At 38.3% G+C, this 72,089-nt stretch overlaps 2 protein-coding genes across 3 annotated transcripts in view; both read right to left on the bottom strand.

Annotated features, from left to right (window-relative positions):
- Positions 1-3,058, bottom strand: part of LOC117713703 (aldo-keto reductase family 1 member C13) — an 11,931-nt gene extending 8,873 nt beyond the window's left edge. The window contains exons 1-2 of one of the 2 annotated variants that reach the window (XM_034510150.2): positions 2,898-3,058; positions 1-68 (exon numbers count right to left, since the gene is read on the bottom strand). The exon at positions 1-68 is cut by the window's left edge and continues 100 nt beyond it. In XM_034510150.2, coding sequence (XP_034366041.1) covers positions 1-68; positions 2,898-2,981 — 152 coding nt within the window. In that variant the 5' untranslated portion in view covers positions 2,982-3,058. The remainder of the gene's footprint in view (positions 69-2,897) is intronic. The other variant, XM_076939395.1, reaches the window with a different exon arrangement.
- A 19,253-nt stretch (positions 3,059-22,311) lies between these two features.
- On the bottom strand, positions 22,312-46,489 carry LOC117713740 (aldo-keto reductase family 1 member C1-like). Its single transcript, XM_034510196.2, has 9 exons — positions 46,406-46,489; positions 34,587-34,754; positions 31,193-31,309; positions 30,937-31,014; positions 28,016-28,138; positions 27,078-27,187; positions 25,461-25,626; positions 23,980-24,062; positions 22,312-22,510 (listed from the first exon to the last, which is right to left on the bottom strand). Exons 1-9 carry the CDS (start codon positions 46,487-46,489, stop codon positions 22,468-22,470), a joined length of 972 nt encoding a protein of 323 aa, XP_034366087.1. The 3' UTR covers positions 22,312-22,467.
- Positions 46,490-72,089: the final 25,600 nt, after the last annotated feature.

Genomic DNA, 72,089 nt, shown 5'->3' with positions numbered 1-72,089 from the left:
GTATCAATATGGTGGTATCCAGCATCTAGAGCTAGGCATGCAGCCTCCAGTGACTTACTCTTAGGAACCTAAAGAAGGAACCAAAGGAGGTATTTAGAGATGTTTGTTCTGAGAGCCAGCTCAAAGTGAGCCTAGATGGAAATTTACTATACTAGAAAGAACTTTGTCTTTCAAAGTCATCTTTAGACCACTTGTTAGGCAAGAACCTAGTACCCTGATCCTTGCATTCTCATATCCTATTCTATATAACACAATGAAATCTCCAGAGATATTGTAGTTGTCACAGAAAAGTATCTTCACAGAATCAACGTTTGCCCATATTTTGTCCCACTTTGAGCTAATGAGCCAAAATCCGCATTCTTGGGGTCATTCTTAATTAATAGCAAGACTTTTGCAACCAAGAACCTCCATGTACCCACACAATCCTGACTACTTCCTAGAACTGATGGATGCTCAACATGTGTTCATTGGCCTACTAGAAAGTAGTAGGATGACTAAGCAAACTAAACACAAAGAAGTCTGCTTGGCACAGGACACAATTGCACAGGCACTCCTTGCTCCCAGCCTAGACATTGTTACAAAAGGATCACAGATACCAAGCAAGGCCAGGTTAATAATAGGGACTTGGACAGAAAGTAATGTCCCTATGTTAGTTGTTTACAAATCCAGACCTAAATTCAGGCAGGGAAAAACATCTAATGTAAGAATATATACTTGTTTAAAGTATCTTACCAATACCATGTTAGAGATTATTTATCTCGGGTGTCAGCCTCTTCAAAGATTATTTGTTTTAAACAAACATGGCTAGAATTAAATCTAAAATTATTAGCTTGGCTTCCACATTTGAATATTGATATAATTGGGTTTTTTTGCTAAAGATTTAGGGTTGGGCTGGGGAGAGGTGTCCCTCAGTAACACCCTTGAAAACAACTTTGATATCTTAATTCAGATCCCCAGCACTCAGGTAAAGCAGAGTAGGAATGCATGCAGTCCCAGTGTTTGAGGAGGGAGCGTGAGGGTGAGCCCTGGAGCTCATCCCTGAGCTATACAGACTGGGTGAGAGACCTGGCCTCACAAAATGAGAGAGCAACGGAGGAGGATGACATTGACCTCTAATGTCCTCAGACATTGTTCACAACACACAGACACATATACAATCACACAACACTTACAAAGGGATTTAAAAAGTCAATCACAGTAGCTTTTCAGATTGTTTTAAGAATCACTACAGTTATCTTTTCCCAGTAAAAGACAATGACTAAAATTATGGCTTCTATCACCTTTTCTGAAAACCAGTCCTGACTTATCAATGAAATAAAATAAAATAAAATAAAATAAAATAAAATAAAATAAGGACACTGAGTTATCAATGCAGAGACTCCAGTAGTGGCCCTGACCTGTTCCTGTGTTTTGTGCAATTTTGCAAAAGTAACAAATCCTGAGTATATCTCCAGATTTCTCTGGAGTCTAACAAGAAGGAAATAGATAAACTTGAAGCCAAGTGAAGAGGTCCTTATCACACAATTAAAAGGTATAAGGAAGGCTAGAACACAAAAAGCACAAAAAGTCCCTTTAGGTTGCAAAAAGTCCACCAAGATGTTTTTCATTCTGAGGACAACCATGCTCTGAATCCAACATACACTAAGGAATACCAATAAAACACACTTAACTTTACTAGGTCCTCTCCCCATCCTAATGATGCACTGTAAACTCCAGTAAGTTTCCCACAGTTGAGAGTTATCCGTGGGAGACCTCACTTAGCTCAAGAAGAACATTCGCTGTGAGATGCTGATGGCTACCCCAAAACAAAACCAAAGTATTTGTCAAATATTCATTTCATGCATTAGTCTACAGCAGTGGTTCCCAACCTTCCTAATGCTGCGACCGTAAAATACAGTTCCTCACGTTGTGGTGATCCCCAACCATAAAATGATTTTGTTGCTACTTCATGACTATAATTGTGCTGCTATTATGTATCATAATATAAATATCTGATAACTGGGATACCTTATATGCAATCTCTGTGAAATTACAAAGGGATTGAAACTCGCAGATTGAGAAGCCCTGATCTGCAGGAAGCCACCCTGAGTTACTATGTGCATTTCCAGAGTCTTGCATTTTGCAATGAGAAATGTTGGAGACTGAGGACATAAACAGAGAAGTCCCCTCCCACACTGCAACCAAGAAAGCTGATAGGCAATCTGGTGACATTTTGCTCCTCTATCAAGCTGTGAAACATGGACATAGGAAAAGCCTAGTGCCTGGAACTATTAGGTCATAGGTCTGTCCCTTTAAGTCAGAGCTCACAGACAAGTTCATTCTTAGAGCTGACAGACCCCAAATGGGAACAGTAAACTCACAGGCAGGCCTAGGCCAGAAAAATAAATCCAAGGAAAAAAACCCCACAGCCACATCCTGCCAAGCCCAGATTCCCTAGCTCACAGCAAGAATAACAGAGAAGATAAAGAAACTTTCTCCCTGTCCCTGAAATCCCTGACTGGATTATAGCAAAGGTCCCAGTGCCCTATAGCTCCATTGAATGCTGCATTAACATCCACCACCAGAAAAAAATGTCTCTAGAGTTTGGCTTTCCCTTAATTCCTCACTAAGCCTGCCTCCCTCCTGACTCACCAGGAGCAGGGATCTTCCCCAGAAAAGAGCAAGCATGAACAGAGACCCAGCTCTTCTGCCTGAATCCTGATGCACCCTACCCAGGGAACCAGCTCAGTCTCCTACCCACAGCCACTGATGGCAGCTGAGGCTGTTACCTCTATTAAACAAGAGAAAATCAACAAGTGGGGACACAACCAGACTCGATGCAGGGCAGACATAACTATCTGATCTCTTGTACATGGCTTAGCTCTAGCCTGGAAACACTGAGAATCCTGTATTCTTACCTCATTGGGTTTATAGGTGCCAAAGCCCAGGGCAGGAATGAAGTGGCCATCATTTAGTTTGACACACTGCTGTTTGGAGCTCATTCTCTCTCACTGCCCTGGCTAAGCACGTCCTGAGTCTTCTGTTGCAATGAAGCGGAAGTGGGCAAATGTCATATATCAACTTCCTGTCTAATCGTTAAGAAGGGACACTCCCTTTCTGGAAGTTAGCCATGCCTACTCTCTGGCTAATGTTTAACCATCTTTACTCCTCAACTAATGATTAATCAGTGCTACTGTTTAACTAAGGGTTAACAGTACTGTTGGGTGACTATTGTTTAAATACTACTATTTTCTGTCTAATGGACAACCGACAGAAGGGAGGAGTCAGAAATTTAAAGCAGTATTCCACATATCAGAAAAGAAACCATTCATTTTCATATGAAGAATGAATTTCAAATAAAGTACTATATAATGATAAAGTATTTGTTTTTTTTCAGGTTTTTCTCTTCTTTTCTCATATATTATATATTATTAGAGAAGAGATTATGAGAACAATTATAAAACTGAGGACATTTATTTTCATTTGGCCGTTATGAATCTTCTACTTGATTATACATTACTGAAAATAATAATCTACCGCATACCATACAACATAAAGAACAAAGAAGCCAATTGTGTTCTTAATGTGATAGGGACACAAACCACTCACAATATTTCAACCCAAATTTTGTCCCATCGGCAAGAAATGCAGGGACAAAGATGGAACAGAGACTGAGGGAATAGCCAAGGAATACCCAGTGCAACTTGAGACCTATCACATGGGCAAGCACCAATTCCTGACACTATTAATGATATTCTGTTGTGCTTGCAGTCAGGAAGCTAGCATAACTGACCTCTGAGAGAGTTAACCTAGCATCTGAATGAGACAGATGCAGAGACTCACAGCCAAACATTGGATAGAGCTCAGGTACTCTTGTGGAAGGGTTAGGGGTGGGGGTTGTGATTGAGCATTCTGAAGAGGATAGAGATCCTATATTAAGACTAACAAAGCCAACTAAGCTGGGCCCTTGGGGACTGTCAGAGACTGAACTACCAACCAAAGAGCAGTACCAGAAGAATGTGTCCAATCACTTGAGGATGTAATAATCAGTATTCATGTGAGACGTAGCCCTTTATGTCAGTGCTGGGATACAAACAATGCTCTCATGGCTTCATAGCAGCCACTTTTAAGCACCCTGCCAATTCTCCAGTCCCTGATTTTAGATAACTGTAAATAAGATGTTCAAATGCAGATCAATATTTTATAGTTTATGTCCTCGTTCAACATTCATAAAAGAACTTAATTGAAAATAATCAGATTACTATGAGATTTAGAATGGGAGAATAAACTTAAATTATTGATGAGATAGATATTTTTATTCAATTAAACCTAGAGTATATGGATTTCCAGTAAAGCAGAACATGGGAGACTACAATACTTGATATTTTTTATCATCATGTGGCCATATTATGTGCATTATATACCAGGTCAGGATGAAATTTGTAAAACTTCATTATTTTCAAAGAAACAGTTACTGTGATTAATAACTCTTCTGTATGTGTTCTAATATTCTAGATTTAATGTCTACCAATTTGGAGTCTGAAGAAGGTGTTTTCTAGGAAGTATATAAAAGGACAGAAGAGATTGTTTGGCTCTTAAGAGCATCATCTTCTTTTCCAGTAGATCAAGTATTGCTTCCAGAAACTTCTTGGTGGGTCACAAAGTTCTATTATACAGGGACCTGATGCCCTCTTCTGGCCTCTATGAGCACTACATGCATGTGGTTGACAGATGCAGGCAGGCAAAATACCTATTCACATAAAAATACATAAACCCACCCCCCAAAAGTCGACCCCAAATTTGTCTTGCCTACAAGAAGATCAGGAACAGAGATGGAGCAGAGACTAAGGGAATAGCCAACCAATGACTGGCCTAGCTTGAGACTCATCTCATGGGCAAGCACCAATCTCTTACACTATTTAAGATACTCTGTTGTTCTTGCAGACAAGAGCATAGTATAGCTGTCCTCTGAGAGGCTCCATCCAGCTTGGAGCTCATGGTGTCTTGTGGAAGAATTGGAGGGAGGATTGAGAGGTCATGAGAGGATAGAGACTACATAAGAAGACCAACAGAGTCAACTAACCTAAACCTTTGGGGGCTCCCAGAGACTGAACCACCAATCAGTGAACAAACCTGGGTAGGATCTAGTCTCTAACCCCACCCCCCCAACATATATAGCAGTTGTGCAGCTTGGTCTTCTTGTAGGTTCCCCAACAACTGTAGCATGGACTGTCCCTGGTTGTTGCCTGCTTGTGGATTCCATTCCCCTAATTGGGCCACCTTTTCTGGCCTCAGTGGAAGAGGATGCATTTAGGCCTGCAGTGACTTCATGTGTCAGGGTGGGGCTGCTGCTTTCTCATGGGAGAAGGGGAGCAGGTTGGGGTATGGGTTAAATGAGGGAAGACTTGTAGATGGGTGCAGTTTGCTATTGGTGTGTAAAGTGAATAACTAAACTAAGAAATAAATAAATAAATAAATAAATAAATAAATAAATAATATTTTAAATAACTATTAAAAACTATCAATTATATTTTATTTGTGCCTAGCTTCCATTGTGCATCATATCTGTGAAATCCATCAATGTGACTGAACACACCTGCAGTTCATTCCATTGATTGCTTACTATCAATGCAATGTTATTGATGCAATGTTGAATTTGATTACAAGTATGCCTCACATCATTTAGAGATTCTCCTGCTGATGGAAATTAAGGTGATTTCACATTCTGCAAACATGAAAATTTTTGTTAATGGTACCATGATATACCTTTTGATTATCTTGGGAGAGATAGACAGACAGATAGACTATGGTTCACTGTGGAAGTTGACATGGATAGTCCATATCACTTAGAGAAGCCAATCTTAAATGTTATTAGAAAAAGCCACAAACTCCAGACCACATGGTTCTGCGCTGCCAATTACAATGTGGTGAACATGAAGCACTTCAGTGAGTAAAGAATCAAATAGTAAAAACTGGAGTGGATCTGTCCAGGTGAGACAACTCTTCAGCAGCAATCTCTGTCCTGTGGGAGCATGCGTCATGTCTCGTGCACAGTCATGCTTCTTTATTCCAAGTGCTGCCAGGGTGAGAAAGAAGAGAACTACAGTGAGGATCTGAGGTGAAGCTCCTACAGTGTCTGGCTTTTCCACTTACACTGCTTGATAACACCCAGCTGATCCCAACCCTTTTTGGTTAAGGAATTATGAATCTTAAGTAATTAGAGTAACTAGAACCTTAAGGATTCTGAGTCTTCCCTAGACCTTCTTAGTGAACAAAGGGAACAAGTCTATTGATGGAATGGAATCCTATAGTTTGTGTCATGAACATTATTTTTAAATGTGGATGTTTCAAGTCCTTGCCTAATAGTGCAACTTTTGCAGGCTAACATGGAAAGGCTTTGGAAAGAGTGAGAACAACTGGAGTTCAGAGGAAAACTTCCAGACGACAGTACAGCCTTTGCTGTGCCCTGGCCACAGTGAGGCATGTATCTGTGGCTCCTTACTGAATAACAAGAAAACATATGTTTGTATATCTTCATTGGCATTCTTCACATCAGAGTTAAGGCACTTAAGCACAGTGCTCTTCTGTTGTGAGTAATGACTGTTCCCTCACCCACCTGCCAAAAAAAAAAAAAACCTGTCAGATGTGGGCACCCACAAGTAATCTCAGTACTCTAGAGGCAGAGAGAGGACATGTGGAGCCAGTTGGCGGCCAGTTAGGCCAATGAGAAATGATCAAAGAAAGGTGGATAGAGCTTAAAGAATGACTAACACTTTGACATCTTGCTTCTATAGGCATGCCTCTTTCTATCTCTCTGTCCCTCTGTCCCTCTGTTCCTCTGTCTCTGTCTCTCTCTCTGTCTCTCTGTCTCTCTGTCTCTCTGTCTCTCTGTCTCTCTCTGTCTCTCTCTCTCTCTCACACACACACACACACACACAAACACACACACATAAATCATAGACATATGTCTAGTTTATCACTATATCTGAGGGATACAAATAACAAGCTGTGGTCACAGAAAATATATTCTATGAAGAAATAGAAGAAAATCTCTCAAATTCCGAGAATGCCTAAACATAATCAAGAGATATTTATAACTCTGATGATATGTGACCAAAGAGACTCTATACAATATAATGGTAATTTGGTTGCCAATAACACAAAGCAAAGTGAAATACTAAAATCTCAAGTCAAACAATTCATCAACAGTTTTGGATTGGTTTCCTTTTGGTTGTTTCTTTAGCAGAAAAATTGTTTATGCCAGATATTATAAAAATTGTTGTTGTGAGGCATATTTTAGCATGTCATGAACAGGATGACTTGTGTTAACTTTCACTACACGTGAGCAATAATCCTTGACTCGCTTCTGTGAAGGCCAAAGTTTTGATTCATGATGTGGAATTTTCAGTACTACATGGGAGAAAAATGTCCATGCCATGAAGAATGAGAAAGGAGTTCTCATATGGTAGACCTTTCTCTTCCAACAGTGAGACTTGGATGCATCCCTAATATACTTGTAGAAAATAATGTTGGGCCCTATTCACTTATTTGCTGTTTATGAATGTACTAAAGCATTTTGACCATAAATATTTAGCTAGAAACAAAAAAATGTCTATTGGGATAAGTTTGGGGACTGGCTCTGTGTCTACAAGACAGAAGACTCACTGATAACATTTACTAACAAATTTTAAAATGGAAAGGCTTCAGATAAAAGTGTCTTCTAGAAAAAAAGTTTTAAAATGAGAGAACTTAAATGGGTTGTATTTGAACACATAAATAATTAGAAAGAGTTCAACTCTCTTTATAAACTCTAAGTTTAAAATGGATGAATATGCTTTTTTCTCTTCTGGTCCCAGGTTCAGCAGGAGCTGTGGGTTACTGTGCAGACATGGCCAAGTCCAAGAACCACACCACACAACCAGTCTCACAAATGGAAAAGAAATGGCATCAAGAAACACAGGTCACAAAGATACAAATCTCTTAAGGGGATAGACCTTAAATTCCTGAGGAACATGAGCTTTGCCAAGAAGCACAAGAAAGAACTGAAGAAGATGCAGGCCAACAATGCAAAGGCAGTGAGTGCAATCACAGAGGCCATCAAGCCCAATATGCCAAAGGGCTGTAGCCACAAACTCAGCCTTCTGGCTTTCATCACTCATGCCAAGCTTGGGAAGCAGATTCGAAGCTACATGGGCAAGGGGCATAGGCTCTGCCAACTAAAGCCCAAGGTTTAAACCAAGGCAGAGGCCAAAGCTCCAGCTAAGGCCAAGGCTTCAGCTCCAGCCCAGGCTCTCAAAGGTACCCAGGCCCCTGTGAAGGCCTCATAGAAAAGGCTTCTGCCAATGTGAAGACAGATGGACTGGTGTGACACACCTACCTACACACTATTTTCAGATGACCAGTGTCCTATGCCATTTTTACAAATAAACCTGGGGCAAGATCTGTTAAAAATAAAATAAAATTGATGAATATATGTGGATTAAATTTACACCAATAACCACAACTCACCAAAGAACTACTGTTCTAATAATACAGTTGATAGGTTGGCTAAATCATGTTTTTTTTACATGTGTGTACACTAACACTTGCTACATGGAGGCATTTGAAGTATAGAATATGTCTTCTCTTTTTATCACATCGTCTGCCATTTTCTTCTAATAGTCCACCCAATCTATTCATCATTATATGCATGAGCAGAATCATTGTGGCAGAAGTCAGTATGAGTAGCTCTAGCTTGTTGACTTCCTCAGCCACGCTTGGGGTCTAATTGTAGATGAAATCAAATGTGTTTTTACCCACTGAATTGGGTGATTCATGCCACATTCAATGACCTTCCCAGCATCTTCTCTTTCTTTGAGTATTTCTATACTGGTGGAAGAAAACAGTCCCGGTGCAAAGGGAAATTTAGAAGAGTTAACCACAATTTTTTTTCATTCCTTCAGTCCCAAAGTCACTGGTTGCTGATCGCCCTCAAGACCTCCACAAAGATGTACATTCAACTTTTCACTACAAGTATCTATTACCAAGACTCAAAAGTATTGATATGATAGTTTTGAAGTGAAAGAACACTATAAAGTGAAAGAAAACAAAGATATGTGGCCATAAATACTGAACAGGTGAGACACAAACACAGTTCTGTTCTGAGGACATCAAAAACAATCTGCTCTATCCTCCACAGCCAGCATTTGAGAATGCTAAGTGACCACAGAGAAAAGTCAGTAGGCTCAGTCTTTGGTTTGAAACTAGGCATGTAAGCACTGTGTGCCTATCTTCTATCAAAATCTCAGACTCCAGGAGGAAAGAAGTATGCTGTGTAAAAATCTGATCTTTTGTATTTTTTAATATATTTTAAAATATTTTCATGCAGTATGTTTGGATCATTTCTTTCCTATGTTCCAATTCCTGAGTGATTATCACCATTGCCCACTTACCAAATTAATGTTCTATTTACTAGCTCACTCTCATCAAAATTTTAAAAAAAAAGTCCAGAGGGAGGAAAACAAAGAGACAAACTTCTAAAAAATTAGCAATAGAAAAAATATCAGAACAAAATATATACATGTGTGCGTGTACACACACACACACACACACACACACACACACACACACACAAGATCAACAACAAAACATGGCATCTATAATGGAGTCCATTTTGCTTTGGCCAACACCACCTAAGTATGCAGAATGTTTTGGAGTGTGGTCAATAAATCAAGTAACACTCAATTGGAGAAAATTGATTTCCCTTTATCCAGCAGTTATCAATTGCAGATAGCTTTTTGGTTCTGGGTAGGACTGTGTCTATTTCCTCTCCTCAGTGCTGGAATTTTGTCTTGTTTAAACCTATTCAAGTTTTCTATATGTGGTCACAGTCTCTGTGAGTTCAGATATGTACCAGTGTTGTGTTTGGAAGATAGATTCCTTAAAGTCATGCTCCATCTCAAGCTCTTACAATCTTTCTTCCTGTTCTTCCATGTAGATCCCTAATCCTCGAGGGAATGGGTTGATAACACCTTGATTCTATCTGAGGCTGAATGTTCCATGGTCCCCCATTCTCTGTACATTGTGAGCCAATGACCTTAACGTAAGACCAGATATCCTTCACCAGATATAGGATAAATTTAGAAGTAAGCTTGAACTCTAAGGCACAGGAAATTACTTTCTACATGACACTATTGGCACAGTCATTAAGAATAATTAATATATGGGATCTCTTGAAACTAAAATATTCTATACAGCAAGGATACAATCACCAAGCAGAGTGGGAGCCTACAGAATGAAAAGTATTTTTAACAATCTAATAGAGAGTTACTATCTACCACACATAAAACACAGCAACAACAAAAACACTGAACATCAAGAAAACAAATAACCCAATTTAAAATGGAAAATACAACTCAACAGAGAGTTCTCATCTTCATTGTGGGTAAGACTTCAAACTTGCATAGCCCCTATGGAAATCAGTTTGACAGTTTCTCAAAAGGCTGAAAATTGATATGCCTCATGATACAGCTATACCAGTCCTGGATACATACGTAAAGGATTCTAGATGTTACTACATAGATACTTGCTTATCCATGTTTGTTGTTTCTCTACTCATAGGAGCTGAAAGTTAAAAAGCAGTCTATCTGTCAATCAACTAATAAATGGATAGCAAGAATGTGGTACATTTATACAATAGAATATTATTCAACTGTATAGAAAATAAAATCCTGACATTTCCAGATCAGTGGAAGGCAATAGAAACATTTACCTGAGTGAAGAAACACAGACCCAAAAAAGACATAGATTGTATGTTTCCCGTAGACATGGATGTTAGCTTTTAAGCTTAAAATATGTTTCTCAACCCAAACATCCACAGAAATTAGCTAGCTAGTAATGGACTTGGGAAAGAAAAAGATCTCCAAAGAAAGGGAAAATAGAATATAGCATTTTGAAAAAGTAATAGGCAAACTAGAATAGGAAGATTAAATAGGAGGGGGATGGGACACCAGGGTAAAGGGCAAAATATAGAGAAGCACAACTAACACAGGGCCCAAAGCACATTTGCAAGTAAAGAAGTGTGGAGCAGGGGGTATTGTTGGAGGATTTGTTTTATTATTTTATTGGATTCCTATGCCTCCGCCACCCTTCAAACCCTTATACAATCTGAATCCCTTCCAACCACCCAACAACAGGCAGGAGGGAATGTATACTGTGGGACACACTGTAACACAACACACCTTTCACAACAAGAAATATTTTTCTTTCAGGGAGAAGGTTGCAAGGGCACAGGGGCAGGTATTAAGGGATGGGGCCATGAGTTGGATCAGGGTGCATAATATGAAATTCATAGGGAATAAATAAAAAGTTAAATAATAAAATAATGTAGAGTGTTAAGACTGTTTCAAATCTAAGTTGACAGGTCCATAAAAAGCTCTATGTATGTGTGTGTGTGTGTGTGTGTGTGTGTGTGTGTGTGTGTTGTGTTTGTGATGTGTGCAAGTTTGTGAGGAGACTTTGGATGTAAGATCCCTTGGAACTGGAATTATAAATGATTGTTAGATACTCTGTTCCCAAAGTAGTGCCAATCCCTGAGGCTTGTTTCTGGTACTGGAACAGAACACTCTTCCCCTATCTACATCTCCTATGGAACCTACAGATGATCCCTTCCTGCCCCCACCCAACACTCATCACTGTGTTCCAGCTACCAGCGTATGTGGATGTACCAGGCACAACTACAGGCTACACCTGCCAAAAGATCAGGTGGACTGTCAGCTACTCTGTGCTGTCTGATCCCACAGACCACCCATCTCATGACCTCTTTCTCCTGTTATAGCTGGACTCCAGCCTCAAACACCAGCAGGTGTTCCCTGTGAACATGACAGCTTAGCAGTGTGACAAAAGGGACAACACACAGCCATCCCAGTCTCTAAAAATTCAGTAATGAAATCAAAGAATGTTATGGTTTACAAAAAAAAAAAAAAAAATTAGCCAGGTTGCTGAAATATTTTTGGCTTTTTTGTCAAAGATCAAGTGTCCATAATGTGTGTGTTTGTTCCTGGGCTTTCCATTCTATTACACTGATTAACCTGTCTGTCTCTGTACCAATACCATGCAGTTTTTAATCAGTATTGCTCTGTAGTACAGCTTGAGGTCAGGAACATTGCTTCCCCTCAGAGGTTCTTTTATGGTTAAGAATTGTTTTGATATCCAATGACATTTGTTTCTCCATATGAAATTAAGAATTACTCTTTCCACATGTGTAAAGAATTGTGTTGGAATTTTGATGGGGATTGCATTGAGTCTGTAGCTTACTTTTGGTAGGATGTTCATTTTTACTATGTTAATCCTACCAATCCATGAGCATGGTGTATCTCTCTATTTTCTGAGGTCTTTGATTTCTTCCTTGAGAGACTTAAAGTTCTTGTCATGTATACCTTTCAATTGTTTGGTTAGAGTTACACAAAGATATTTTATATTATTTGTGAGTATTGTGAAAGGTGTTGTTTCCTTATTTTCTTTTTCAGCCTGTTTATCATTTGTATAAAGAAAGGCTACTGGTTAGTTTGAGTTAATTTTATAGTCAATCACTTGCTGAAGTTGTTTATCAGCTGTAGAAATTCTTTGGTAGAATTTTTGGGGTTGCTTATGAGTACTACCATATCATCTGCAAGTAGTGTTATGTTCTCTCTCTCTCTCTCTCTCTCTCTCTCTCTCTCTCTCTCTCTCTCTCTCTCTCTTTCTCTCTCTCTCTCCAGTTTGTATCCCCTTGATCTCTTTGTTGACCAATTGCTCTAGCTAGGACCTTGAGTACTATATTGACTAAATATGAAGAGAGTGGGCAGCATTGTCTTGTCCCTGATTTTAGTGGAATAGTTTCAAGAAGCTCTCAGTTTAATTTGATATTGGCTGTTGGTTTGGTGTATACTGCTTTTTATTATGTTTAGGTATGGACATGAATTCCTGATATCTCCAACACTTTTAACTTGAAGGGCTCCTGTATTTTGTCAAATGCTTTTTAAACATCAAAGGGGATGATCATGTGATTTTTTTCCTTTGACTTTATTTATATAGTGGATTTCATTGGTGGATTTTCGTATATTGAATCAAACTTGTCCTGGGATGAAGCCTACTTGATTATGGTGAATGATGGTTTTGATGTGTTCTTGAATTCAGTTGGCTAGAATTTTATTAAGCATTTTTGCATTGATATTCATCAGTGAAATTGGTTGGAACTTCTCTTTCTTTTTTGGGTCTTTGTGTGGTTTAGGTATTAGAGTAATTGTGGCTTCATAGAATGAATTGGGTAGTGTTCCTTCTGTTTTTATTTTTATGGAATTGTTTGAAGAGTATTGATATTAGCTCTTCTTTGAGGTCTGGTAGAATATGTGCTGAAGCCATCTGGCCCTGGGCTTTTTTGGGTTGAAAGGTTTTTAATGAATTCTTCTAGTTTCTTAGGGGATACGAGACTGTTTAGCAGTTTACCTGCTCTTGATTTAACTTTGGTAAGTTGGTATCTGCCTAGAAAACTATCCACTTCATTTAGATTTTCCAGTTTTCTTGAGTATGGACTTTTCCAGTAGGATCTGATGATATTTTCTGAATTTTCTCATTTTCTGTTGTTATGTCTCCTTTTTTATTCCTGATTTTGTTAATTTAGATACTACATCTGTGCTTTTTAGGTAATTTGGCTAGAAGTTTATCTATCTTGTTGATTTTCTCAAAGAACCAGCTTTCAGTTTTATTGGCTCTTTGTATTTTTCTCTTTGTTTCTGTTTGGTTGATTTAGGCCCTAATTTTGACTATTTCCTGCCATTTAATCCTCTTGGGTGTGTTTGCTTCATTTTGTTCTAGGGTTTTCAGCTGTGCTGTTAAGTTGTTAGTGTAGGATCTCTCTAATTTCTTTAGTAGGGCACTTGGTGCTATGAATTTCCCTCTTAGCACAGTTCTGTTTTCATTGTGTCCCATAAGTTTGGGTATATGGTGTCATCATTCTCACTGAATTCCAGGAAGTCTTTAATTTCTTTATTTCTTCCCTGATCAAGTTATTAGTGAATAAAGAGTTGTTCAGGTCTATGGTTACGTGGAGTTTCTGTTGTTTTTGTTGTCATTGAAGTCTAGCCTTAGTCTGTGGTGATCTGATAAAATGCATGGGGTTATTTCAATCTTCTTGTATCTGTTGAAGCTTGTTTTGTGACCAATTATATGGTCAGTTTTGGAGAAGGTACCATGAGGTTTTGAGAAGTAGGTATATTCTTTTGGTATAGGCTAAAATAGTCTCTCTATATATACTTGTTAAATCCATTTGGTTCATAACTTCTATTAGTTTCCCTGTCTCTGTTTAGTTTCTGTTCAGTAATCTATGTATTGGGGTGTTGAAGTTTCTCACTATTATTATGTGGGGCTCAATGTGTGTTTTGAGCTTTAATAAAGCTTCTTTTATAAATGTGGGTGTCTTTTCATTTGGGGCATAGATGTTGGGAATTGAGACTTTCTCTTGGTGGATTTTTCCTTTGATAAATATGAAATGTCCTTCCCCACCTCATAGATAACTTTTGGTTGTAAGTCTGTTTTATTGAATATTAGAATGGCAACTCCTGCTCGTTTCTTGGGACCATTTACTTGGAAGATTTTTTTCCATCCTTTTACTCTGAAGTAGTCTATGTCTTTGTTATTGAGGTGTGTTTCTTGTGTGTGGCAAAATGCTGGGTCCTGCTCATGTATCTAGTCTGTTGTGTTCGGTCTTTTAGTTGGGAAGTTGAGTATGTTGATATTGAGAGGTATTAAACAGAGATGATTGTTGGTTCTTGTTATGTTTGTTGTCATAGGTGGCATTATGTGTATGTGGTTCTCTCCTTTCAGTTTTGTTGTGAAATAATTAATTTCTTGTTTTTTATTCAGTGCAAGTACCCTCCTTGTGTTACAGTTTTCCTTCTAGAATCCTCTGTAGGGTAGGATTGGTAGATGGATATTGTTTAAATTTGGATTTGTTCTGGAATATTTTGTTTTTTTCATCTATGATGACTGAGAGTTTTGCAGGGTATAGTAGTAGCCTGGTCTGGCATTTGGATTCTATAGAGGGTCTGTATGACTTCTGTCCAGGCTCCTCTAAATTTTGGGGGGTCTGTTGAGAAGTCTGGTGTAATTCTGATGGGTCTGCCTTTATATGTTCCTTGGAATTTCCCCTTACGACTTTTAATATTCTTTCTTCATTCTATGCATTTAGTCTTTGAATATTTTGTGACAAGTAGATTTTCTTTTCTGTGTTTGCTTCATTATGTTTAAGTATGTACGTGTATATTCACAGAGGTTTATGTTCTTGAAGAGGAGTTAAGAATCTTTAACTATTTTGAATGCTTTGTGAAATACGAATATTCTGGTGAAGAAAGGAGTGGATGGCAGAAATTTACTTTCTTCAGTAGCTTCAAGTAGGCTATAACCCTGTATAATATCACTTTAACTCTTTCAGAAATATCTACAAGAAGCAGAGAAAGAGTGAGTTCCAAGTTTTGTCCAATGAAAATCTAAATCTTCCTCCCTTATTTCCTGGCCCTTCCTCTGTTTGCATGCTGAGATCATGGTGTGGCTGGCAAAACAGAATGCAGTAAAACAGGAACTTATGTAGCAAGCAAAGAGAAGCCACATTTCCAAACACCCCTCTTAGAAATGTTCTGTCCTGTGATTTGTCATTTATTCTCTTGATTGTATCTTTTGCTGCACAAAGGTTTTAAAGTCTGGTGACTTCTCAGCATTTTTTTTCATTTTGTTTCTTATAACTTTTAGATATCACTGTCCAAGCCTTTGATTTTACTGCCTAACCATCAAAACTGAAATCTTGGATCAGTTTTAAGATGAATTTAAATGTTATATGAGATAAAGATCTGAATTCGTTGTTTTGCATTTTAGAGTTCTGTTTTACTCAATTCCATCAGTTAAAATCTGTCTTAGTCTCAATGGAAGGCTTTGACATCTTGCCAAATGTTAGTGGGCAACACACATAAATATGCATTTCTGGGTTTTTAAATGTACTATGTGTTTGTTTGTCTTTATTTCAAAGACAGTCTTTTAAATGTGACTTATCTTTTAACTGTACATAAGCATAACATTTTACTTATCAGTGGGGTATCATTTGGTCTTTTGATAATATTTAAATCTGAATAAAGTTGATATTCAGTGATACACACACACATTACATTTCATCTTTTCTAAAATTAGTTTTTTTGTAAAAAAACATTCAAACAATTTTTAGAGTTTTTAAAACTATATGCACCCTACTATACAATAGCACATGAGAGTTCCTTTCCTACACCACCTATTCTTTGGTGTGCATTATTAGTCTTTCACACTCTCCATGTCTCATATTCTCTCTGCTTGTGAATTTATACTCTTAATTTCTTCCAAAGAAACGTTTTTGCAAATGTTACAAATTTGTGGATTAATGATGCCATGTAATGCTTATCTTTCTTTGTCTCGACATGTAGTTTTAGTGCTATAATTATTCCCAGGTACATTTATGTGGTAAAAAATGATAAACAAAGCCATTTTCAATTAATAGCTTTTTGGGGTTTGTGTCTGTGTACATGTGTGTGTGTGTGTGTGTATAGTTAATTTTTTCTTTACTTATTGCTCAGTTAATGGATGATGGATACCTAGACTCTTGTCAGACGTCAGAATGGTGATATCTTTCTGTTTCTGTTTCTCATTTTCTTAGAATACCTTTGCCCATTCCTTCAGTCTAAGGTGGTATTTATCCTTGATGGTGAAGATTGTTTCACAGAATCAATCCTGTTTTCTGATACATTCTTTTATTCTGTTCTTCAGTGGCAAGACCCTAACAGGTGGAACAGAAGATCAGAAAATAAAATTAATAAAAAAATTGCATTTTATTTTATCTCGCATTAGTTTTAGAGTATGCTAAGTAAGCTTATTAAGAAGTACAGTTTTCAGTATAAACAGTTTTCTGTATTAGTATACAGTTTCCAGCAGAAAAAAATATGGTAGAATAAGCAGAAAATTGTCATAAAATAGATCAAAGTTATCAGGAAGCTAATCAAGCAGGATATCTCAAGTACACTGCACACAAAGCACATAGAGGCATTGGAATTGATAATTATATCCCCTTTGGGTGGGAAGAGCTGAGTTTCTCAGAATGAAGTTGCAGCTCCCGTAAGACCCTGGTTCCAGATTATTACAGGCTTTGTCAAACCTGCTTTTTTGCTTTAGACAAGGAATTATGTTCCTTCTCCAATACAACAGGTCCTCAGGAAGACTCTTAGATCAGCTTGGCTCTCAATATCTCAATGCAAGAATAACTTCTAATAACCCCTATATGAGTGAATTACATGATGGATTCCTTTAGTTTTTATGGTCATGAAATATATTCTTTTCTTCCTCATTCCAGATGAGTAGATTTGCTGAGAATATTTGTCTAGGTTTTAAGCTGTGGTCTTTCAAAATTTGAAGTATATATCCAAGACCTGATTGCCCTTAATATTTTTGTTAAATAATTTCCTGTTGACTTTATTGTCCTGGTTTTTATGCTACTTGGTGGCTCACTCTAGCACCCTTTAAGACAATGTCTTTTTCTGTATATTTAATGTTTCAGTTTTGATTTACAATGAGGGATTTTCTTGGTCTTGTTTATTTGCTGTTCTGTTAGCTTTTGAACCTAGTTTTTCCTCTTTTCATGGATTTGGAAATAGTCCCTTATGATTATATTAAAAATGTATTCTTTGTCTTTGGTATGAACTTTTCTCCTACTATGCACCTGAATTAGGAACACTCCTTCATTGCTAGTGGGATTTCAAAGTGGTTCAATCACTCTGGAAATCAATCTGGAGGTTCCTCAGATAATTAGAAATAGATCTACCTGACGACCCAGCTATACCACTGTTGGGCACATACCCAAAGATGCCCCATCTCAACCATAGGGGCCTGTGCTCCACTATGTTTATAGCTCCACTATGTTTATATGTTTACGTGTTATCTGTGATAGCCAGAAGCTGGGAAGAGCCCAGATAACCCACAATGGAAGAATGAATATAAAAAATGTGGTTTATTTACACAATGGAATACTATACAGCTGTTAAGAATGAGGACATCATGAGTTTTATAGGCAAATAGATGGAACTAGAAAATATTATCCTGAGTGAAATAGCTCAGACCCTAGAACATGCATGATATGCACTCACTAATAAGTGGATATTAGTCAAAAAAAGTGCACAATACGTAGGATATAAAACACAGAACTCAGGAAGGTAACAAGCAGAAGAGTCCAAGTAAAGATGCTTCAATTGTACTCGGGAGGATGAAGAAAGCAATCACAGGAGTCACAAGGAGGGAGGGAGAGACCTGGGTGGGAGATGGGTGAAAAAGGTGAAAAGGGAACATGATCAGATATGGGGTTGGGGGAGACAGAAGAGAAGCCCTGAGGGCCAGCAGGATGAATGGAAATATGTAACCTTGGGGAGGTGTGGGAGATAGGGGACCCTATAGAAAGTACCAGAGATGTGGAGGTGAGAGACTCTCAGGACTCAAAAGGAGAGACTTAGATGAGATGCCCAACAATTGGGAGAGGGAACTTGTAGAGTCTGCCTTCAGTAAAAAGACAGGGCATCAAGTGGAGGAATGGGCAAAAACTCTGACCCAGAATTGTTTCTGACTAAAAGACCTGCAGGGACAAAAATGGAAAAGAGACTGAAGGAAAGGCTGTTCAGTTCTTATCTCAACTTGGGATCCATCTAAATGAGAGGTTCTAAGGCCTGACACTATTACTGATGCTATAGTGTGCTTACAGACAGAAGCATAGCATGGTTGTCCTCTGGGAGGCTCAACAAACAGCAGCCTGAGACAGAAGCAAATACTTACACCCAGTCATTGAACTGAAGACGGAGACCTCTTTGATTGATTTAGGGAAAGGCTGAAAGAAGCTGAGGAGGAGGACAAACTCATAGGTCAACTAGCATTCTCAACTAACTCTGACCTCTGCAATCTCTTAGACACTGAGCCACCAACCAGGCAGCATGTTGTAGGCCCCTGACGCATATATAGCAGAGGACTGCCTGGTCTTGCCTCAGTAGGAGATGAAGCAGCTAACCCTGGAGAGACTTGAGTTCCCAGGGAGTGGACAAGCCTGGCATGGGGTGGGGGGCATTTTCTGAGACAGAGAGGAGGAATGGGATAAGGAGCTGTGGGATTATGAACCTGGAAGTGGCTAACAACTGGAATGTTAAAAAAATGTAAAAAAAAAAAAAATGAAGAGAAAATGTACTGTAAATATGGATGCTTCATACTGATAGTATCTCTCTGGTTGCAGCAAGTGGCTTTGGCAAGATTCCCTTGACAATAACTGTATAGTACCATTGTACCAAGGGAAACTTAGGAAGAACTTTCCAGTTCAGTAATGAACCCCAACTATTGCTGGAATTTTTAAAGACCAAATATAAATAAAATAGTCCCTTTAAAATTATATGTAAGAGATTTTTAAATAATTTGTTTATTTTTTAAAATCTGTCCTCTTCTTTAATTAAATGAGCAGTTCATGTACCTTGTTGTCACCCTCTGATAGTTTGTCCTTCCTATGTTACATTCTACCTGTGAAGCTCTCCACTGAGCTTTGTATTTGATTAATTGGTGTTTAATTCTTTGACTAGAATTTCATAAACAGATTTCTTATTTGGGAATCATTATTTTGGGATTGCTAATTTTGGATGGAAGGTCATTTTGTATTTTCATGTTACCTGTGTTTTGTACTGAGACTTGCAACATTATGAATTCAATCTTTGGCTTCTCTTTTTCAGTATTTTAAGAAAGTCTTTTTGGATAATGGGGCCCCATTCTAGAAGACAATATTCACACACCTCATTGAATAAAGAGGTCCAACTATTCCCTGCATGTAACCTTCACCCAAAAGTTCTAGTCTCTTTGGAGGAAGAAGGTACTCTGTAGGCTACTGAAAGAGAAACTTGCACATCAATTCAGCCACAAAACCCATGACCTAGAATCTCTCTGCCTGAAAGACAGGCTAGGGTAATGGTGGCACAGAAGTTGTGGAAATGGCAAACCAATGTCTGGTTTAAGTGGAGGCTCATGCCACAAGAGGAAGCTAATGCCCTGCCCCACTCGGATGACCAGAAACAGGAGACTAGATACCTAGAGACCTAGGATACAACCAAACACTACTGTTCCTCCTAAAAAAAAATAATGAAATGATTCTTAATGATATTCTACTGCAATCATAAATCAGTACTTTGTGCAGTCATCATCAGAGCAGCTTCCTCCAGCCACAGTTGGGAGTGGTTAAAGAGACCAATAGCTAGACGTATATAGAGAGAGTCTAAATTGGAGATCCCCATCTGGTCCCTCACTTAGAGGTGTGGGAAATCCTGTGGAAGAAGGGAAAGAAAGATTGTAGGAATCAGAGGGGTTGGGGAATACGGTCCCCAGTTGACCAAGCAGGTCTCACATGGACTTATAGAGACTGACACAGCAAACACAGGGCCTCCAGGATCTGGACCAGGTCCTCTGCATATATGCTATGGATGTTAGCTTGGTGTGGGTTTTTGTTGTTGTTCTTGTTTATTTTGTTTTGTATTTTGTTGGACTCATAGCAGTAAAAGTGGGTGTTATATCTGACTCTTTTGCCTGCTCTTGGGATCCTTTTCTTCCTATTGGGTTCTCTTTGTCCATCCTCAGTATGAGGACTTTTGCCTTTTCTCATTGTATCTTGTTTTGTTCTGTTGACTGTTGTCTGCAGAGGCCTTTTCTTTTGTGATGAAGAAATGAAAGGGAGTGGATCTGGAGAAGAGGGAAGTGGTGGGGGCTGAGAGGAGTGAAGAGACCAAAAAATTATGGTTAGGATTTATTGAATGAGAACAAGTCTTGCCAAACAATGAGGAGAAAATATTTTCTTTCAGTGAGAATGTTTAAAGTACTGTGGCAGGACTAGACTGTATTATGGTTATTATGTCATTTTTGTTTTTTAGGTTGGTGTTATGAGTCTCAAGTTCTGTCCCCATATCTCACCTGAGAGTAAAATATCAACTGTAACATTAGACACTATCCAGCTATATACTCCTGATTGCTGGGTTAATTTTGTTGATTGTGACTTTCTTATCCCAGCTCCAGGGCTGTCTTACTGCTGAGCTTTTCCTCTGTGATGGGCAGTCACTTTGTTTCACCTCAGTTTCTGAAGACTGTTTCAAACCTGTGTGTGGCCCTGGCTTTCGATGGAAGCAATGCTTTGGCTCTGGCTCCAGACCAGGCTGGGGTTTGGGCTCTAGAGCTTGAAGTCTGGAAATAGCTATACCAGTGGATTCTACATTTTGGAGTAAGTATCTGACACTGAGCTGGGTGAGTGCTTGGCTTGACCTAGAGTGCATCCTCAGCTTAGCTTGACTCTGTAAGGTTGGGTGTCCTAAGAAGACACATGGAGATTTTACTGGTAGAGTAGATGAGGTGATCTCAGCTTGACAAGTGGATTTCCTTATAGTATTCATGGATATGAAATACTAGAGACAGGGAAGGGACTGTGTGCAGGAGTTACAGTTCTCTGACCTCAAATTGACCTGTCTGATTTGGTGCCCTTCATGAAAGAGCTGTAGTTGTAGGTCTTAGGCTTTAGGTAAAAGTCCAAGTTTGTGGTGAGAGAAAATCAAGGTTCTGGTGAGACTGAGAATGGGCTGGGGTTGGGAATAAAGATCTTTGACCTCACACAGAGCTGGTTTGAGTTCACACAGGTTCAGGGGTGAATTGCTGGGGTGTTAGAAAATTCTATTTATTTTCCTACCTGTTTCTTTCATTGCTGTGGACACAGCTTCTTTAAAGAACCTGATATTGCATTTGTAATTTTATAAGTCAATATTGTTAAACATTATTATGTAACCTCAATTTACATTGGTTAAACAAGATTCTTCGTAGTCATGACCACATAAGTGTTACAAGTACTTTTCAAACCTAAATGCTCCACTCCTCATTTTGGGGACTCAGATCCTGAACTGATGGGAGGAACCCAGACACTGTAGGCTACTCTTCCTAGATATGCCTCTTTGATCTGAAAAATGTTTACTGTGTAGTCTGTTTTGTTGTTTCACTAATGGAAAGAAACACTAACACTGTGTAAGAGCCCATTCTCTGGAGCTTGAAGGTTCTTTCTCCCATCTATCAATTTCCTAAATGGCTATTATTGTCTTCCATTCTTTTCCACTCACTTCAACCCAAATCAATTTTGGTCACAATTAATAAAAATAAATATGTAGATGTAACAGAGATGGTACTAGACAAAATTCTGCAGAGAAAAACAATGTTAATTTTATTTTACTAAGTAATTAAAAACTTAGTTATTTTCCTCTAGGTTGGTGAATGTAGATCTAATTGCCAGTAAGTTGCTCTAAGTAGTATAAGTCAACCAGAAGTACTGCGTCCCAGCAGCCGCAGCTCCACTCTCAGCAGCAGCAGCAGCACTATCCACATTAGGAGCGTCAGGTAGATGCCATGACAAAGGCTCTCATATTAATATTCATCGGAAAATGGAAAATTAGGGTGTTCGGCAGCACTAAAATAAAAAGGAAAAATACCCAATCTGGGCTCAATGAATCTGTTTCAAACTCATAAAATGTGTAATTCTTGTTATTATGCTTTATTATTTTTTTTACTGGATTTGACACTAGAATAAAATTGAATTGTTTTACTTTCTGGTTTTAGAATCTACTTTTCTTACTGTCATGAACACAGCTTTATAAAAATACTTTAAAATATCATAACTAAGTTATTTAAATTGTCTTCTCTGGCCAAGAACTGAAAACAAACAAACAAACAAAAAAAGTTTTCATGAATATATGTCTTATAACTTAACTACATTCCATTAATTAAACAACACAAAGAAAATTCCATAATCTTCTAAAATTCGGTCATCTAAGGAAAATATGACCTGACTACATATATTTAGTATGAAGGCAAGTTCAGATATTTGCTAACACACATATAAATGAAGACTTCCTGCCTTATCGACTTGAATTCTGCTTAATATGCACTGAATATTTTATCATTCTGAACCTCATACAGTATCTCTACAATGTCTTTCAAAAATCTTTGATGTTCATGAAACTTTATGGGAGGATCTGTTTATATTTATACTAATATAATATATAAATCAATATTAATAATCATTTTATGCTTTCTCTCTCTTTGTATTATTCCCATACTTTATCCATGGTTTGCTCTGTACTAACAAAACTTAGCAGTCAATCTACAAATCTTTGAGACCAGATATTCCTGGATAACCCAATGACCTTTCAAGTATATCACAGTTATTCCTTCTATGCTAATATTTCCCACAAACAAAAGGAGAAAGGACACACCTCCCATACAAGCAATATCTTTAGACAAAGAATTACAGGAAGCAATTGACTACAGAAAGATGGAGAGTTATTATCTTCCTTTAATGGTTATCCAATACAAAGGGTCTGCCCTGAAATCATATATACAGAAGCAACACTTATCTGATAAACTTCTGTATATATAGATATACACCTATGTAACAGTATTAAAGAAAAAGCAGTCGTCAAATTGAAAGGGAGAGAGAAAAGGCACGAGAGTTTGTGGGATGGGACATGAGAGGGGCTGACAGGAGGAAAGGGAGGGTAAGGAATAATGTATTTATATTTTAATTACAGTAATTATAAAACAGTGCTTATGAATGCCTTACTTGCTCTCATTTGTAACATAAAGTCAGTATCATGTTCCGAAATACAGAATGAAAGAAGAAAAACATTTTAATAAGTTATAAACTCTCTTCAGTGACTGAACTTTTGCATAAATACCCTTTCTTTGCCTTTGAATCTCTCATCAGAACTTGCTTTAGCCTCTTCATGAAAACCTCTGTATTTCAAAAACTCCAAACCAAAAGATCCCCTGTGGGCTTCTGAACAAACATGCACCAATGGAAAGGAGAGACTCAACATTAGGCAAATTGATGCAACGTGCTTGTTGTATAGTAGTTTATTACTTATTGAAGTTACTTACATGTCCACGGGAAAATATCTGAAGTTTCTATTCAGGCCATCTAGGACTTCCATATCCTCTGAAGGTAACTGGAATTCAAATACCTATCACACAAGGAGAAAATGTTTTTTTTACAAATTTACCCTGTAAACTTGCCAATCTTAAAAACTTAGACAAATTGGATTGGTACAGATGCAACATTCAAAATATCTAATAAATTTGTGAAAGAAATTAAAGGCATTGAACAAACTACACAGATTATTGGGGACTATCAGGCAGAATAAAATCATTTTTCTTTTGTGCACTCTTTTGATTAAAACTTTCAGAATTTTACATGTTGTATTTCATGATTTATTCCCCAGCCCCTACCCTTGCCATTTTGTTCACACTCTCACTCCTTCTCATCCAACTGGGAGATTACTTTTTCTTTTGCATCCTTTTTCATTGAACCTATTTGTCAATTCATTTTTGGTATCAGGACAGCCCTACTATGTGGTCAGCTATTCGTGGTTACATTGTTAAAGGAAAGTAACTCTCCTTTCAATAGCCATCAAATATACCAGTAGCTGCTCTGTTAGTAATTTTATTTCATGTACACCCTACTTCTTGCTGCTAGAATTTTGTCTAGCTGGAGCTTGTAAATGTCTTGTGTATGCTGTTATAATTCCTATGAGGTTAAATGCATGCCTGCCCTGTTGTGTCAGGAAACACTGTTTCCTACATGTTATTACCACCCCGACCTTTTACAATCTTCCTGCCTCTTCTTCTACAAAGATCCCTGAGACTTGGGGTGAGATGTGTTGAAATTGTATTACATGAGGAGTCTCAAACATGGCCATGGAAGAAACAAAGATGGTGTCACCCAATGACTACATCGGTGTGTACTTAAAAGTTCTGAAGAATTATGAACAATATTTTTAAACATAGAGGTTAATCTACTAATTTTCTTATATAGAGTTATACTTGAACAATGTCCTTTCAAATAAACTTTAAGCCAGGAGATGTCCAAATACAAAATATATGTTTGGATAAATAACTGGGTTGAAACACAACTCATTTTCTAAATATATGCCATTTTTAACCAGAAGATAATTTTCAAGGCAAAAAATAATTTAAAATTTTATAATCATTAATAATTAATTAATAATTCAAAATTTTATTTTTAAAAATAAAAAGGGTATATGTTATTAAAACTACAGAAAGTTTCAAATTTAGAGCAAAGTACAAAGCTCAATGGAATGATTTCCTTATACTTAGGTTCATATCTTGTGGGATTATTCTAATATTTACCGATATTTCTAGAAGTTAACACAGATATAAGCATTTAGTTTTATAGTATATTAGCAATTTTTGTAAATCACAACACTCAAAACTTCACCTTCACAGGAAAGATTAGAGAAAATGATTTGACAATTGACAAATAAATTACTTAGAGGTTTTCTAAGGGAATTCATGGGTAAGAAAGAAACCCAGAGTTCTAGATACCCAGAGCTCCCTGTTACCTGAATGTTCTCTTTCATCTCACTCTGTTCGTAACTATGGGCCAGGGCAACAACCCCACGCTGCACGTGGTATCGAAGGGCAATCTGAGCTGGACTTCGATTATGCTTTTTGGCCATGCCACAAAGAACTGGATCATTCAAAAGAAATGGAACATTCTGGTCCACCCTAGAAGAAAAAGCAGAAATACTGAACTCCAATAGCTGAGTGTTTGTTTTTTTAGGGGCCTTCCAAACAGTTCAAGATATTGCTCTAGACAAGAGATTGTCACAAAATTTCCCTGGATTAAAAGAATCAATATTCTGTCGAGACTTTCTATTGTTTCTCTGAATTAGTTCAGAGTGAAGCCCTGAAAAGGGAGGGTTATACAAATGAAAAGTGTTGTGCTTATATGACACCTTTTAACCATATCAATGTCCACTATGGCATAATAACCCCAAGGGAGCAATTGTGGCACACATACTGTGATGGTTTATATACGTTCAGCCGAGGGACTTAAAGCCGCTGTGGGCTTTAAGACCTTCATCCCAACTTTTTGGAAGCCAGTGTTCTGCTAGCAGACTTAAGATGAAGATTCAGAATCCCCAGCTTTTCCTGCAACATGCCTGCCTGGATGCTGCCATGTTCTTGCCATGATGATAATGGACTGAATCTCGCAACCTGTAAGCTATCCCAATTTAATGTTGTCTGTATGAGAATTTCCTTGGTCATGGTGTCTGTTCACAGCTAAAACCTGAACTAATACACATAAATGGGCTGTAACCAATAATTCTATAATTATACTTAAGACTCGTTAAACAAGAGGGAAACCATGCCCTGTACATGAAACCTAGTGAATTACTCAGTTCTAATAAAGTCATGGATATTAGAGAACTTACAACTATTACTTTATTAAAGTAGTATAATTTCTAACAAGAATCTAAACACCTATCTTTAAACCCACTAATAAGTGTAGTCGTCCCTCCTCCTCAAAGAAAATTTTTGTTGCAACAAATGGAGACCACTACAGAAAACTAAACCAAAATCAAGAATTGTGGCACCCAGTCCCTATGGATTAATCTACAAAGTACTCCTGACCATAAGGCACAGGGAACATTGCTGAAGAGGGGGCAGAAAATTGTCTGAGCCAGGGGATCAGGAAACATGTTGTAAAATTGTTTAACCTAATGACATTAAAAGCAACATCCATAAAGTCTCATCAATATGATTGACCAAACATTAGCTAAACAAAGGTAACTCCAATGAGTATATCAAATTGGATGAAGAACACCCCATGAGTCCTAAACCCTACATAAAGACCTATAGGTAACTGAAGAAAAATGGGAACAGGAAACACATTATTCTGTTGTCTAATATCAAATGGTCAGCTCTGAAAACATTTAGGTATTATTGTATGGACTATATAGGCATACACACACATACACACACACACACACATATATATATACATATATATATACATAAACATACATATATATATACATGAAATAATAATTACTGAAAATGAGGCCATGAATTTGAGGGAAAGCAGGGAGGGGCATATTGGAGGATTTGGTGGAAGGAAAGGGAAAGTGCTATAATTAAATTATAATTTCAAATAAAAAAGCTGTCCTTATTACCAAGCTATAGGACGTTGAGACCCCAGGGCTGCATAGGCAACCAGAATAATGTCTCTTGACTTGCAGAAATCCAGCAGCTTGCTCTGGTTCAGATAAGGGTGACATTCTACCTATGGATGGACAATAAAAAACATATATTGTACTATAAAAAATTCCATTTAATAAAATAGTTTTAAGTCTATCTATCTATCTATCTATCTATCTATCTATCTATCATCTAGTGTGTGTGTGTGTGTGTGTGTGTGTGTGTGTGTGTTGGTGTGTTCTTTAAGGGTCAAATGAGTTATTAGATTCATCAAAGCTTTAGAAAAGCAGCAAGCACTCTTAACTGATGTGCCATCTCACTACCCCCAAAAGTGTCAATATTAATATGAAAAAATTATAAAAATATAAATACAACATAAGAAAATATATGCAACATTACAACACAATTAGTGTCTCATATAAAGTGATTTCATACCAGTGATTGAAAGTTATGAGAAATAAGTTAGAACAAAAGACAAATGTGCTTAAATGGTTGATTTGATTGCAGAAGCTCCAAAGAAGATGATGACTATGATGCCATCAGAAACAAGGTCAGCTAATGTTCTGTGAGTGGACTTCATCTACCATTGAAACTCTTGTAAGTAGGTAGCTTGTCAGTCTACTCTGGATACTTTTTATAGCCTCCAGTCAGGAAGCTTTTGACTTTGGGGTTTCATTCATATCCACAGATTCTTACATGCATTGGACACTAATATTATCCTGTCTTCTTTACTAAGGCACAATCAAGAAGAGATTTAATTAAGAATCTGTGATGTTCTCTCAGCTAAAGACAACTGCTATTAGAATTTTGTGTTCTACAAATCTAAAATGAGTGAGAAGTGGCAAGGAATAGTTTACCTGCTATGTGACAGAAAGAACATGAAGAACAGAAAAAGAGGCTTGAGTGGTCTCACCTGGTTGCACACAGGCTTGTACTTGAGCCCAGGCTTGTTCAGGATCATCTCCAGCTGTCTGCGGTTAAAGTTGGACACCCCGATGGACTTAGCCAATCCTGCATCTTTACACTTCTCCATGGACTGAGAAAGGAGAAATTGCATAGGGTCGTGCATATCTATTCATAAAAGCATGGCAGCAAGTTTTATATCACATTGAAACAAACTAGAGTCATTTGAGAGGAGTTCTCAATTGAGAAAATTCCTCCCTAAGATTTGCAGATAGGTGAGTATGTAGGGCATTTTCTTAATTAATGATTGATTTGGGAGAATTCAGGCCATTGTGGGTGTTGATAGTCCCTAGCAAGTGCTTCTGGATGGTGTAAGAAAGCAAGCCAGGCAGTAAAACAGTACTCTTCCATGGTCTTTGCTTCCATTCCTGCTGCTAGATTCGCCCTTGTTTGAGTTTTCCTGACTTCATTCAGGGCTTGACTGTGATATGGAAATGTAAGATAAAATTAACCTTTTCTCCTTCAAGTTGCTTTTGGCTTGTTTTATCATAGCAATAGAAACCCTAACAAAGAACTAATGTTAATATAAATAAAAAATTGAACTGTTTATATATGTTTATATATATACAAAAAAAGCTAAACATAAGTATGACAAAGGATTAAAAAATAAATTAAAAACCAAATAATCTAATTTAAAAACTGTATTATGGAACCAATAATGGAGTAACAAATGAAAAAATATATAAGTGGCTAAGAAATAATTTTAGAATATTCAACCTCCATGTCTATAAGGAAATGCAAATAGAAACAATTTTGAGACTTAATCTTAATTCAGAGCATGTAAGATCATGGGGAGAAATGAGAGCATACCAGTATAAATATGGGGAAAATGAAACACTTATTCACTGTTGTTAGAGGTGAACATTGGTGTAGACACTAATGAAGTCGATTTAGAGGTTTCTCATGAATCTAGAGATATGTCTACCATATGACACAGCCATACCACTAGGAGTACATCCTCCTCTCAAGACACTTGCTCACCCATTTCTGCTCTACTCACAGTATCCAGGAAATGAAAACACCTAGTCTCCATCAAGAATGAAAGGGTAATGTAAATTTGGACCATATGCACAATGCAATTTCATTCAGCTATAAACACCAATAAAATTCTGAAATTACCAATTCCTATTAAAATTCTATTGCAATTGGTAAATAGATAGAGCTGGAAATAAATAATTATTCAGAGGGAAGCATCCCAAAACAAGGAAGATGAATATCACATTTAAAAAAAAATACGTGAATCCTAGCTATAAATCTTACATTTTGAACTTACATTAGAGCATTGTAGAGGTCAGGAAATATGAAAATGGCCATGGAGGGGTCACCTTAAAGGGAGAGGAGAACATAGGAGGGATGAAAACAGGACAGAAGTGGTAGAGGAAGAAGTGTTGAGTAGTTTAGGGAAGGGATGGCGGAATAGAGTGGATAGTACGGGAGAAGTAACCTCTTCTAAATTCTTATGAAAAAGCCAGATGGAAGCCTACTAATTTAAAAGCTTCCACATACATATATATGGAGATAAGGGAAACTTGAATGAGGTTACTCTCCAAGGAGGGGAAAATGCCCTTCCTAGTTACCATAGAATATCAAATAATAAAACAGGTGTTGTTGCTTCTTAGAGTATCATAGACAACCCCAACAATCTGAATTGTTTTTGGGTACCCTCCATAACTTGATAGTAAGATATTATTGCTGCAAATAGCACACAGCTGACTTACAGGACATGAAGAAATAAATCTGGTAGTGATCTGGCTTTTTATAGTGCTGGGAGGTGCTGTGTACATGAATGAGGGATAAAAAATAATCAGCAAGTTTATTTAGCCATAAACCTTGAAGTACAATAATAACCCACATGGAAAGATGTGTCCAGTGGTGCAATATTGCTACATCTGCTTTTAGAGTTGCAGACCACTTTCTGCTCAGATTTAAGGATGACTCCAAAAGATATAATTTATATCTGGACTGTTAACTAACCCACAAATATGTAGTTGTCTAGGTCATAGATCCTCAAGGAGAAACTATTATACTTCTGCTAAATGAATATATCAATAAACTGCCTGCTACCTATTTATGTTTATTTCTACAGCCTAGTGTAGCTCCCAATCCATACCAGAAAGCATCTTTTTTTTTCAGTAGATGGCAATTTATACTAGCTCACAATTGGTCAAGTTACAGAACATAAGAGACTGTGATTTGCTCATTCCTAAGTTAGAAATCTATATTAAAGGTTTTTCTTTAAGGCTCAGGAATCATCATGGGGGTGGGGGTAGAAGTATGACAAGGCCTGAATGTAGTGGAGGGCTGCTGTGAAACAGGTTTGATTTTTTTAATATGTCAAAATTTTGTACACATGAACTCACAGCAGCTGCACCTGCATGAACAGTCCTCACAAGTTTAGAACCATTCATAATTCCATCGTGGATCAGATGGGTCTTACAGATTCCCACTCCTAGCTGAAGAACTATTGATAATAGTTTTCATCATGTGCACCTTCTGATAGCATGCCCATGTTGGAGTACATCAGCCACGCCCATCAAACAGTATTAAGTGGACTCAGGAAATTTAAAAAGAGCACAGGAATTAAAATGACTGTGTGGGTAAGGAGGAGTTGGAGAAAAGGACATAGGCACAGATTTTATTAAAAACAACCATATATGATATTTCAAAGAGACCCCTCTCAATTATATTCCAGTCTTCATTTCTATTTTTCCTTTCTATTTAGTCAGGTTTTCTGTCCTACTACTTTAGGGAGACACCTGTGAACACAGGATGCTTCCTAGACTTAAGGGTGCACACTCCAATTTCATAAGTGAAATCATGGCCTGACATTCTCTTTTCATGTTCTCTGAGGTCTCACCTTTATGGACTCACCTCCCATACAGCACAGAGATCTACCATCTCAAACGACACTTTTCCATTTTCATCTTTTGTATATAGCTCCTCTGATGGCTGTAATAAAAGCAGTTGTTATAGAAATCTCAGCAAAGACATGCACCCCACCCATTACAATGGCCTTAAGATTCTACGGGAAACAGAAAAGTAAACATCCATGTAGTAATTGGAGAACAGCATCATCTACCAATAGCATAGACAAGGTTAATTAGGCTACATGATGCAAATGGCATACCTTAATTGATATCGGGTAATGAATAAGATAGAGGTCAACAAAATCTAGCTGAAAGTTTTTCAGTGATCTTTCTAAGCCAACTCGAACCAGTTCTGGTCGATGGAATGTACACCAAAGCTGTAGGGTTAAAGAATGGAAGTTGTCTTAGATTAAAAATAATCAGAGTTGAGAAATTTTGTAATGAGTAGAAAGTGATAGCCACAGGGAATACTATGCACTTCAGTTGGGCAATTTGATCTGATCTGTATATGTATGTCAACTTCAGAATATTGCTACTTACTAATATTTGAATTAATATGGGAAAACACTACTAAAGATAGAAAATTTATCAAGACATAATATTCAAATCTCTGAATCATATAGTCTTATGGTTTTACTGCTATAAACAGACACCATAATCAAGGCAACTTTTATAAGGACAACATTTAATTGGGGCTGGCTGACTGGTTCAGAGATTCAGTCCAGTATTATCAAGGCAGGAGCTTGGCAGCATCCAGGCAGGCATGGTGCAGGAGGAGCTGAGAGGTCTACATCTTCATCTGGAGGCCACTAAGAGAAGACTGGCTTCCAGGTAGCTAGGCCTAGGTTATTAAAGTTGGCACACACAGTGACACACCTACTTTAATAAGGCCACACTTCCTAATAAAGTCACTCCCTAATGCAAGCATATACAAACCATTTCATTCCATTCCATGGCCCCCATAGGCTTGTTCAAACATATGAGGCTTTGTGTGCCATATGTAAATGTAGCATAATGCAAAGTACATTTAGTCCAACTTCCAAAATCCCCATAGTCTTTATCAGTCTTGACAATGTTAAAAGTCCAAAGTTCAAGGTCTCTTCTGAGATTCAACTAAACACTTACCTGTAATTCCCAAAGCAAGACAGAAAATGAGTTGGGAAAACTTCAATCTCTGCATCTTCATATCTGATGTCAAAGCAGTTTTCAGATCTCCAACTCCTTTTTCATCTCTGTTGACAGCAACAAACTTCCTATTCCTGGGCTGGTTCCACTCCCTGTTAGCAGCTTTCCTAAACAGGTACCCCATGTCTCTGGCATCTTGAACATCTTGGGGACTCCAAGGAAACTTCAACATTACTGCTTCTTGTTCCAATGTTTGAGATCCACACATGATATTTTAGGCTCTTCCAAAGGGCTTGGGTCACTTCTCCAGCTTTGCCCTCTGTAGCACTCTAGGTTCTGGTTGACTTCACTTCACTGTTGCTGCTGTTCTTGGTGATCATCCCATGGAACTGGCATCTCCAATACACTGCTGCAACTAGACTTCACCAATAACCTCTTACAGCCTCTCTTCATGGTGTCAAGAATCAACTTCTTTGCATAATCCTTTCAGTTCTGAGCTGTGAACTGCAACTGAGGCTTCACCTTCACCAATGGCCTTCCATGGCCTCTCACAACGCCAAGCATCAGCTGCTTTCCTTGACCCCTTCATGCCTTCAAAACTAGTTCACCTGGGAACTTTTACAGATTTCCAAGTACAGCTGCAGCAGGAAGCACAACCTTGGCTATCTCTGGAACATAGCTTCCATGTACTCTCAGAAAACTCTTCCGAGATGTTTTCACCTTAGTGAAGTTGATCTCTTCTAAATCAGTGCTAATTTCTTACCTCCAGCTAACCACCATTAGTTGTCCCAGTAGTCTTCTTCTCCTCTTAACTATAAAGCCAGAGCCAGATGACCAAAGCTGCTAAGCTCTGTTGCTTTCTGTGGCTGGAACATAGTCTCCTTCTTCTATTAAATTATCACCATCTATGTATTTTCCAACTCTTTCATTGCCTAAGCTTAACTGTCCTGGAACTTGCTCTGTGGACTGACTTTGAACTCATGCCAGTCTCCTAAACACTGGGATTAAAGGTCTGTGCCCCATTCCTGGATCTAAAACTTACTTAGTCATGGGATGACCTTGAAAGTCAGAGATTTGCTTTTCTCAGTCTCCTGCAATTAGAGGCATGTACTACCTACCATGCCTGGTCCTAAACTAGCCAGGTGGGATCTTGCCCCATGATCATTACTCCCTTAGTTTAATTTAATATTCTTGAATACAGGATTCAGCTTCATTTCACCTCCTGCCTCTTTAATACTTGAACCATATATTCATATTTTTTCATTCTAAGCTTGCGATGCTTATTCAAAATGCTCCTAATGAGACTGATCTGAGAATAATGTTATTAATGATTTTTATTTATTCTTTTTTTGTTGAGATTTCTGTTTTCAATGCAATTAATACAAATCTCTTCACTTTAGCCTCAGGTAGCCTCTTCAGACAATGGCACAAAGCAGACACATACTTCACCAAAATACCACAAAAACAGTCTCATGCCACTTACTGAAATTCTTCTCCACTGAACTGTCTTGGGCCAGGTCTGCACAATTCAAATAAATCTCAGCAACAAAATCTTTCATATTCTTATTAGGATAGTCCATAAAGCCCCACTTAAAGCATTCCACTGCTTTCCAAATCCAAAGTCCCCAAATCTACATTCTTCCAGAAAATCACATGATCAGGCCTACCAAAGCAATACTCAACTCCTGATACCAACTTCTGTCTTAGTTAGGGTTTTACTGCTGTGAACAGACACCATTACCAGGGTAACTCTTATAAAGACAACATTTAATTGGGGCTGGCTTACTGGTTCAGAGATTTAGTCCAGTATCATCAAAGCAGGAGCATGACAGCACCCCATCATGCATGGTGCAGGAGGAGCTGAGAGGTCTACATCTTCATTTGAAGGCCTTTAAGGGAAGGTTGACTTCCATGGAGCTAGGACTAGAGTATTAAAGCCCACACTTACAGTGACACACCTACTCCAACAAGGCTACATCTCCTAATCGAGCCACTCCCTAGCCCAAACATATACAAAAAGTAAATTTATATAAGTATCCCATGCCTTCAAATCCCTGGAAATATGTTAGCATTTGTTTATTAATCTAAGTCTTCAAAAATGTGCTTTTTAGACTGAATAATCATTGGACACAAATTTTCAAAAAATGGATAGATGTCATTTAACATTCCATGAACTCTGATATATATCCTGTTGTTTTCAGTAGGAAAGAAAAATAATATTTTAAATGTCCAGGACATTCTAAGCCACCAAGCCATAAAAACCTAAAATTGATCAAGTTAATTTCTGAGTTCACAAATTCAACAGAATTATGCTGCATTAACCCTAGCTCAGGAAAGAAAGGGATTTGAAAGCCATACATTTCTAGAGAGTAAGAAGCTTATGTTCCTCAGTGAATAAAACTAAGATTTATATGTGATGATATGTGGATAAATAGTATTCCAGCAAGCACATTTTACCAAGTACTATAATTTTAGATTTTTATATCACCCTTCATTAATTTATACACAAGCCTAGTATACACACAATACCTTTGTAGTGAGGAATATGTCTTCTCTCTTCACAACACCATCTGCAATCTTGCTTCGAATGGCCTGTCCTGTTTCTTTTTCATTTTTGTACACATAAGCAGAATCAATATGGCGGAACCCAGTATCTATTGCTATTTTAGTAGACTCAAAAATCTTACTTGCAGGAACCTAGAGGAGGAAGAAAGGGTATGATTTGGACGAAGATGTGCCAAGAGATGTGAATTTAAAAATCACCATCATGTATCTACTCAACAAGCAAGCTGGGCAGACCTGATCAAACCTCTGAGGTCCGTGAATTCCATCTGGAGGCAGTGAAGACACAGCATCAGAGGCTTGCCAATTTGCCCTTCCCCCCACTCCTCTTCTAATATCTCAACGCCCATAATCAGCTTGAAGAAGCTAATGAAGAGTCAGCGCCCCTATTCCCTGGGCTTGGAGACTAAGGTGGTAAATGTTGGGCTGTCTTTCTAGGGAAAAGTAGTGGTTTTGTGGGAATAGAGAGGATTAGCTAGGATTTATTGCATAGCCATAACCTATTAGTAGAAATCTATACAATTATTACCAAGATGAAGATATAAATTCTTAAATGGCACCAATTTACTTTGATTACAAATTTTAAGGTTTTCATTGGTACTGAAAAACATATATAAAAGAAAAGGGCCTTATAGATTCTTTCTCCCTAACCTGAGTAGCTAAAGTTGCCACTCTGGTTTGCCAACCAGAGGCCAGTTAATCCATAAACAAAGAATACAGAGTTACATGACAATGGGCTACTGAGTCATCCCAGGAATGAAGATAAGAGATAAACATCCCCCTGCAGGAACTGCTCCCCGCCTCCATGGACCAGTTTGGCAAGATATTCAAAAATTGGAAAACAACCAATCGTGTGCACCCACGCGAAAGTTTCTCCTTTTCCCCACCCCGAGCTTATATTAACCCTAAACCCCGGAGCCACGAGGTCGATGCCCCTGTCTCCTACATTGAGACACGTGTCGGCCCGGAACATTCCACCATTAAACTACCTCGTGTTCTTGCAGCAAGTTGGTCTTCCGTGTGTCCTTTGGGTACGCTCCATCCTGTGACTCGAGTGGGGTCCCCTTTGGGGGTTTCCCGAGCCTTACAGTACAAGCTTCTTATTGATATAAAAGTGAGATGAATATTGTTACTCTTATAGGCATTGTACCAGTATAACACATTTAGGAATACAAGGCTTAGACCCAGTCCTTCTTTAACTTTTTTTTAAACTGATTTGAGATGGACAGCCTGTGAGTTAAGGGACTATAGCAAATTCATGGCTTAGAGTTTATTGTTAGGGTGTTTCCTATGTTTTATTTAGAGATAGCTGAGTGGAGTTAACAGACACCAGTCCAGATTACCTTACATGGATAGCTGGTTTTCAAAACATCAGAAATCCACAGAATTGACGTGACAAACACTTCTGTATTAATGTTCATTTTGATTAGAGACCTGTCTGCTCCTGACAGCTTCCTATATTGAATTCTAAGAAGAAATTGAGCATCTTTGGAGTTACTCCAGTTGTGGTGAGACAGCCACTAGACAAGAATTGCCTCTTCCCATCTACAGACAAATTATTGTCCAGAAAAGGACACACTTGCAGAATAGTCGACTGATTATATCTGCCTAGACAGAGTAATCAGCCCTTAATAATTCTGCATCACTAAGGTCTGTCAGATGATCCTGGGCCAGAAGGCGGAAGAACAGATGTTCCAACGTTTTGAAGTAGAGGGAGTGTCCAGGTGTTCAGAGGTCTCTATAAATTGGCTAGGTTTTAGAAGCTATGCTTTGTACTTCCCACAATTATAGTTAACTCAGTCATTCTGGATTTCTGACGGGGTTGAAAACTTATAGCCTCATAGCCAATCCTGGCTATTTACCTTGAGAGAAAAGATTTGAGTGGATGGTCATCAGCTGACATTCATCCTAAAGCCAGGTTCAGAACTAAATGTTTTAGTTAGGATAGATGACAGAGGTTCTGGTTAGTCAACAAAATGATGGACTGGGTATTAGGACCATCTTGTACCTCACTGGTAGAAATCAGCATATTTATGCTCTAATTGTATTTTGAGAGAAAAGTTTCATTTTAACAGGAAAGGTGATATGTAGGAGGAGCTAAGGTGGGAGGAGTACTGAGAGGAAGAAAAGGAGTAAGAAGAGGAGGAAAAGAAGGAGAGGAGGAGCTAGGTGATGAAAGAGAGAAAGAGGGGGGAGACAGGGAGGCAGATGTTCATGTATCTCTACCAGTCAAAGATAGTTGATATATTGGTTGGGTAGTGGGTTACACCTCTGATTGAACAATACCAAACTTATAAAGCCTATGATTAACATTTTTTAAAAAAATGTATAAATGCAAAAAGGAAAAGGGGGCATTTTCTAAGGGGGGGATGGGGAAAGGGGATGGCATCTGAAGTGTAAATAAAATATCTAAAAAAATAAAAAAAATAAAAAAAATAAAAATCACCATCAAGCCTCTTAATTAAATGACAAGGCACCAGTTCCTAGAATCAGATTTCCAACTTTTCTTTTCCATAAGGCCCTACAGAGCTTCCAATAAGTAGAATGAATTACATAGACAGAAGTAATCACTTTCTCAAAAGTTGACTTTTACCTGTTTGGGGGTTTTCAGTAGAGAAGACTGATTGGATATAGGTTCAAGCCAATAGAAAGTGTTTATTAGCTGGCCTATGACTACACTGGGTAATTAGGATCCTAGTGTAGCATTGAGTTTTCTTCAGTGTGAGCTTTTAAGTACAAAAATCATATCTTGGGTTGACATACTTCAGTTAAAAAGAACAGTTAGCCAGAAGCAGAACCACAGAAGCCAAAAAGCAAGGTTAGTGGTGATAAGTTTATAAAAAGATAAAGAATATGTTCTGTGGAGGTATGTTGTGAGGTTTGGGGGATGGGGATGTCTCAGCAGGCCCATGCTATGGCATCTCTTCCCCTTGTGGTACCAACCACACACTGGTATAGTATAGAATAGAGTTTATTCAGGGCCTGGGGAGGGGAGTTGATAGGGTAGTAGAGGCAGAGAGGGCCATGACCATGTAAAGAGAGGGGAAAAGGAAGGGGGAAGATGTTAGGGGACAGAGGGATCAAGAAAGCAAGAGTACAAGAGCAAGAAAGAGCAAGAAAGAGAGGAGGAGGCAAGCAGCTCCTTTTAGAGTGGGCCAGGTCTGTCTGGTTATTGCCAGGTAACTGTGGGGAGGAACATAACTGGCTGTTGCCAGGTAACTGTGGGGTGGAGTTTAGACAGAATGTTAGCAAGTTTCCAATAACTGTGGACTTTGATAGACTAGGACTTTGTTTAAGTTTTGGCGGGTGGTGCTGTCTACATATTTAGTTTTACAGCCTGAATAAAACCTCCATCCTGTGCTAAGGTCTGGGGAGTTTACTAAGGTCTAGGGACCTGCTACATTCCCTAATGGTCTTGAGGAATAAGTAGAATCATGGACTTATCCTGCTTTAGTTTAAGATGCTGTTAATCCAATCAGAATGAGAACTAAATGTTCAGCAAGTACCAACAGTAATTATCTAATGGGTCCAAGAGAGCAGAGAATGGTACTAATTATTTCCCAACCATAGCATGATTTAAAAAAAAAATACTCTTGATTAATTAGGATAGAAATAGTAGCTTTTCTTTTCTTTTTCTTTTTTTCCCAATCTGCTTTTAAACCATTTTAATTACATGCAAGTATTAAGGTCAGTTCTAGGTTGAGGAACTAGCAATACAATAGATGCAAATAGTCAAGGAACAAGCAAGACAATAAACACAGTCAAAAAAAACAAGCAAGCCAGTAAACAAAGTCCTGTGATCACTCCCTTGATCACTGTTTTTAAGGGCTTAACAGGATGACCAAAATATCTGAGCCTACTTCCCAGTTCCAGCCCAAGGTCTTTTTCATGTCTGAAGCCTACTTCTTTGTTCTAGCCTAAGATTTAGATTCCTGCATGAAATTACTTCTTTGTTCTAGCCTAATGTCAGATTCCTGCCAAGCAGCTCTTTTCTTTGTCCTTGGCCAGTGTCAGATTCCTGCCAAGAGGGTAGTGGGCTTGATTATTGCTGGCCTAACAGCTTTAGTTACATTAATAGCTAGCACCACTGCTTTTGCAATTACTTTGACACAAGAAGTTAAGACAGCTACTTTTATTAATCATTTAGCAAAGAACTGTTACTAATGTGTTGAGTATTCAGGAGGATTTAGAAGGTGTTTGAAACAATGGTTTGAGGCTCCTTATCTTATTCAAATTACTAGAAGGAGGTTCAGAGTTTAAGAATAAGGAGCCACCTTGAGTGTCATGCTAAATACCAATGGATTTGTGTTACTTCTAAAACTTGCAATGATAGTTATTATAATTAGGAAAAAATTTAAAGACACTTGCATGGTATTTGGCATAATTCTAACACCTTTCTTGATGTTTTAACTTTGTATGGTGAGATTACAAATTTAAAGAATGCTGCTCTGCTGAGCTTTGGTGCTGCAGATACTACTGATAAAACAGTAGGTTTTCTTTCAATGCTAGAGATAGTTTTCTTCATCTCATAAGAAGTATGTCTAAGTCTCTCTAGATTTGTAGGATCATTTCTGTAAGGAAATTTAACTGCTGTTGTAGGGCCTCAGGTTCTGATCAACCAGTGTACTTAGTGGGGAAAACATCAGAAGAGCCATGTTTACTCAAACCATTACTACATGCCCACCAAGTTGTCTCAGAGGTACAGTAATATTATCCATATGAATTTACATATAAGGCAGAATAGCAGGCATCAGAATAAGGAGAAGTGCTTAGGTTAAAAGTTTCACATATTATACAAGTTTTAGCCCCTTATAAATCTTGTAACATTAATTTTGGCTGCCTCCCAGCCATAGTGAATTTTGTCAGTCAATGGGCAGACAGTCTACTTAGTTCTTATCTCTCTATATTGTACAGTGCTAGATATCTCAACATAACCAGAAACCCTGGCTGATTTTTGTACGGAATGATTAACACTATCCCCAAGGACCATTACTGTGGCACTGAATCTAACTTTACAGGGTTTGTTTGTTTGTTTTGAAGACCCCCAAACTTGGGAGACCCTTACTGAAGTCTCGGGAAGTTGCGGCCACCCACAAACTCCAAGACACCATATCTGGATGCAATCAGCAGAGGTTTATTAGGGAAGAGAGCTGTCAACCAGCGGTCAAACTGCACACTCATGCAGGAGTAGAGTTTGACGATGTCAGTCAGTCTGAGGAGGGTTTTAAAAGGGGTAAACCACAAACCAGGAGAATGGGAAAGGAGGTGAGGGGTTTTCAAGGATACATAACATAAAAATAGTGGAACATTTCAAAGGAACCCACCCCAAATGATTCAGAGTCATGTGAAAATCACTCTGCACACTTACTCTTCTTGAGAATGTAGTTTTACCATGTCACTGTGCCCTACCCTGTTATTACCAACTATTTCAGGTTAACTATTTCTCACTTGCTCCGGCCATAGCCCCACTTAGATGACTTGTATCCTTTTTGTGGTTAGGAATGTGTCTTCATGCTTTGGGCCTTCCCCATCATGGGTGGGTTCTTTTCACTGAGGCTTGAGGGCCTAAAATCTTACATTCAGTTCTGCCTTCTGGAACCTGCATTCTTTTGTTCAGATCTAGGGTAAAGAAAAAGCCTATATATATATTTCATAAAATGGTCTTTATAATTTTTCACTCTACAGTTTGTTTTGTTTTTCCCCCATAGGCCAGAAGTTTTTAAGAAATATTTTATGATGCCTCAATTTTATGACCCAAGTTTTTACAAATGGAAATTCTCTTGTTTCTGGTAACTGGGGTGGGGGTGGGGGTCCAGCTGCAGGACAGTACAGAATTATAAACTCTATTTTTTATCTCAAAGTTAAAATTTTATATCCTCTGTGCGCGCGCGCGCGTGTGTGTGTGTGTGTGTGTGTGTAAGGTTGGAATATTAGATTGCTGGTCTACAGTCATACTGGCTAATACCATCCCTATATCTGTTTTCCTCTGTTCCCAATCTAGGCCTGATGGTGGTTGGACCATTACCCTGTGTTCAAACTCATAGTGTAAAACACAAGTCTCAGGAGGAGGTAGAAGGCCAGGGAATGAAAGGGCCTGGGACCCAATTGAATCTTGATTTCCATGGGTCTGTCATCAGAGACACTTCATTAGGCAGCATCCATAGCTTTCACTTTCTTGTCCTGGCTGTGGTGAATCCAGGGTTTAATGCCAGCTACCTACACAGCCATAGGAGTGGATAGAATTGAAAGGGTTAAGAATTTTCAAAAACTCCTAATAGGCAAGCAGAACCAAGAGTGCAGGTCAGCTTGATCGTGAGCTCTGTGTTTCAGGAACGTGGCTGACCACAAATAGATGGCTGATTACTTACAGGCTCTTAGAGAATAGCCTATACAAAATGTTCCTTGGATCCTGACACAAACTGAATAACGTGCTGGGACTTTCCACAGATATTTTCCAATAACCCTTCTTCACTTCACCTGGGTTGTAGTTTCTCCCCTGAGTTGTGGTTTTTGGCTTTAAATTCTTTTTGTCTTCAAGGCCCCGGAGTTAGACCCCACTGCCCCTGCGTGGGTCATGGGTCTTGACCTCAGTATACTGATCAGAAATACACCTCTTGCTGATTGCATCAAGTTCGGTTCTTGTGAGTTAAATGGGTGGCTGCAAATTCCCGAGACTTGGGTGAGGTCCTCCCTTCATGGGGGCCTTACAGAATCATTATATGGATTCCTTTTTGAGTTGATTTTCATTCTTCCTGGGTTATATGCTTGACCCAGACACTATCATCAGACTGGAACAAGAGAAACTGGTGGTAGACTCAGAGGTTGGCTGCATCTCTTGGATATTCCAACAAATAACCTTTATGCAGGACTGAAATGCTTATAGTGACTTGAGAAATGAATAGATAGCTAGAGAATTCTGCCAACTGTTGGTCTCTGAGTCTGAGGAGCAATGAGGGAGTCCTTCAGAGATAATCTTATTGGGGGATGGGGGTAAATCTTTCCTTATATGGGATGCGGCAGGCTGAACCAAAGCAAGGCAATAGGTCTCTCCACCCATCATTGCTGGACTATATTGAGCATTTTGTTAGAGTTTATTTTAATATTTTGTTTATTTTTTCATCTCTGATGTCTATATGTAAGATGAAGTTTTAAAGCTTTAGCTGTTAATTGAGAGATTTTAGCTACAAAAGCCAGGTCATGGTCTGACCCCATTGCTAGGCAGATGACAAAGCAGGGGGCCAGTTCCTGGAGGAGCTTCTTAGCTACTATTTGAGTAGTTTTGAAAGGTATAGAAAACTTATGAAAAATATAGGAAGTTTTTATGACCCTTAGACCTGAGCAAAAGAATACAAGTTCACTAGTTCCAAGAAAAAGGAACTGAATATAAGATTTTAGGCCTTCACCGCCTCAAGATACATTCTACATTCCCAGAAGGGTACATTATCCCTGAGTCAGAGGATGCTTCCTGGATTAACATTCAAGATAGGAATAGAGGGGCTAATTAACATTCCTCAGACCTCAGGGTAGAGAACTCACCTGAGGGTAGGGAAGGCCCAAAGCAGGAAGACATATTCCTGATCACAAAGAAAGATGCAAGTCATCTGGGTGGTCCCCAAAACTGGCTAACCACAAGATAGAAGGTTGGGCAAGGTCTTGCCAAAGATGAGTATACAAGATATTTTCGCATGACTCTGGCTGAATTACGGGTTGGGGCTTTTTGAGACTTTCTACTGTTTTTGTGTTGTTTCCTTGGTTTCCCCCTCACCCCCACTTTGTGTTTTTTTCTTTATATATCCTGTATTCCCCTGCCATGAGGTCGACACTCCTCTGCCCCTGTGTAGGTTATGAGTCTCAGCCTCAATCGACTGACCCTGAAATGTACCTCTTGCTGTTGCATCAAGAAAGGTGTCTTGTGAGTTATTGGGTGGCCAAGAATTCCTGAGGCTTGAGGGAGGTCCTCCCTTCCTTGGGGTCTTACGGTTTGAGTCCAGGTAGAGAATGCTTATAACCATCCTGAAAAGGTATCTTTAAAAACACTAGCAAGTAATTGTATTCTCCCCCAACAGACTGGATCTTGGTAAAGTCAGTTTTCAAGAGTTTGTGGGAATGTTGGTCTCTCATTTGGACCCCTTCCTGAGTAGGAGCTCTTGTTTTATATTCACTTCAGTACAAAGCTGGTATCTGGCAGAGACATCCCAAGTTAAGCTGGCCAGTCTAGGTATAACAAACATACTTTGGTCAGAGCAACTCTGAAAGTTCTGTGGACCTGAGATGAGTAGTCTGGTGAAGGTTAGTTACCCAACAGTCCTGCCAATTGTTTCTAGAAGAATAATCTTTCCATATGACATCTTTATCATTTCTTCTTTACTGCAGAGTTTCAGGCAGTACCATGTTATGGTATGTCATCAGAGCCCCAATGTTTGGGTTAAAATCCCCCTTGTCTTTTGTTTAGTCTCAGTCCAGATTAGAAGCTTAGATCTCTCTTTGTACTGGTATACAGAGGCCTTGTTATTTCTACAAACTCTGGTATTCAGAGGCAACAACATTCAGCTGCAAATAGGAACATTCAAATCTATCTCTTGGTCTTTGGAGTTGAGATCTGAAGAATGGTAGTGTTGGACTCTAAGTATCTAAAACCAAGGGATGAGCTCCCACAGAGAACCCACAGGCAGGACTTGTTGCAATAACATGAGGTTTATTGATACTGGTGCACCAGGACTCTGTTGTGTGCAGGCAAAAGGGAGTGCTGAATCAGAGTTGAGGCTGTTTATATATCAATATTCACAAGGCTCATAAAGGCAGTTTTACCTCTTAGTCAATAACCACAAAGGGCAATTTTAACATCTGTTCTCAAGCTTGGTTTCTTTCTCAGTCTCTGTCCCTATTTACATCTGTATCTCACTCTCAATTTACATCTGTATCTTACTCTGGGAGAACTCTTTTAAGTGACTGTTTACCCAGGTGTTTTATTGCCTCTATCTTGGGTCTTTTGTTCTTTTGAAATGTTAGTTCAAGTCCCTGGGATGCACCCCAGGGGCAGCTAACACTTGAGTGTAAATTGAAACTCTGAACCTAAGAATCTTTCATGTTGAGACCTAAAATTTCATTTTTACAATTTATTCTCATATTAGCAACCCTACTCTGAGAAAATGCTTATTTTGCCTCCTTTTGTCTGGTAGCCAAGTTTGGCTTTCTTTGCCAACAGTTTGTAACCTAAGATTTGTAACTCATACAGCAATACCCAGTAACCTTTTATGATCTATTTTGCTAGGCAACCTCTGATAAAAGGGCAAGAAGTCTGTATTTAGTGTGTTTAAATCCTGGGGAAATATGGTCCAGGTATGTTGCCTGCTGTAAACTCCCATTTGGTTTGTCCATTTAAATGCAATGATGGGATGACTCACCCCTTTCAATGGGATGCTGAACAGTGGTGCATCTTTCAGGTCCACAACAGTGTAGACATATTTCTCTAGAAAAACCAGATTCATGAGAATCAGAGGTCCTAGATTTTTTTCATGGGTTGGAGAGGCATACACCAGGGTGTCTGGCAGAACATTAAAATGTCTGTCTCTTTAAGCCAGAAAAAATGGACCATAATTTCCCCCTTTTGTTTCCAAGGTCACTGGGTATTGTTTAACCTGGGCAGAAGTAGTTGATCTACTCGTTGGTTGAACAATGATAGGAGTTTGGTGTTGGGCCAGTCCTAGCATATTGATTATTTCTGACAGGTTCAGACACCAAAATTATGTGTGGTACCTTTCAGTTTATGCAAAAGGTCTTGTCCCAATCAATTCTTTGTTGTTAAACATTCTTTGAGGTATTTCCAACAACTGGGACCTATGTTACAAAATAGGTTCTTACCCACCCTTTGCGGCCATAGAAAAGCCTTGTGATATACCTGTTCAAATGATTGGGCCTTATAGACACAAGATGGCTAACTTATCTTAGAGTTGTTGTACCTACTACTACATTAAAATAACCTATATAACTTTTTTTTTCTAATAGCAGGGGCCAGCTGGGTAACATAGAAACCTCTTTGGTAGCTGTCTTTAATCCTGCAAGCTTTACTTTTATTGCTGAACCATCTTGTCCACTCATGCATTATCAACATAGTAGTGTGACAGAATAAAAGGACCAGGGTGGAAATGTCTCTGTAGTGAATGTGGGAGTAATGTGATACAGGTTTTGGTGAGGATTCTTCCTAGGTATTTTTATGAGAATTTTCCCAAGGAAGACACAGAACTTTCATTCCACCAACTTTGAAATGTAACAATGCGTGAGAAATGTGTACAAGTAAATCTCTTAAATCACATCCTAAAATGTCTCACAATCATTACCTTCAGCCCTATGCAAGCACACCACATATTCTGCTTTTCCAAAGGCAATCAGATATATATTCACTGCTAGCAGAGGCAGTCAAGACACAGTTAATATTCCCAGTTATAAAATAGAAAACAAAATCTGGATGTCAATAAGAGTGAGATCAGGAAGAGGGCTTGAACTGATTCTGCTGTGGTACTTTAAATCTTTGGAATGCAGACCTTTACTCTGTGTCACAAAACAAATTGTGGGTGGGTAAATTTATAATCTTCACATTTGCATTTAGAAATGTGAACTCCCATCATTATGTAAGAGGCTTTTGCTGTATCTGTCATCACTTAAAGCCTAAGTTTATTCTTTGTAGACATTTATCTTTCTAAGGTAGCATTTTAAATTATTGTCTTCTCTTTACATTTGAATCATGACTCGAGAATTTATTTCTTAAGGGTAGAGCAGAAAGTCAAATACAAGTATGCCCATACAGTTTAATAATTCTAAAAACTTTCTTTCCTTAATAAAATTACAATAAAAAGATGGTGGTTTTCACATTCTTCTCCTAACATCAGCCTCGCTTTCTTAGAAGGGAAGGGGATTTGTCAAGGTGAAACTTTAGATGGACACATTGCTCTCTCTTGTCCTTTCCACTACTTTGGTCACTTCAAAACAACTACGTTCTGTCACAATCTTCACAGTCATGCAAGAGGTACATGCATAGATGCAAAATTCAGCTAACTTTTCCAATATCACACAGTAGAATAGTCTAAGCAAGATTGTATACTCTCGACTTGCTTCTAGGGACTTGCTTCTAAGCTACTAAGCTCTCCACTTCATGTTATAGTCTCATCTATCAATTCAGGATCCAATAGTTCATAGAATCTTCCATAAGGTCAGAGCTCTCCCAGTTTTTATATTTTACATGCATGTAAATCTCCCACAGTTGTCAGTATTATGTGGCAAAGTCTACTTATCTCAATTTCAACATTTACTAGGAATTGCTGGAGGCGTTCCTAAAGGAAAACAGACATACTCTTTTGCTATTCTATGCTTCTTATTTGCAGTATCTCTTGACACACCCATTTTCTAGTATTTATCCTTACTGCAAGCAAGGAAGGAAGATGTCCTGTATTGTAGAGATAAACAACTCCCAATTCTATTAGTATTAACAAGGAAGCTGTGAGGCAGCTCTGTGGAGTAATGACTTTCATATTTAGAAGGAAGCTGGGAAATGAACTGAAACAGGGAAAACAGAGCTCAAATCAATCAATCACCAATATCCAAGAACAACCTTTCACTAATGGCCTAATTAGAACCTGTTAGATAATTTCTACTTATTTTTGTTCTTAACATAGAATAGCCCCAGTTAGAAGAAACTGTGAACCAGAGATGAAAAGGACAAGCTCAGTTCCCACATATTATATGTGAGTTTCCTTTTGAGACCCTCCACCCAGCCCTTCACCTTTTGATACCTCTGGGTTTTGATAAGTGCCATAGCCCAGTAGTGGCATGAGGTGGCCATCATTGAGTTGCACACACTGCTGTTTGAAACTCATTGCTCTTCACTCTTCTGATCATGCAGAGACTACATACTTTTTCTTTCATTTATACAGAGTTAAAAAGGATGGACAGAGTCTAATTCCTAGTGTCTGTTCAATGTTTAACCAATAGCATGTGGGGGGGAATGAGGTTGACTCAAAGCAACTATGGAGAGCAATGAGAACCAGTTAAATGATTTATATGATTGTGGTTTCTTCCATAAGCAAGTGTTACTGACACTAAAACGATTAGTTTTAAATAACTTTTTTCTTCATGGTCTCTATATTACTTTAGTAATTATAACATTGAATAATTACCAACAGCTAAAAACTGTCAGAATTGTTATTAATATTTATTTTATTTCTCCTCCCCTTTTCTTCCATCTCTCTCTGTGTATGGAAGTGCAAATGGCAGTGTGAAGCAGATGTTGTATCCCCTGGAGCTGGATTTCTAAGTGTTTGGAAGTAGCTTGCTGGAAATGACTGTCCAGAACTCTGGTCCTCTGACACAAAACAAGCTCTCTTAACTATATGCCATATTGCCAGCACCAGAATTTTTTTCATTATAATGAGTTGTTATTATATATTCCATAAAACAAAACATTTTCCATCATATACAGGTTATTAAGAAAATCTTCTGAGAAGTTCATACATTATGACTCTTTCAAGTCTAGAATTAAGTAAAGAACAAAATCAAAGGCTACTAACTTTTTAACTGTGTCCTAGATAATAAAATATTTTCAGTTTTTTTTCTCCTGTCTGTTTATCCTCCTCCTCCTCTTCCTCTTCCTCCTCCCTCTCTTTCCCCTTTCCCCCCTCTTCTTTCCCCTCCTCCTCCTTCTTCAAGTTCTAAGATGATTGGCTGTAGGTATTTATTGATGAGTTGGTACAATTCTTCTATAATATCCTTCTGGCCCTGATTTTTAAATCTGTAAGTGTTTTTATTACTATTTCAGTTCTTTCATTTGTTATAGGTCTATTTAGGGTGTTGAGTTCATTTTTTAACTTGGTAATTTACTAGATCTTGAAGTTCATCCATTTCTGTTATGTTTCTCAGCTTAATAGACTACAGGTTTTTGAAATGCTGCTCTTAAAACAAAATAAAATTTTAAAATATTGCTTTTAAAACCAAATAAGAAATTTAAATATTTAAAACATAAAACAATACTCTGAACATTTTCTGTCTATTGTAATGTTTTTCTGTTCATTTCTGAATGTGCTAGTTTGGGTCCTCTCTTGGTTATTTGGGCCAGTGGTTGGTTGTTGATCACATTTCTTTTTTTCACAGAACTAGCCTGTAATGAGAATTTCTTATTTCCTAAGATCCCAGTTATGTTATATAATTGTTTTCGTTTTATCCCAGGTGTGCAATATAGAGATGATTAAAATTGTCCACAACCACTAAGTATAATTGTCTTATACTCTAGCAGGGGCATGCATTTTGCCAGATGCATATTTGGAATTGTTTTTCTTGGGAGGGTACAAATGCTAGAGCCCCATGAAGGATGCTGTTTAATCCTGCAGTTGTGCTCTCTGCTGCTGGTCCCTGCTGTTGTCTTGGCTGTTTGCTGGTTTGTTAGACTGTTGGATGAAAATATCCTGGTGATGAAGATTGGACTTGCCTCTAGAAGTTTGATGCCCATAATCAGCAGGATGTACTTTAATGACATCAATGCCCTTTCTTCTTCTAACCTTCTTTCTTGCCTATCTAGATTTGGGGAGATGGAAGGGATTAAGTTGGAGAATGGAAGTAAAGTTTAAAGAACCAAATAAAGTAGTCAGAAAGTATTGTTACCATAGTCCTCAGATTTGTTGATTATATTTTTACTCATATCAGTTTCCTTTTTCACTTTACTGATGTCTACTCTGTTTTTATTATTTTATATTTTCTATTGGTTTTTTTTGTGTTCCAAATTTTGATTTGTATCACTAAGCCATATATTTGTGATTCTTCTGATTTTTTTTCTTGTAGGCACTTAGAGACATAAATTTCCCTTGTAAATTTCTAGTAAATTGTGTATTTACTAGAAATCTGTCTGTTGCCAATTGTAAATGTCATTGCATTGTGGTTAGTTAAGAAACAGTGAGTCATTTCAATCTTTCTGAATTTGTAAAGATTTGTTTTGTGTCCCAGATTATGGTTTATTTTAGAAGAGATTCTGTTGAGAACTGCACTGCCCCATGTTGGGTGCCAAAAATGTTGAGAACCACACTATCCCACATTTGGGGGCCAAAATGTTGGGGACTGCTCTATCAATGTTGGAACCCACACTGCCAAAAGCCTTGCAGGCTAAGTTGTTAGAGCCCGCACTGCCCAAGCTGCTCTGGTCTGCAGGTCGGGGTTCAGCAAGAGAGAGAGTGAGGATTGACACGAAGAATGGAGACCAGACAGAGTGTGATTCAATCCTGTTTATTCTTCAGTCTCTCTTCTTCTCTCCAAGTCCCTAGTTCCAAGTACCAAGTCTCAGGTCTTGAGTTTCTAGTCACTAGTGCCTCCAAGTCTCAAGTCCTGGGTTTCAGCACCAAGTCCTAATCCCAATTCTCTAGTCCAAGTGTCTAGTTCTCTATTCTCTTCCAAGTTCTAAGTCTTGAGTGTCAAGTGTCTAATTCCCAGTTACCTTCCAAATTCTAAGTCACGAGTGTCTGTCTTCTGTCTGCTTCTCACCTTTTATATGTCTCACTTCTAAGTTATGCCTTTAAGTCATGCCCTTACATCACCCCCTTAAGTCTTGTCTCTAAATCACACCTTTAAGTCACGCCTTTTAGTCTCACATCTTTAAGTCTCACACACCCAAGGGAAAATCTTGGGTAAACATGTCTCTTGTCAGGGTATATGGCTCAAGATGGCTGCAAGGATGATAGCCGCCTTCTGTCGGCTCCCCACAGGTCCCCTTCAATTTTTTTTTCAAAAGTGAAGGCTGGGAAAACTTATGGAAACTGTGCCTGCCTTAGGTTGGAACAAAGGACCCCAGCCTCCCTTTCCTGTCTTTGGATACTCAACAGCCATTGGTTGAGCTTCTGTCTTAGGATGGTGAGGCCTCCCTTTTTAGGGGCAAGGGTCTTGAAGTGTTCTCTTACCCGTCAATAACTATCTGGCTTAGTGTGTAAGTTAGGGATTAATCCTCGTAATCCCCACTTCCAGCCTTTAATGATAAACCTGTATGGGTTTCATTTGAACAGTATCTATCTGTTGTCATACAAAAGCCATTGGTTTGTTGAACAGCATGGACCCGAGAGACAAGAGACTTAACAATGCCTGAATAGTCAGTATAACAGCAACACTCTTTTTTTAAGGGCGACCAATAACTCCCTCTATCAGAGGAGTAAAAAGTATAAGCCTCTTCTATTCTGTTTACAAATGTGTTATAGCAGAATCTAAATCTATAGAATACTGATCATAGCTTTGATCTTAACAAAACAAGAAAATCCCTGTTCCTGCTCCAGTCAATCTTAAACCCCAAAAAAACAACTATAGTAACTCTGGTAGTGGGTTTTCTCCTGGGTCTAAATAATGTTCCCCACTAAATCATAAGTTGGGGAACCAAGAGTCCAATAGAGCCACCCTGGAGGTACAGATGGTGATGTCTCCTTCCACATTGAGGACTCCCCAAATCAGGTTTGCTGGCTGATCTGTTCCAGTTTGAAGGCAATTGAGAAGCATCTTCATGTTTCCTGAAAAAAAAATGCTTCTCGGGGGTTTCTCCTCCCTGGGTTTGTTATTGTTGTCTATTTGTTTAATCAGTCTCTCTGGCAGCCAGCATATAGCATCTGCAGTTTGGGAATATATGCAGACAGAACCTCTTCCCCAGATAAGCACTGGATCTGGCCTATTCCAGGTTCCAGTTAATGGGTCTTTCCAGAGGACTGTTGCAAAATTCTTTTTGGTATCAGAATGCCAGAATCTATCTGCAGCAGATTTTCCTTCAGAATCCAAAGTTAAAAAATTTAAAATAAATTTCTGGGGGACCCTTTGATAGGGTACCATTCCCCCTTTTTAATTTCCCTTGATGAATCTTTGCTGGGAGCCAAGAATTTATTACCCTCCTGCCTGAGGGAAAACATTAGCCAGATAAGCAACTTGAGCCAAGAAATGTTTTATTGCCCCTTTACTTGTGAGAAAATATTTAGATAAGTGGTTTGGACTAAGAAATGTTTGTAGGTTTAGAGAACTTTGCAATTATGGGATGGCCCTGGACCCTAACTGTTAGATGACCTTCTCTCCTGTTTGTCTTTATGAAAGCATGCTGAACAATAAAGTTTAAGCACTTGATTAGACGTTCAGACTTGTCCTTCTTCTTCATGTCTTTTGTCCTTTCATTCGTCCACTTCCTCCCCCCAGGTGCTCGTCAAATTCCCTGTGGCTCAGGTCAATTGATGCCCAATGTGGGGCCTTTGGGTTGGGGGTCCAATCAAACATTGCCTTCACATGGACGTCCCTCAAGCATAGGATTGCCACTTCACCATGAAAGCGAGAGAAGATCTGCATTTGTGATCACCACAGAGGCGCCCACCTGTGAGACTGATCTGGTTAAGGTAAGATAAAGCAATACAATTATGGGACAAACATTAAGTAAACATTTCCCTGGCCCATAGGGCAGTGAACACGGGACTGGGGACCATTTGAAAGAGAATGGGGGGAGAAGGGACTTGAAGAATGGACAGCAAGTCAAGAGATCTGATCAAGCTGTTGAATTTTAATTTTTCCACACTGGTTATAAACACATAGAAGAAGGATATAGGATAGGGGGATGACATAGGGTCTCTTTGTCTCTGTAGAGTGCAGGTGTTCCCAAGAACAGGATGTTGGCTGGGTGAAAAATTCAGTAGAAAGTACAGAACAGAATAGGTTGCTAGGAACCTGTCCACAAGATCTATAGCTATTTGTTCTCAACTGGGCTACCTATCCATAAGATCTATAGCTATTTGTTCTTAAGTGAGCTAGTACTTTCTCACAGAGGCTAAGACTTTGTGCCAGTAAGCATGTATGGCTGACTAGGCAGTTAATGTTTAAGCAAGGTCACGTCCAACAAAACATGATTTGTTCTTAAAGAATCTCAAGGAGTCCCTCAAGACACAAGGAATAGGGGTTAAGAAAAAGGGTCTTAAATTTTTTTTTATTTCATTGGTGATGGTTGTCCATGGTTTCCCCAAGAGGGGACTATTGATGAGAAAAGATGGGCTAGGGTTGGAGATTGTTTAAAAGATATTTATGAAGCCTGTGGTCCTGAGAAAGTTCCTGTTCAGGCTTTTTCTTATTGGAACCTGGCGAATGATATACTTCAAGTCTATAAACAATTTCCAGATATTCAGGAGATAGTGAGAGAAGGGGAAAAGGTCTTACAGGGACACTCCCAATCACCCTCTATTTGTGAGTTAGTTTCTATTCCCATGCCTGATTTAGATGCCCCCCCCCCCGCCCTCCTTAAGGCTGCTGCAGTTGATGGCAACCGCAAAAATTCCTCCTGTTAAAATTTATCCCTCCTTTGCAACTTTAAAATCCCTGGCCAAGAATGGGCTTGAGGATGGCCTCTGTCCCACAGAGGCATCTTCCCTAGAGGAGGAGGCAGCTAATATACCATAATCCTGACTGGCTGCCCCTGCACTCCTTTCTGCCAGGACTACCTCCCTATGCTATTGCTCCTCCATTTTGTGCCCCAGTCCTTGATTTGGCCGATATTACCAATTATACCACAAAAGCTAAAGCCCAACTTTCACAAAAAACAACTTCCATTAGAAAGTTAATAGAGGGAAAAACGGGAACATTTGCAATTAGTAAAAGAACTAAGAGCTCTTGATTTAGAATTAACTTCCCTCTCCCCAATGTCCATATCTCCAAGAATAAATCTAAACCAAAATCTCAGAAAATGGCCTTCCCCATCACCAAAAGCAAATATGATGTCTCTCAGTCATCATACAAATAAAAACACTGCCTCACCCTCTGAAAGGGGGAATGAACCCCCTGCTGGGGAAGATAGTGAGGACAAAACACCTTTGGGCAATGAAGCCTCTGATAATGAAAATGAAGCCTCAGGAGACTCAGAAAGTGAGGGAGATGAAATAAAAGATCAACAGTATCACTGTCTAGGGTTCAAACATATGAAAGATTTAAAAATGGCAGTAACAAATTATGGTCCAACATCCCCCTTTACCATATCCTTAATTGAAAAGTTGAGTGGCCATTGGCTTGTTCCCAATGATTGGTATTTTTTGGCTCATGCCACCCTGGCAAGAGGTGACTATGTTCTTTGGAAGACCGATTTTGTTGAAAACTGCAGAGAAATAGCACTTTGTAATTCTGAAAACCTCTAAGAAGTGTACCAAAGATAAACTTTTAGGGCAGAGCCCTTATGATACCAACAAAAGACAGGCTTGGTTCCCTCCTGGCCTTCTAGCCCAAATTCAAATTGTAGGTGTTAAGGCTTGGAAACAGCTCCCTTCTAAGGGATCAGCAACTACTTCTCTTGCTCATGTCTGCCAGGGTCCCAAGAGCTGTATAGTAACTTTATCAGCAGCCTTACTTACAAGGCTGAAAGACTTGTCCATCACAATGAAAACAAAAGCACCTTGCTCAAACATTTTGCATTTGAGTATGCAAACCCTGCCTGTCAGGCTGCAATACAGCCCCACCATAGTGGTGCCAAAATTTCTGATTATATAAAACTGTGTGCAGGCTCAGCTCATGTGATAGGACTTGCCATTGGAGCTGCCCTTGAGGATTTCAAGCAGGGTAGTCACCAGAAAACCTGCTTTAATTGCAAACAGCTAGGACATTTCTCTAAGGAGTGCAAAGTTCCTGAGGCAGAGTATACACTCCCTGCCTTTTTGTGTCCCCACTGCACTAGAGGGAGGCATTGGGCTTCAGAGTGCCATTCCAAGGCAGATATACAAGGTAATATCTTGCCTCTGAAGCAGGGAAACTTCCAGAGGGGAGATCCCCTGGCCCTAAACCCTAGACAAAACCCTGGGGCTGTTAGGTTTGTCTCTCAAACATTAACCCCTCAGAATCAAGCATTGCCTCCCTCCAATGAGCAGCCATAGAGAGTGCAGGATTGGACCTCTATTCCTCCACTGATACAATATTGACACAAGAGATGGGGACACAAGTTCTACATATGGAGTCTTAGACCCCTTGCCCCTTAATACCTTTGGACTTATCCTTGGGCATGCCAGCTCCACTCTTGGGGGTTTAAATATTTCCCCCAGAGTGATTGATAATGATTTTACAGGTGAAATAAGGATCCTGATCTCACCCACCTCTGGTCACTTGGCTGTTAATCAGGACAGAGAATTGCTCAATTGCTTTTAGTCCCCCTTGAACATCCTAATCAAAAATTCCTTCGAGAGTTTAGAGGCTCAACAACCTTGGTTCATCTGATGCTTATTGTGTCCAACAAATTATCCAAAATAGACTCCTTCTTAAATTAAAATTAGAGGAAAAAGTCTTTGAAGGCCTTATAAACACTGGAGCAGTGCCTTACGTTGTGCCTGACTTACCTGTTAATTTATGAGGCAGAGACATTCTTGGCCAGTTAAATCTTATTATGTGTAGCCCTAATGAGAAAGTTACTGATCAAATGTTAAAGTGGATTTTGACCCAGACAAGGACTAGGAAAACATTCATAAGGAATAAAAGAGCCTATCTCAGTGACTGAAAATTTTAACCGCCTGGGACTTGGTGCTGAAAATTTACCCTAAAAGCCCTTGACATCCCTGTACCCAATGCAGACAAAATTACATGGAAATCAGATGAAATCTTATGAGTTGATCAATGGCCATTAACCTCAGAAAAACTGGCTGCAGCAACAGCATTAGTCCAGGGGCTGCCAGCCATATCGAACCTACCACCTCCCCTTGGAACATACCTATCTTTGTTATTAAGAAAATGTCCAGCAAGTGGAGATTGTTACAAGATTTGAGAGAGATTAATAAAACTATGCTCACTATGGGGGCCTTACAACCTTGATTGCTCACCTCTGTGGCCATTCCTGCTGGATTTTTAATGACCTCAAAGATTGCTTTGTTTTTTTCCCCATTTCTGTACACCCTGAAGATAGACAGTGGTTTGCTTTTAGCCTGGTAGTAACCATCTTCAAAGGGCCCATTCCATGTTTCCAGTGGCGGGTCCTACCCCAGGGCATGGCTAACAACCCAACATTATGTCAAAAATTTGTGGCCAAGTGGTTGATCCCTTTCATAAAATATGGTCTTCTATTTACATTGTCCAATACATGGATGACATCCTTCTAGCTGGACCCAATGGTACCCAATTACTGTTGACAAGAATTATCACAGAAGCTGGCAGATAGAGGATTTCAGGTTGCCCCCTGATAAAATTCAGCTACAAGATCCTTATTTTTATTTAGGCTTTGAGTTTTGCCATCAGAAAATTGTTACCCAAAATTTCCAGCTCCAAGTAGGCCATTTGAAAACTCTTAATGATTTTCAAAAATTGTTAGGTGATATAAATTGGATCAGAACTTATCTTAAAACTTATCACAGGGGAGCTTAGGCCACTTTTTGATGTTCTTAAGGTAGATTGCAATCCCTCCTCCCCCCATTTCTTCACCCCTGCAGCTACATGTGCCTTGTGGTTGATAGAAAAAGCCATCCAAGAGCAGGGAGTTTCCTTTATCTTTTATGACACACCACTTCTGTTTGTTATTTGTACCACCTCACATACACCTACAAAATACAGTAGTGTTTTGGCATTGTGGCCTTCTTCTCTGGGTTTACCTATCATCTTCCCCCTCCTAAAGTACTTGCCCCTTTTCCTCCCTGGTTGCTAAGCTTATTCTTTTAGGATATGAACAGAGTTGCCAGTTGGGTTTTTTTTTTTTTAAATCCTGATTAAATAATTACACCTCATTATAAAAATCAACTAAATTGGCTCATGCAAACCATAGATGAATGGCCCATAGCTTGCTCCTCCTTTTTGGGAATAATTGATAATCACTACCCTGCTGATAAATTGCTTCAATTTGCTAAGTAAGATTCATCTCTTTATTTTTCCCAATGTTTACCTCCTTTCAACCAATATTAAGTGTTTGCTTGATGTTTACTGATGGCTCCTATAATGGAATGGCAGCTTATGTTATAGATGGACAGGTTACCCCTATTTGTTCCCCCTTTAAATTGGCCCAACTTGTAGAACTTTTTGCAGTAATAAAGGTTTTTCAGTTATTGATAGATTGCCCCTTTTATTTGTATACTGACAGTGCCTATATTGCTCAGTCTGTTCCCATTCTTGAAACGGTTCCATATGTTGGACCCCCCCCCAAATGCTGCCCCTCCTTTTTCTCAACTTCAAAAATTGATCGCCTCTAGGTGCCACTCCTTTTTTGTTGGACATCTCTGTGCTCATTCCAACTTGCCTGGTTCCCTTTCTAGAGAAAATGCTTGTGAATATGCTGCCAAACATTTCGCCTTCCTGATATTGATAGGCTCTGTAGAACAGGCCCAGAAGAGTTATTTTTTACATCATTTAAATGTTCAGACCGTTCGGTTACTTTTTAAGATCACTCGTAAACATGTACGCTAGATTGTTAAACAATGCCCCGCCTGTGTCACACTTTTTTCCCACTCCCCACCTGGACATTAACCTCAGAGGTTTGGTCCCAAATGAAATATGGCAAATGGATGTCACACATATTCCTAAATTTGGTAATCTTAAATATCTTCATGTGACCATAGACTCCTTTAGTGGATTTATTTTTGCTACTTTACATACTGAAGAGGCTTTTAAAAATGTTATAGCCCACATTTTAAATCGTCTCTCCATCATGGGTAAGCCTAAGATCATTAAGACTGATAATGGTCCTGGCTACAGTGGAAAAAATTTTCAAGAGTTCTGCCACTAATTACAAATCAGACATATTACTGTTATTCCTTATAGTTCTCAAGGACAAGGCATTGTTCAACTGCCCACCAGACTAGCAAAAACACTTTACATAAATTAAAGAAGAGGGAGTTATATCCCCAGAAGGTGTCCCCTAGAAATATTTGCCTGTTCAATAAAGGTTAAGCACTTGATCAGACGTTCAGACTTGTGCTTCTTTTTTGTGTCTCTTGTCCTTTCATTCATCCACTCCCTCTCCCTAGGAGCTCGTCGAATTCCCATGGGCTGAGGCAAATCTTTTTTTTTTTTTTTTTTTTTTTTTTTTTTAAAGCATGGTTTTTGCCTTCTTGATTTGTTTGAAAGCTCTGGCCACAGGCATTTTTGCCTCTTCTGGCTTTTAGCCCTGGTCCTTGAACTGTGAGGTGACTACCTACTGCCCTTTTCACTCAGTTCTCTATATGTCTTTGGGATGCCTTGGACTCCTCCTCTCATAAATGCAAGTGAGTAAAATGTAAACACAGTTACCTATTTTGTTGTGATTAATCAGTTAAAATGTGAAAGTAGTAAGTCTTGGCAAATGTTACAAAAGAAGTACAGTGTCTCAAAGACCAAGAAAAAAGACATGTGGTTCATATGCTTGCCATTTCCAATTTCTGGCCATATGCATGGAAAAGTCTACATTCAGTTAAGTTCTAAATACCATGCACATTTGTAATTTTCAATGAAAAACTATTTTATTTTTACTATTAAGACATTTATTTATATCAAATGTCAATGAACTAGAAGTATGACTGAGAATTATAAATGCTTAATAAAATCTCCTTAAGTCATATAACTAAATATCAAGTTATTAAATGTGACGAATTGAAGAATGTTTTATTTCATAATAGCAACTATATTAATCAATCAATTCAGATCCTGAACGGAAATATTTTCTTCTATAAAGTTGTGTAAAATAGAGAATAAGATGGGTATTTACTGTAGCTTAAATGGCAAGGGAGAAAAGATCTAACACGATCGTATATTTAGCAGTTAGTTTTTTTTTCTTTAAAAAATACAAAGAGAAGTGAGCTACTGAAAGACAAAGTAAGGTGAAATATTACCACCATGTCTTAAGAGTCTGGAATGACTTTGCAGACCATATAGTTCACTGTCTAATATAGAATGTTCCTATCCCTCCAATTTAAAGTCTAATTTGAGATATACACAAATTAAATTCCAGATATAATTTACTATAGTTTGCCTGAAACAAGAAAGGATTCTCCCTGTGACTTCAGTGAAGAAAAGTCACAATCAGAAGCTTTATTATCCTCAAAAGAATGGAAAATTTGTCACACAGATATTATAGAAAATGTCAAAACACAATCATAACATTTTGCAATTCGCTACACAGACTGGTCAACTTGCAGGAACCTCTCCAGAATAATAACCCCCACACCATTGAGAACGGAATACAGATGTATTCACCAAAACTAGGGCACTTCTTCAAAAACTTTCATTCCAAGTCCAACATGCATTTTCACTTCATACTTTAAAATCATAAGGTAAGGTGAGCAGGCAAGCAAGCAGATTTGCCAGAAGCATGCATGGCAGTTAGCTTTTTGCTTTTCAAAGGTATATGTTACAGTTGACAGGTTAAGTTTCAGTGGTCAAATTGCTAAGCATAATAACTATTGCATTTCAGCTATTTCTCCAGACTGTTCTGCTCCAGAAGTAAAGTAAAATCACACTTAGAAATGAGAGTGTAAACAGTGCTTTAAGTAAATCATGAAACACATTAATAAACCACTATCAAATGATCTTTCTTTGCTTTTTATCTGTGACTTCAAACTGTGCCGAAGAATTAACATAATTCATCTCATCTTTGCTCATTACCTTCAGAAGTTGCTTCCATGGTACTGGTCATCTGAATCAATCATAACAAGAAAAGAAACTGAGTCACTGACCAGGAATCCCCTATAAAACTAAATACTTTAACAGGTAATTTTAATGGTAAATTTTACAAAATTAATTTGAAAAAAAAATAGTCCCAGCCATCATATTCATTATAAGTTGGTCCAGGAAACCTGACTGGGGAGCCAGGCAACAAAGAAAGGACAAACAAATATATAGAAAAGAGGGACTAGAAGAGCCATGCACACTATGCTGAGGTGGTACCAACTAACCAATAATCTGGAAACTCTGCAAGTTTATTATGCACAGTACTAAAAGCAGGGGTTATCTACTCTCAGTGCTGTTGTTTTTAACAGCATCTTAAATGCTTATTTTTACCAAAAAAAAAAATAATAATAATAAAATCTCAGTAGCCAATGCTGGTGTAAAAGCTTGTTAACTCAGAGAGGCAGAGAAAGAACCCAGCTGACTTTTTTTCTCAGTTGACTTTGTGAAAAGAAAGTTCTCCAAATCAACTCTCAAAACCCTCAGACTGAATGTCCCTTCCTTCTACTTCCTATGTGTCTCTCTATTCATCCTTCTGACTTCCTCTTACTCTCTATGTTTTTCCCCTATGTTCACTCCCACTCAACTGGCTGCTTGCTCTGACTTTTGACCTATGGTTGACTTTTTGTAAACCTATTTATTTATAAAAAACAGAAAACCCTTGGAGTAAAGGTGTGTGCTGTAGCTGAGCCATACCACAACAGATGTGGCTAGTAACTGGAAACAGGTTTTTTCAGTAAACAACAAAATATTAGGATTCAGTGTGACCAAATATCCTGTAACATTTCCCCCTTTCTACTTAAAAGGAAAGATTTTTAACTCTATCAAAGTAAAACTACAAATAATAATGGTATTTATGCCAAGCTTTCCACAATGTCCAGCTTGGTTATATTTGGCAGTCTTAGGATTAAGTATTTTGAGTTCAAATTCTGTAAAATGTTAGTGTCAATCTCATACGAACTCAGCAATTTGAATGTCCTGAGCAGTTTGTTGTGTAAAGCTGATTTTTGGATGGTGTTTGTCAGCTTAGTAGTAATCATGGCTAGGCAGAACATAGAAGTCAACCCACAGGTGTCCCCTGTTTGTGTAGAAGTTGGCATAAGTGGAATGGTGCAATTTTTCCTAGTGGTTAGTGTTACCGAACTCCAGTGATTCTTCATTGCAGGCCCTCATCATCTTCTTAGAGATCTCAAAGTTTATTGTTAGGAATGACATAAAATGTATAGATTTTAAATGTCATGTAATAAGATCTCAGACAGGTTTGAGGACCACAATCTATTAAGTACATCAGAGGTACACAAACTTCATTCCTAGTTACCTGATTCAGGCTCAAACCTGAAAACATAGAAAACTAGATCAAACTTATTCTAGAATTACTTAGTATTCTGTATGACTACTAGTATCACAACAGGATTTATATACACATGATAATCTTATAGATTTTTAGCTAATATTTATTCCTTTGGAAAAGTTCCAGAGAGTCAAGTGAAAAACCAAAAGATTATGAGATTAATGGCGATAGAACAGTGTCTTACTTTATGTCCTTCTTTGTTCCATAGCAGGTAGATCTTCTTATATGAGACAGAGATTTTGGATATTTTAAAAATAAGTATGTATAGCCAGGCGGTGGTGGTGCACACCTTTAATCCCAGCACTTGGCAGGCAAAGGGAGCCGGATTTCTGAGTTTGAGGCCAACCTGGTCTACAGAGTGAGTTCCAGGACAGCCAGGACTACACAGAAAAACCCTGTCTCGAAAAAAACCAAAAAAAAAAAAAAAAAAAAAAAAAAAAAAAAAAAAAAAAAAAAAAAAAAAAAAAAAAAAAAAAAAAAAAGTATGTATGGGTTTAGAGACAGAGACAGCCATGCTCCAACCCCAAGACAGCTGTAATTATTAATTGATTTGGGCCCATATAAATACCATTTGCCATTTATGTCTGTAGAGGGCAGCAGAGACAAGCATTTGGGAATCTGCTACAAGAGGGCCAACTGCATGGTGGGAGGAAAGAGCAGAGCATCTGCCTAGGCTGTCCAGTCCCACACCACGTGTTTGTCCTCTGCGAAGGGGCCTATGCATTGGCATGGGTGTCAGGGCTGGACCAAAGTTCCGCTGAGGTTTCAGGCCAGTCAGCTGGAGGTGGAACTCTTCCTCAACCCAGGGTTGTTCCTTTTTTGGCTGGTTATATCTTTCCTAGAGCAAAATGTTTTTGGCAACAGAGAAAGTGTTATTTTTCAATTGAAATTAAAAATAAAAAGTCTTTTGAAATGTTGAAACCAAATATGCCTTATTAGTATGTGCACATAAATATACCTATATTCTTTTTTCTCTTTATAAGATAAAGAGATAAGCTCTTTATGTAAGAGTCAAGATATAAGTGTATTTTATATCACAAAGGATATTTCATTCACTTTCAATTTTGTACTCCCTTCTGCAAGGGGATTTTAAGTTTAAATCACTAATTCTTATGTGCCTGCCTCTGCCTCAAAGGATTGTGATTAAAGGCAGCTGTCTCACAAGTGCTGGATTAAAGATGTGAACCACCGCCTGACTATGAATTCCTTATAATAGTTATTCTCATAAGGTTGTCCTGGTTTAATTTGTTCTCCATTTTCCCTCATTTTTTCATGTTCTGTGAAAACTTTCAAGTTTTTTGAGCTTGTATCTATCATTCTTTCTGATTTATTCTGAATTTGTTCCCTGGCAGCTTTTAGTATTCTAGTCTTATCTAAACATGATACCAATTTGCCCACTATTTCATTGTTTTCAGACATTGTGTCTGTCTTGCCTGCATGAGCTACACAAAATTTGGTGTCTTTGCTAAATTTTGCCATTTCTGTTCATGCCTCCCATGACCAGATATTTTTTGCCATTTAACTGCCAGTTAGTAGTTTTCCATTTTGTTGACCATATAGGTATAACGTTGGACATGTACTGTGAATTGGAGAAGATATTTTTTTTGCTTCCTTTCTTACTAGTGTTGTGCTGATTTTGTGGTTTCTTTCTCAGTTTTGGCCATATCATCCCCAGGTGTATAGGCTGCCATATTCTATTAGTTTTGGTTTCATCAGTGGTTGATGAATCATCAGTAAATCTTCCTCAGTGTGGGGAGGCACAGACCCCTTTGCTACCCAATCCTGGTCATGAAGTAGTTCAGATAGGTACCAGATCAACTGTAATACCTTTCCTTCTATGGCTAAGTCTGTAAAGGACTCTGCCTTTGAGCAGTTCCAGCTTATCATTTTAAGTGTTGGAGTTCAAGAATCCCTACACAAACCATATGAACACTGATCTCAGTTAAGCAAAAATAGTTTTTTGAACACAGACTATGTCTGATCAATCAGGACCACAAAACATTAAGAAAGACAGATTGTAAGTCAGGAAAAATAAGTAATGTGACTAAAATCTTTTATGATTCAGTTAAAAAAAATCAAAACTCTAAGCCATTCTTATTGTATTATTAGATTTTACTGAATCTCATAATAGATAAATAGATAGATGATAGATAGATAGATAGATTATCAATATGCAGAAAGTTTTTTTAACATATTGAAACCACTGAACTTATTTCATATGATTCAAAATTAACTTCACTGTTTATTCAACTACAAGTAGTCAGAAAGAGAAATCATCTATTATATATTCACATATCAGATCCCGTATAAGTCTACAAGGCCTTCAAACTGAAGGTAATGATAAACTTGTTTTCTAAATTACAGTTACAGTAAACAAGATGGTTGTAGCACATGCCTTTAATCCCATTAGCCAGAAACAAAACTTGGGTACAACTCCTAATTTGTATGTTTTAACATTAGAGAAATCACATAACACATTTACAGTAGTAACACACACCCCACAAAGTTCTGATACAACCAAGATAATAGGAAAGACAGGCTCCAGTCAGAGACAGCTCAGGTAGCACTAAATAGTGCTATTTCCAGATGGCGAAAGGCAAGCACAAGAACATAAACATCAGGAACCCAGGGTACTTGGCATCATTAGAACCTAGTTCTCCCATACAAGAAAGTACTGAATTCCCCATATCACTAGGAAAGAAAGATTCAGATTTAAAATCACTTCTAATGATGATGATAGAGGACTTTAAGAAGGACATAAATAACACTCTCAAAGAATTTGAGGAGAACACAGGTAAACAGGTAGCAGCTCTTAAAGAGGAAACACAAAAATCCCTTAAAGAATTACAAGAGAACACAACCAACCAGGTGAAGGAATTGAACAAAACCATTCAGGACATAAAAATGGAAGTAGAAACAATCAAGAAATCATAAAGGGAGACCACCCTGGAGATAGAAAACCTAGGAAAGAAATCAGGAGTCGTAGATGTAAGCATCACTAACAGAATACAAGAGAAAGAAGAGAGAATCTCAGGTGCAAAAGATATCATAGAAAATATTGACACAACTGTCAAAGAAAATGCAAAAAGTTCTTAACACAAAACATCCAGGAAATCCAGGACACAATGAGGAGACCAAACCTAAGGATAATAGGTATAGATAAGAGTGAAGATTCCCAACTTAAAGGGCCAATAAATATCTTCAACAAAATTATAGAAGAAAACTTCCCTAATCTAAAGAACGAGATGCCCATAAACATACAAGAAGCCTATAGAACGCCAAATAGACTAGACCATAAAAGAAATACATCCCATCACATAATAGTCAAAACACCAAGTCCACAAAACAAAGAAAGAATATTAAATGCAGTAAGGGAAAAAGGCCAAGTAACATATAAAGGCAGACCTATCAGAATTACACCAGACATCATCAGATACTATAAAAGCTAGAAGATGCTGGACAGATGTCATACAGACCCTAAGAGAACACAAATGCTAGCCCAGACTACTATACCCAGCAAAACTTTCAATTACTATAGATGGAGAAACCAAGATATTCCATTACAAGACCAAATTTACACAATATTTTTCCACAAACCCAGCACTACAAAGGATAATAGCAGGAAAGCTCCAATACAAGGAGGGAAATTATACCCTAGAAAGAGCAAGAAAATAATCCTCTTCCAACAAGTCCAAAAGAAGATAGCCACACAAAGATAATTCCACCTCTAATAACAAAAATAACAGGAAGCAAAAATCACTGTTCCTTAATATCTCTTAACATCAATGGACTGAATTCCCCCAATTAAAAGGCACTGGCTAATTGACTGGAAACGTAAACAGGACCTAGCATTTTGCTGCATACAGAAAACCCACCTCAGTGACACAGACTTTACCTTAGAGTAAAAGGCTGAAAAACAATTTTTCAAGCAAATGGTCACGAGGCAGGCTGCCAGAAGACTAGATTCCAGAATTCAAACAAAAACTTATCTTGATCCTAAAATTTCTTTTGAGAATTGTATATTGCAGAATACACAGCCTTGGTGTATCTACTCATCAAGCAAGCTGAGCAGACCTGCTCAGTCCTCTGCTGTCATGGAATTCCAGCTGGATGCAGTGAAGACACAGCATCAGAGGCTTATCAATTTACTCTTTCCCCTGCCCCTCTTCTAACATCTCAATGCCCATAATCAACTTGAAGTTAATGAAGATTCGGTGCCCCTATTCACTGGACTTGGGGACTGAGGTGGTTAATATTGGACTGTCTTTCTAGAGGAAAGTAGTGATTTCGTTGGAACTGGGAGGATTAGCTAGGATTTATTACATAGTCATAACCTATTGGTAAAATAAGTATAATTGTTATTAAGATGAAGTTATCATTTCTCAGGCTGTGTATTCTGGTCTTATGGCAGCCTGCCTCTGTCATGTCTAATCCTCTGGGTTCTGTGAGATTGGGGACTGAGCTGCCACCTGGGATCTGCTTAGTGCTCAGGCCCAGACCGGAAGGAACCATTGCTCTGGGCCAGGAGTGAATTCCTGGGTCCTAGTGGGTCAGAGTTACTCCCTGTTTGGGGCCAATGTTGCTGTCTCCTTACCTAAGATACTGCCTGGTTTAGAGCTCCTGGGAGGCCTGCTTCCTCTGGGTTCTGTGATATTGGTGGCAGAGCTGCTCCTTGGTATCTGCTCAGTGCTTGGCTCCAGACCGGAAGGCTCCAGGTGGCTATTGCAAATAAGGCTGCTATGAACATAGTGGAGAATGTGTCCTTATTACATGTTGGAGAATCTTCTGAGTATATGCCCAGGACTGGTATAGCTGGATTCTTATGTAGTACTATGTCCAATTTTCTGAGGAACCGTCAGACTGATTTCCAGAGTCGTTGTACCAGTTTGCAATGCCACCAGCCTTGGTAGAGTGTTGCTCTGTCTCCACATCTTCATCAACATGATGAAATCTCAGGATTGTTTTGATTTGCATTTCTCTGATGACTGAGGCTGTTGAACATTTCTTTAGGTGATTCTTGGCCATTTGAGTTTCCTCATTTGAGAATTTTCTGTTTAGCTCTGTTCCCCATTTTTAATAGGGTTATTTGGTTCTCTGGAATCTTACTTCTAGAGTTCTTTGCCTATATTGGATATTAGCCCTCTATCTGATATAGGATTTGTAAAAGATCTTTTCCCAGTCTGTTCATTGCTGTTTTGTCCGATTGACAGTGTCCTTTGCCTTAGAAAAGATTTGCAATTTTATGAGATTCCATTTGTCAATTCTTGGTCTGAGAACATAAGTCACTGGTGTTCTGTTCAGGAACTTTTCCACTGTGCCCATGTGTTAGAGGCTTTCCCCCAATTTCTCTTCTTTTAGATTTAGTGTATCTGGTTTTATGTGGAACTCCTTCATCCACTTGGACTCGATCTGTGTACAGCGAGACAAGAATGTATCAGTTTGCATTCTTCTACCTGTTGATTGCCAGTTGAACAAGCACCATGTGTTAAAAATGCTTTTTTTTCACTGGATGGTTTTAGCTCCTTTGTCAAAGATCAAGTGACCATAGGTGTGTGGTTCATTTCTGAGTCTTCAATTCTATTCCATTGATTTTCCTGTCTGTCAGTGTACCAATACCATGCAGTTTTTATCACTATTGCTCTGTAGTACAGCTTGAGTTCAGGGATGGTGATTCCTTCAGAATTTCTTTTATTGTGGAGTATAATTTTTGCTATCCTGGATTTTCTGTTATTCCAAATGAATTTGAGAATTACTTTTTCTAACTCTATGAAAAACTGAGTTGGAATTTTGATGAGGATTGCATTGAATTTGTAGATTGCTTTTGGCAAGATGGCCATTTTTACTGTATTATTCTGCCAATCTACAAACATGAGAAATCTTTCATCTTCTAAGGTCCTCTTCAATTTCTTTCTTCAGAGACTTGAAGTTCTTGTTGTACAGAACTTTCACTTGTTTGGTTAGAGTCACACCAAGATATTTTATAGTGTTTTTGACTACTGTGAGAGTGTCCTTTTCCTAATTTTTCTAATCAGCCTGTTTATCCTTTGAGTATAGGAAGGCTACTGATTTGTTTGTGTTAATTTTATATCCAACCACTTTGCTAAAGTTGTTTATCAGCTGTCGGAATTCTCTGGTGGAATTTCTGAGGACACAAGTATACTATCGTATTGTCTAAAAATAGTGATATTTTGACTTCTTCCTTTCTAATTTGTATCCCTTTGACCTCCTTTTGTTGTCTAATTGCTCTAGCTAGGACTTCAAGTACTATATTGAATAGATAGGGAGAGAGTAGACAGCCTTGCTTATGTGAATAACACTCTTAAAAGGACAAAATGACAGCCTACAAATGGAAAAGGATCTTTAGCAACCCTACTTCTGACAGAGGGCTATCAAAGTATATAAAGAACTCAAGAAACTTTATTTCAACAAAAAAGTAACCCAATTAAAATGGGGTATGAATCTAAACAGAGAATTCTCAATGGAGGAATATCTAATGCCCAAGAAGCATGAGGGGGGACCAGGAGGAGATAGCTGTTGGAACAAAAATAAATAAAATAAGTAATTAATTTAAAAAGAACAATTCAACATCCTTAATCATCAGGGAAATGCAAATCAAAATGACTTTGCGATTCCATCTTATATTCATCAGAATAGCCAGGATCAAAAACTCAAGTGCTTACACATGCTAGTAAGGATGTGTAACAAGTGTAACACTCATCCATTGTTAGTGGGAATACAAACTTATACAACTACTTTGGAAATCAATTAGTTTCTGAATTGTTAGTTTCTCAGAAAAGTAGAAAGTTCTACCTCAAGACCCAGCTATAGCACTCCTGGACATATACCCCAAAGATTCTCTACCATACTACAAATACACTTGCTTATCTATGCTCATAGCAGGTTTATTCCTAATAGCCAGAAACTAGAAACAACCTAGATGTCCCTCCACAGAAGAATGGATAAATAAAATATGATACATTTACACAATGGAATATTACTCAGCCACTAAAGACAACTTGCTGTTAAGTTCTTAATTGCAATTATAATTTATTTTGTTTATTCTTTAATTTTATCCTTCAGACTTTGTTGGGAGCCGACTTTTAGCAGAAAGTGGCTAGAAAGCAGCTATCCACATGCTAGCAATGCCTCCAAGGCTTACGTCATATCCATGCGCCTACAAGGGGCGTGGCAAAAGTGTATAAATACCCCAGATTTCCCTTCAATAAAAGAGACTTGATCAGAACCTCTGTCTTGTCTCCATTCCTTGCGTCTCTTCCCCTTATCCCCACTCTCTCTCTCTCTAGACCCTGACCCAAAGACCAGAGCAGCAGTTTGAAGCTGGGCAGTGGTGGTGTAGCCTTTAATCCCAGCCTTTGAAAGGCCAAGCCAGGCAGAGCCGGAGCAGGCCGCAACATAGTAACTATTCAGGCATTGTTAAGTCTTTTGTCTCAAGCCAGGTAAAGCGGAGCAGGTTGCAACAAGACTTTATCCCCCTCCTGATCTATCCTTCAACTGTTCCACATTACACACTTCCCACCTCCACCCTTGCTCCATCTCTAAGAAGATGTGTGTCGCCTTACACCAGACTTTCTTAGGGTTAGGTGCATTTTCTCTGACTGAGGCCAGACCAGGTAGTCCTCTGCTGTGTATGTGTTGGGGTCCTCATATCAGCTGGTGTATGCTGCCTGGTTGATGGCTCAGTGTCTGAGAGATCTTTGGGTTCAGACTAGTTAAGGGTACTGTTCTTCCTTTGCTTACAAATAGGAGCCTATCATGACTGCCTTCCCAAAGGACCAACAAGCAGCTGAAAAAGTCAGATGCAGATATTTACACCCAGCCAATGGACAGAAACTGGTGACCCCTATGGGTGAATTAGGGAAAAGCTGGAAGAAGCTGAGGAGGGGGTCCACCCTATAGCAAGACCAGCAATTACAAGCTTAATGACAAGTTACCAATTAGACAATAGGTGAAGAAACAGCATCTCCTTCTGGAAGGAGATGCATGGAGGGCATGAAGGTATGAAAATTAGTTGAGATTGGAAGATGGCTGTTACTGTGGATTTACATTTTATAGTCAATTTATCACACATATATGATTATATATGTGTGTGTATGCGCGTATGTGTGTATTTGCTAGAATATTTTCTACTAAACTCCATTTAAAATGCTGTTTTTCCTTGTTTTATTTTTATGATTAATTTTGCATTTCACCAGAGAATAAAACAATTAGCTTTAATTCTGTCATCATTTCCAGAGATGTTGCATTTTATCTGTTTATTGTCAATTATCCATTTCTTGATGAGTATTAAATGGGGTGTTGTTATGACTTCTGACCAAGGTTTCTAAGTATGGATAACCATGATTGAAATGACATTCCATACATGGCTGATTGGTCATATCATTTTTCATCAATACATATCACTTAAAATTCACTAAAATGTAGCTACTTTCACCAGCCTGGAAGAGAAGGTACTGTATTTTAACTATGCTTTAAAATAAATAAAATAGCCTTTTTCTCCAAATAATCTTTTCTAGGGTGTGTTGGTTACTTGACTGCTTTTATTTTTCCTCTTCTGAATCATTATTCCCCTAAACACATTTTGGTGGGATTATGGTCAGGGTTTGGGAGATGATAATTTCCATGTTACAGATATTTTAGGGATGAGTAGAGTGGAGTTCATAGTCTCCAGGGAAATGACATTCAGCAGATGTTTATGTGGTAGTGTATCAGTAATCCAACAAACAATACGTGTTATGACACGTGTATATGCAGGGTATAATTCTAAGTTATGTTAATATGGTGCAACTGTTTGATGGTGTTATTTTATGTGCCTTATAACTTATTTGCCTTGGAATACTTATATAATGTAAAAGAAAGCACACCTAATAAGAAGATAAGAGTTGAGAAAATTGAAGCTCCCTTTCCTTCCTTCCTTCCTTCCTTCTTTCCTTCCTTCCTTCCTTCCTTCTTTCCTTCCTTCCTTCCTTCCTTCTTTCTTTTCTCTTTCTTTCTTTCTTTCTTTCTTTCTTTCTTTCTTTCTTTCTTTCTTTCCTTCTTTCTTTCCCTTTCTTTCTTTTTCTTCCTTCCTTCCTTCCTTCCTTCCTTCCTTCCTTCCTTCCTTTCTCTTCCTTTCTTTCTTGTGTTGACTGTGTAGCTTTAAATAAATGCATTTGTTGACAAGTTGATCTTTCTCCAATGCACATTTTGGCAGATTTATTGAGAATCAAATGATTAATAATTCCATAAAGTCATGTTTGTTTCCATTGGTGCTTCATTCAGCTAATATGGTATTTTGTTTGTATGCTTGTTTGTTTTTTGTTTTTAATTGCTGCTCTTTGTCAGTATTAGCTGTTCTGAGTCTTCAGTGCTTCCATAATAATAGGATTAATTTTTCTAGTTCTTTGACAAAAAAATGGTATCATGAAATTTTCTAGTAAATGGATGGCTATATATTGACTGAGTGAGATCACCTAGGCCCAGAAAGAAAAGATGTAATACATTCTTCCTCATGTGTGGATCCTAGATTTGAATATTTTATTGGGTATGTCTGAACCCTGTTTCATGTGGAAGCCAGACACTAAACATTAACCAATAGAGGTGAGCATGTGAAGAGAGAGAGCATAGCATAATACAGGTAAAATAAAAATAGAGAAGGAAAATACTGGGTGTGAAATTTACAAGCTTGAAAAGGGACATGGAGAAAAGTGAGGGGGTAGTGGAATGCTTGATAAAAATGAAGGGTGGATGTATAAAAAAAGCAATATGGAAATCTGTGATCTTCCAACCTGGTAACAATATTTTAATTAGAGGGAGTAGTGAAACATAACACTGATAAACTGAACAGACATGGGATTCTTGGGGCTAAAGGTTTATAAATGTGTTGGGAGTTGGTAGGAGAAGGAGTGGGGTGAGCAAGCCCATGCTAAAAGTATATGAAAAATCATTATGAAAATCCATTAGCTTCTAACCTAATTAAAAATACAATTTACATTTTAGTGAAAGAGTTTGAATAGAAGAATCAGTCATGAGTGGACATTGCTGCTTCCAGAAGACCTGGGTTCCTTATGAAAATGTCAGTGGCAGGTATAGTGTTTATTATGAGTTATTTATTAGGAAAACCCTTCAGAGGACTCCAAAACCATACAAGTTATTGCTGGTGCTCTTGGCTGCCCCCCCATAATTAGATAATAAGCCCCTATTGCTGACGATATTACTCACTTTGATTGTGGGACATAGAGAAATCAATCTTAACTGACCACAAAACTTCCAGCCTACATAGTGCAAAAATGTGCTACACAAATTGGTAGGGGAGAAAAGACATAAATAGTCTCACCCAGATAGCCAGTTTGTCAAGGCATACCCACTGGTAGAGTGGTAGCATTGCAGTTATGGGGGTAATGGATAGCTTTCTGATTAGATATGAGACTTTCTCCATAAGGGAGCTTTTGTGCCTGTAAATTTGGTTTAAAGCTTATTACTGGTCAAGTTATAGACCTTTTAAGTGAACCTACTGTTGCTTTGCTAAGGGGTCATTCTGTATAGCTGCATTATGTATATGTTTGTACCCATATATTTGTTCCCCTCCCTTTATGTGGTCAGAGAGATTTCTTTTCATTAATGAAGACTCATGAATGGTCAAAACATCATATAGAAATAACTTGAGTGCTCTGCTATAGAAGAGTAGTCTATATCAAATCCCTTCCACTCAAGGTTCAGGGAATTTCAAAGAAGAGAGGGCGGAAAAATATGAGTTGCAGGATATAGACAATTATGAAATGCTGACTTCTGGACATGAAATTGCTGTTGCAGGCATCAACTAAGAGTCGCTGTAGCAGTGTTGCCTGAACAAGACTTACACAACATCAGGTCAGTCAGAATGCCAACATGTAATGGGGAGGGACCCCAAAAGCCTTATTCTTGGCAGAGGACTTATTGGTATAGGAGAGACACTGTCTTTGAGGAACATGGCTCTTGTTTGCTTGCTCACATCCCAGTAGATGGCTGAACACTCAAGCACATATGGGCAGCACTAACTAGACTCAGGGGAGTATAAACTAACAGTAACAAGAGAATCTGAAGCTGTGGGGCACACTAGAAGTTAAAGGGCAGCAGTTGTAGATGAATATGATCAAAATACACTGTATTAGTGTATAAAATTTCAAAGACTAAACAAAAATATTAAATATATTGTTGAGAAACTAAAAACATATCTTTTTACTTTGTAAGAAAATAATAGAATATCATTAATGGTTGGTTGGCAATTGCATTGAATCTCTAGAGGACTATACATTTTATGATAATTTAATTAATGAACATGGTATGTATTTGTACTTTCTAAAGTCTTCTAGAGTTTTATCTATTATGCTTCATGATTTTTATTGTTGAGAAATTTTAGGACTTTATGATGCTTATTTATAGGCACTTCATGTTTGTATATGAATACAATTAAAGTACTTATTTTATATTCAGAAAGTTAATTTTGTTTTAAATAATAATTTAATCTTAATTTAATTAATTAAATCAATTTAATATTAATATTTATAATATAAATATTAATTTCCATATTAAGAGAGAAGATGGTCCAACCTGTACCTGGCATCAGTGTCTTATTATTCTATCACCTGTTGCTTACTATGGGCAGTGAGCTTCCCTTCTTTTGGACTCTTAACCAAGCTGGTAGAAAAAAATGAACTTGAGCAGTCAAGAACATTGTCAGGTTCTTCACAGGGGTTTTACTTGTAGTGGGAATGTCTTCTCTGTTTCTGAAGTTTAAGAACTCATTCTTACCTCAAAAGAGAAAAGATACACAGAAATTATTGTGCCTAAGGATACTGGAAGTAAGGGTTAAGTTGCTGTTTTGTTCTGCCATAACCTTTAGTGTCTCCAAAAAAGAGGGGGGATAATCAATTTGGGCTATTTAGAAATTATTAAGGGTAAAGCCACTGTTATATGTTGGGAATTTACCTGAATCAGTTGGGGTGAACTTCACTGAGACCCACAGCATTGGTGATGTGGAACCTAAAGAGGTAATCTCCTGTAGTCAGACAGGAACCACCGTGGAGCAATAGGGACACCAACCTACCTATAAAACTTTCAACCTTGAATTTAACCTGCCAATAAAAGTCCAGAGATGGGGGATGGACCAAAGACTGAGAAAATGACCAAGCAGCAACTGGCCCAGCTAGTGACCCATCCCATAGGCAAGCACCATTTTCTGACACTACTAATGATACTGTTATGCTTGCAGACAGGAACATGGCTGTCCTTTCAGAGGCTCCACTCACCAGCTGACTCAGAGATGCAGAGACCCACAGCCAAGCACTGGACAGAGCTTTGGTACTCTTATGGAAGAGTTAGGGAAAGAACTGAGGGCATCTTGGGGGATAGAAACCGAAAGACCAGAGTCAACAAATCTTGACCTTTGGGGGCTCTCAGAGACTGAACCACTAACCAAAGAGTAATTATGGTCTAGACCTAGGCATCCCTCTGCACAT

Source organism: Arvicanthis niloticus, chromosome 8, assembly GCF_011762505.2.
Source record: "Arvicanthis niloticus isolate mArvNil1 chromosome 8, mArvNil1.pat.X, whole genome shotgun sequence".
Taxonomy (NCBI): domain Eukaryota; kingdom Metazoa; phylum Chordata; class Mammalia; order Rodentia; family Muridae; genus Arvicanthis; species Arvicanthis niloticus.
Note: the sequence above shows the minus strand (reverse complement) of the source record. Positions and strands in the feature narration are given on the sequence as shown.

What these genes read in the sequence shown, in the direction of transcription:
- LOC117713740 (XM_034510196.2), bottom strand. Translation starts at nt 46,489, where the DNA reads ATGAGTTTCAAACAGCAGTGTGTGCAACTCAATGATGGCCACCTCATG. An exon ending in GCACTTATCAAAACCCAGAG is followed by an intron (nt 34,755 to 46,405) that starts GTATCAAAAGGT and finishes TTCCTCCTCTAG; the next exon opens with GTTCCTGCAAGTAAGATTTT. An exon ending in ATCTCTGTGCTGTATGGGAG is followed by an intron (nt 28,139 to 30,936) that starts GTGAGTCCATAA and finishes CTCCTTTCTCAG; the next exon opens with TCCATGGAGAAGTGTAAAGA.